At 42.4% G+C, this 62,376-nt stretch overlaps 1 protein-coding gene and 1 long non-coding RNA gene across 4 annotated transcripts; both read right to left on the reverse strand.

Moving 5' to 3' along the window:
* Positions 1–19,262: 19,262 nt before the first annotated feature.
* On the reverse strand, positions 19,263–59,536 carry LOC147640660 (calpain-type cysteine protease DEK1-like). 3 transcript variants are annotated; one of them, XM_086813921.1, is made up of 35 exons: positions 58,499–59,536; positions 44,544–44,797; positions 43,611–43,793; positions 43,334–43,469; positions 41,972–42,102; positions 41,608–41,722; positions 40,533–41,526; positions 40,240–40,350; positions 40,076–40,134; positions 39,791–39,962; positions 39,054–39,327; positions 38,805–38,955; positions 38,359–38,470; positions 38,039–38,204; positions 37,806–37,876; positions 37,553–37,644; positions 37,305–37,467; positions 37,128–37,199; positions 33,788–34,147; positions 33,586–33,701; positions 33,201–33,498; positions 32,686–33,005; positions 29,998–30,349; positions 29,582–29,899; positions 29,232–29,336; positions 28,397–28,525; positions 23,413–23,793; positions 23,171–23,308; positions 22,713–22,949; positions 22,087–22,539; positions 21,898–21,960; positions 21,713–21,826; positions 21,541–21,603; positions 20,835–21,458; positions 19,263–20,151 (listed from the first exon to the last, which is right to left on the reverse strand). In XM_086813921.1, the coding sequence occupies exons 1-30, from the start codon at positions 58,615–58,617 to the stop codon at positions 22,231–22,233; spliced, it is 6,438 nt and encodes a 2,145-aa protein (XP_086670047.1). In that variant the 5' UTR covers positions 58,618–59,536; the 3' UTR covers positions 19,263–20,151; positions 20,835–21,458; positions 21,541–21,603; positions 21,713–21,826; positions 21,898–21,960; positions 22,087–22,230. The 3 variants fall into 3 exon arrangements, with proteins under 3 accessions (XP_086670047.1, XP_086670040.1, XP_086670030.1); XM_086813914.1 differs by lacking the exon at positions 19,263–20,151 and having other exon boundaries at positions 20,764–21,458; XM_086813904.1 differs by lacking the exon at positions 19,263–20,151 and having other exon boundaries at positions 20,764–21,458; positions 23,171–23,314.
* On the reverse strand, positions 20,764–21,126 carry LOC147640661 (uncharacterized). Its single transcript, XR_015268175.1, has 2 exons — positions 20,965–21,126; positions 20,764–20,870 (listed from the first exon to the last, which is right to left on the reverse strand). It is a non-coding gene; the product is annotated as an uncharacterized LOC147640661 (long non-coding RNA).
* Positions 59,537–62,376: the final 2,840 nt, after the last annotated feature.

Consider the following 62,376-nt stretch of genomic DNA (forward strand, 5'->3'; position numbering starts at 1 on the left):
TTCACTTTAATAGATGATTACAGTAAGAAGATTTTGGTGTATTTTTTTAAGGAAAGTCTCAGGCTTTTCGAAAGTTGAAGGAATGGCTTGCATCGGTTGAAATTGAGACTGGAACAAAATTAAAGAAATTTAGAACAACCGGAGGAGGAGAATTCATGTTTGATGTGAATTCTTGGCTTTTTGCAAAGAAAGAGATAAGGTGGGAGAGCTCACTCTACCACTCATCCTCTGCAACAAAAAGGTGTTGTAGATCATAAGAATCATGCTATTGTTGAGATAGTGTAGCAAATGCTTGATAACAAGAATCTACCAGAATCCTTTTGGGCTAAGATAGTTAACACGGCTGCACACATTCTTAATAGGGGTGCAACAAAGTCCGTCATAGGGATGACTCCATTACAAGCTTACTCGAGTAAGAAACCTTCAGCTCTGCACACTTGAAAGTTTTTGGGTGTGTGAATGTTATGTACATGTTCCAAATGCTTAGAGGACCAAATTGGTTGCCAAAATCTAAAAATACATCTTCTTGGATTACAACATAGAGTTAAAGGGATATCGACTCTATGATCCACAAGCAAAGAAGATCATAGTGAGCTAATCCAAAAACAACCACGTCAGATGGAGAAGGAGCTTCCTTCTTCTTCATCATACAACAAAGAAATCATCAAAGCAACATAAGCTCCATATGCAGCACCAGCTTCCTCACATTCTAATGGAGAGCAGCCCATCCCAGTTTCTATGGACATGGATTTTGAAGATGAAGAACAAGAGCGTGATGTGCAACAAAAAGGTAAGCCATTCCTTAAGTGGTACATGCAACTTTTGAATGGAGCTAAACCTCTAGTCATCAAGGATGCAACTCAAGATGTTCATAGATCTAGAAGGTTAGAGGAGCAAAACAAGGCTCATAAGTATCTTGTGAATTTTTCTCTTATGACAGAGGTACTCAAGATTCCTTAGCCTACCACCTTGTTGAAGCACAAGGGGATCCCAAGTGGATGAAAGCCATGAAGTAGAATATGACTCCATCCTAAAAACCGAGACTTGGGACCTTGTAGATCATCCTCCAAGGCTTAAGGTAATTGGCACTAAGTGGGTTTACAAGTAAAATATAGATTTGATGGTAGTTTGGAAAAGTACAAGGTACATCTTGTCACCAAAGGTTTCACATAGGTTAAAGGTTTTGACTTTCAAGAAATCTTTGCTCCTATGGCCACAATCTGCACCATCCTTGCATTGGTAGCACAAGGGGATGGCATGTTCTCCAAATGTATGTAAAATCTTCTTTCCTCAATAGGAACCTCGAGGAGGAGGTATATGTGGAACAACCACCTAGGTTCATGGTTCACAATTTTGAAAGTAAAGTTTGTAGGTTATGAAAGGCACTCTACGGGTTGAAACATGCCCCACGAGCATCGTACAAGAGGATTGATGCTTACTTTTTGAGTATTGATCTCTTACGTTGCCCTTTAGATGCAAATTTGAATGTCTTTTGTAAGTAAGGAAAGTATATGGTCATCATTCTATATGTAGATGACCTTACCTTGATAGGGGATCACTAGGAAAAGATCTCACAAACACAAAATATACTTAGTGTAGAGTTTGAGATGACATATCTTGGGCTTCTACATTTATATTTAGGGATTAAAGTCTAATATAAGCTAGATAACATTTACATCTCTCAGCAAAAATAGCAGGTGAAATACTCGAGGCATTTGGCATGCCTATTGCAAGGCAGTCGGTACCCCAATGGAGGTTGATGTGAAGCTATCCATTGAAGCACCTTAGACCTTGTGGATGAGACCTTATACACAAGTAGGTTGCTATAGTAGTCTTATCTTCAGTTTTTCTATTGGTGTTTTGAGCAAGTTATCTAATAACAAGCCTCGACAAAATCAAAAGAATACATCCAAGGTACTCAGGAGTACGGCATCACCTATGCTAGGGGCAACACCCTCTGTGAATTTCATGACTCAGATTGGGTGGGTGATTCCAACACCTGGCGCTTAGAAACTGGGTGTTATTTTTCTCTTAGTTCAAGATGCCTTTCTTGAGTCTATACTGCACCGTTGACAGTGGCATCAATTATGACCGTGGACCTACACGATCATATCATGGCTGCCCCACGTATGGAGACCTGTATAGATACACGACAAGCCCCTTTTCCATCTACTTCATCACTGTCAGTTTACTCCCTAGCTCCTACTAGCATACAACCTCCATGTTAGCAGTTCCAGATCGAGCATCAAAGCTCCCTTCACAGGAGCAGACATGTGTGGGGAGCTACCATCTGTTGTATCATCACTTGCTTCTATCACTTGCTTCTACTAGCATACATCCTCAATGTTAGCAGTTCCAAATTGGGCATCGAAGCTCCCTTCACAAGAGCAGACACATGTGGGGAGCTACCATCTATTGTATCACTTTAGTAATACAGTATTCTCTATGTATGTTCTTGTGAAATTTGAGTTTTAAAGTTTTGTGCTATGAAAGGTCCTACTTGTGAGTGGTATCTTGTATACATCACACGATGTATTCTCTTATAGAAGGATCCCAATTTTGTTTTACCTGTCTTAGGTAATGATATCTCTATGGTATTGACTATTGAAATGAATAAACACTTACCATCTTTGGAGTATGATGCTTATTTATGTCATTTGCATGATAGTAAATTTGATTTTGTGCTATGACACGAGCATAACCAGTATTGTTATATGGATGAGGTCATAGAATCTAATGAGTCATGAGCATTACAAAAAATTAAGCGTGAATTTGTAGATTTTTTTTCTTGTTGATTTACTACATGTATTACCTCCCAAGAGAGGGGTAGATTATATGCTACTAAGTTAATTCCTACTAGCAAGATGTTCTCAAAGTAACCTTATCGGTTTAATTAGACCGAGGATGATGATATACAAAGGCAGTTATTACAAGATTATCTCGAGAGAGGGTTTGTACAACCTAGTAAATCTCCATGGGGAGCACCCGTGTTATTGTCCATAAAGGATGGCACAACACATTTGTCACAAAGATTGACCTTCGTACTAGGTATCATCAGATTCATATTAAATCTGAAGATGTGCCGAAGACAGGTTTTTCGACTAGATAAGGTCACTATATGAGTTCTTAGTGTTGCTCTTTGGATTAACTAATTCTCTAGCCACTTTCTAGCATATGGTGAACAATATACTTCATCCATATGTGGGAAAGTTTATTATGGTATTACTCAATGATATTCTGATTTACATTAAAATATTGCAAGGGCACATGGAGAATCTTAGGACCATCTTAAATATTTTCAGACAAGAGAAGCGCTATGCTAAGGAATCCAAGTGTGAATTATTTAAAACAAAACTTATCTATCTAGATCATGGAATTTAGGTAGACCCAGAGAAGGTACGCAAAGTTTGTGAATGGTCCATAGTGAAGACTGTATGGTAGATCAAATCTTCTTTCGGATTTACTAGATTTTTCTAGAAGTTTATTTGTGATTATGCCAAGAAAGCAGCACTCCTCACTCAACTCCTCATAGGAATGGTAAGAAGACAGATGGGCAAGAACATTCCTCTAGTGGTGTGGAATGATGTCCTCCTCAATGCAAGCTTTGAAGCATTGAAAGAATTGGTGACTACATCACACCAATGCTACATTTAGAAGATCCTAGCAAATCATTCATGGTTGAGATTGATCCTAGTGATTTTTCCATTGGGGAAGCTCTCTATCAAGATGGAAGACCAGCTACTTTTGAGGGTAAAAGGCTCATAGAAGCTAAAATGCGGTATTTGACTCGGGAAAAAGAGTAGCAGTAGTTCATGCTTTAAAGAAGTGGAGACATTATCTTTATGGCTCCAAGTTTGTTGCTTGGAGAGATTATCATTACTTTATCTATGTTTGTGACCACAGAGATCTTGTCGCACAAAGCAAGATGGATTGAATGCATGTAAGGGTTTGATTTTGAGATTCGATACCGAAAGGGCTCTAGTAGCTAGGTTGCAAATGCACTTACTAGGATACCCAAAGTTGATGCTCTCTCCATGGCTGTGATCTCAACTACTCTCTTAACTCTTTCTTCAGGGGCTTTGCCAAGGATATTGCTTCTTTGGAAGGATATGGTAAAGGCAACTTAAGAGGTCTAGGAAGTAGCTAGTTTAGATTAGGGATATTGCTTCTTTGGAAGGATATGGTAAAGGCAACTTAAGAGGTCTAGGAAGTAGCTAGTTTAGATTAGAGGCAACTCAAGAGGTCAGGGAAGTATAGAATCCCATAGGAGTCATGGGAGGCAAAGAGAATATAGTCCAGCAATATTCCATTGGAAATGGGTTACTAATAAGAAATAACAACGTTTGTGTGCCGAACATTCATGAAATTCAAAAAATGATACTTTTCAAACGTCATGTAGGGCCCCAAGATATCAAAGAACTTTTGTGTCAGTCAAGAGGAACTTTTATTGGCCACACATGAGAGCCTATTAACGAAGATTATGTTCAAAAGTGTAGCCAATATGTCAAGTGAATAAGATTGAGCGCCTTAGGCAAGGTGACGTAATTCATCCACTTGAGATATCAGAATCTAAATGGCAAAGTATTTCCATGGATTTTGTTGTGAGACTACCTGGAACGAATCAAGAACATGATTCTAATTGAGTAGTAGTGGATAGCAAGATGGTTTAGTCCCACATGGTCTACAATTAAGAGTAATGAGTTGGCTACTTGATTGTAGATCAGTTATACAAGCTTTATGGATTGCCTAAAGAAATAGTCAGTGATTGCGATACCAAATTCATTTGCAAGGTTCTTGCAAGATATATTTGCTAGATTAGAAACTAAGTTAAGTATGTCTTTCTCACATCATCTAGAATCAAATGGTTAAACTCAAAGAACTAATAAAATTTTGGAAGACATGCCAAGGGCTTATGTATCCAAAAGACAAACCGAGTAGAAAAGGTATCGCTCACAATTAGAATTTACATACAATAGCAATAAGCATTCGACTACAAGATTTATCCCATTCATTATAATGTATCGATTTCAACCTAGAGCACCGATTGCTCTTGGATTAGGTAAAATCCAAAACCAGCAAGGTTATGATTTTTTGCAAGATAATGCAGGAGATGCTTAAACTTGCAAGGGAAAGTGTAAAAATAGCTCAAGACCGAGCTCAAACTTATGCTAACCACCAACATAGATCTAGAGTGCTCACATGTGGGTGTATCTGAGAATTTCAAAAAAATTCTAAAACTATGTGTACAAGCAAGCATTACAACTTATCTTCTAGGTTTTGTGGAGTGTCCACAATCACAAAGAAGATTAGTGATGTTGCTTATTATCAATTAGAACTTCCCCAAGGTGTTATAATTCATCTAGCTAGTCTTTTGTCTCTAGACTAAAAAATAACATAGGTGACTCAGATGAGATGGTTCCTTTACAAAAACTAATCCAAAAAGAGAAAACTCAATATATTCCTAAGGAACTAGAAACAATTCTTAATCAGCATACTAAACATTCAAGACAACGTTCTCACGCGATGAAAAATTGATTAGATGGAGGGGAAGGTCTAAGAGAGAAGCTACTTGGGAATCCATTCGAAGTTTGAAGGCCCAGTTCCTCGAGTTCATTGCTAAGGACATCAATGGTCAAGAAATATGTTATGGCCACAATACGCACCTAACCTAGGGTGGAATAATCCCAGATTAGAGGAGTGTGTGGCTAGGGAATGGCTTCACACTAGGTGAAGGAAGGCTTTAAATAAGAGGCATAGTTATTAAAAGAACTATGGGAAAGCACTTATAATAAAAGTAAGGAAATTTAGGACCCAGGCTCCTATATAAGAGACCACAACGCATAGTTCTAGCATATGATCCAACCAGTCTCACTCGTTAGCCAAAGGCTTAATAGGATTACTCACCACAACAAAGACACTGCAAGGTGTGGCTTGACAGTATGGGACACCAAGTCTATTTGTAGAGAAGCTCTACCTAGGGTGTAGCTATGGCCTCCAACTCTTGAGGGTTAGTCTAGATGGACTCTATGGCTGGGAGGTGAGCCTCAAGCCTTACTTCTAGGTGTTTTCTACATCACATGATCCTTGGTGAGTCTTGGATGAGACTCAACAAAAAACTTGGGAAAAGAAAGTGTGAGATGTCTCAAAAAGAGATTATGAAACGAGAAAACAAAAAGGATGATTCACATCCATACTTTAAGCTATAAAGTGGTTGTTCCTTTTACCATGATTTATTCAATGGAAGGTCGTGTGTGTGTGTGTGTGTGTGTGTGTGTGTGTGTGTGTGTGTGTGTGTGTGAGAGAGAGAGAGAGAGAGAGAGAGAGAGAGAAACAGAGACAGAGACAGAGGTAGCACACGGAGTAGAGAGATCTACAAAGATGAAAGACTCTATGAGATCAATTTCTTGCAATGAATTCATTAAGTAAATGTATCATCAAAGATAAAACAACCATATAAAACAGGACTAAAGCAAGGTTTCCCTTTAGTGACTAAAGCAACTGAAATAGTAAATACTACACATCTCAAGTGTAAGTCCTCTTTCTTGCAAAGATATGTAGGTCAATGTATAGCCTACTTTTGGAGCTCTACATCTGAGCACCAAAAGTAGGTACCATACAGCAACAATCAGGGGGATAAATCAATTTCATAAAACATTCTATATTTTGACCTTTTTCATAACCAACCATTGTGAATTTCTTTAACTCTGAAGACACCATTTCCTAATGAAATCTAGATGTGTGTGTATATATATATATATGAAAGCTTCGTGATTTTTTGAAGATCAAAAAGGCAGACTGAAAGTACATGATCTATTCAAGCACATGTAACAGAGGGTAAACCTTCCAAGTTCCTAGAACAAGGCCATATTAAGAGAGTCTCTTATGTGAACCATCAAAACAAGAGGTGTGTTACTTTCTAAATGAAGCCCTTATCTCCTCTTTCTATGATAAAAAAGAAAGAACAATGGAAACTAATTTATTCAAGAAGTGTCTCTTGGAGATTCTTGAAAAGACCAAGCTTAGAACATACACCCTTGTGTTATGCACTCCGTTGGTTAACATAGTTTTGCCTGCCTGACCTACCGTAAGACGCTTTGCCATCTTACTCGCGCAAACGAGCACTTATCTATGTAAGATGGCCCTTGAACATATAAAGTTGCCTTACATGCGCATAATGTCATTAGGAAAAGTGTACGGACTTAGTGTATATAGTTGCTTGAGACTAGTGATAGAGATCGGACCATGCCTTGTGTGAAAACTAGTCACTTGTATATAAGTCATTTTTTACAACAATAAGAAACACACAATCATTCCCTTGCAATAGTTTTCTTGTGAGCTATCCTTCTTCTCTCCTCTTGCTTTCTTGCATGTTATTGTGTTCTTACTTGCTTGATGGATGCTTGTTTGGATAGGTGTAATTGTAGGTTTCTCTCTTGCATTAACCTTTTCTATTCTCGCTTTTTATGAGAGAGAACCATTGTGAGGGATCATCTCTTCTTGCCTCCATCTAGACATGGAGAGCTCTCCCTTCAGCCTTTATACAAGGAGCATTCCGTTTGTGACAATGGAGTGAGGACGCCCAACTTACGAGCTAGTGCACCTACAATGAAAAGTTGCATTTACGGCTCAAAGGCAAGACCAATGACATATGCTTCGACAAGGCTAAGGTAAGCTCTTGACTTGAACATATTTGGCACAATTTCTAAGGACTAGCCTAGGGCTTAGCTATATTTTTTTAATCCATTCCAAGATTTAGGATCACCCAATATTGCCCGGTGCTGATTAGGATGTCACACTCCGAAAAACATACAGTTTTGGAGCCAAGGATATGTTTCTTTATTGATTTTGATTTTCATTTGGAGTTTGTTTTGCATTAGGACATTCTCTGTTCATCTATTAGTAAGACAAAATCCTAAATTTTTGATGATTTGCATGATATTAAAGCCTAAAGAGGCTTAGATTTCATTGCTTTGATCCAAGAATTAGTTTAGCAATTATAATTAAGAGTGGAATCCACTCCGAAAACATGAGCATTAAGCATCATTAGGTTGAATTAGAGTGAAGTTATCAATTTTTGTTCATGCATTTCATATTTTTTCATAATTTGTTGATACATTGTGGAATTGTTAGAGTAGAAGCATGCTAAAACATCAAAAAATAATTAAAAAATACTTAATTATTTACATCATATCTATTAAGTAAGATTAGGAACACTAAACACACCTCATCGAGTCCAAAAAATCACCAAAACCATTAAAACCCAAGCCAAACCAGCTCTCAAATAAGGAAGGTGAGCCCATTGTCCCGCATAAAAAGACGTGAATTCGAATATGTGAGCCAAGAGACATGAGCCATGAGTCGTAAGTCCAGAAACATGAACCATGAGATGGGTATACCTAATATAGTACCGATCAATTATTACAGTCACATAAAAAGTTGCACGAACACACTTACCCATATTCTTGGAAGATATTCTTATCATACAATGTGTACTCGAAGAAATATTCTTATCCTTATTGAAGAATTAACTACACTTATTACCCAATAAGTGCACACTAATCTTGTCATAAGCCCTGTTCCTCCTAGATTTACATACCCCACATATGCTTATTTCATACTAGGGAAGTACGTGAGCCGAGTTCATACAAAAAAGACATGAGCCTACAGACATGAAGCTGGACACGTGAACCCACATTCGTGAGCCAAGAAACATGAGCCCAAACATATGAACCTATATACATGAGCCAAGAGACGTGAGTCTAGAGACGTAAACCTGGACACATAAGCCTAGAGACGTGAACATGCATACGTAAGCCTAGACACATGAACTTATAGATGTGAGCCTACAAACATGAGTCTACTAGTGTAAACCTAGACACATGAGCCTAGTAGCAAAAAAAAAAATCAACTCTACAAAAAAAAACTTGTTTTTGAAACAATTCTCAAACATGATCCAAAAACACCACGAATCTTTGATGCAAAACCTAATCTTGACTAATTGTTGAAAACGACAATACAATCAATTTCCTCAAACCCACGAATTCTTTGATCCCACCAAACGACCAACACTCAAACTAGTGCTCCCTCAGTTAAGAAGACTACCTGCCACCTACTGATACCGCATGGAGAGAAGGAGACACCTACTGATACCGCATGGAGAGAAGGGATCGAGTGTTGTGTTGCTACCATTTATCTTGACGATATTTTAGTTTTTAGTGCTTCAATTGAGTGAGAACTGGCTTGGTCACCCCGATCTATGGTAGAGAGCGACATTCCCCGATCTGTTGTTTGGTGAGGAGAAAGAGGGAGCCAAGCACCGAATGTTGCATTAGATGCAAGGACGAGAAAAGTAGACCACATGGCCTTCGTCTACCCCACTGCATGCGATGAGACATGGGGGGAAAGAGAAGTGATAGAAAGAACATTGGGGGAAGGAGAAGTGGACGTGTGAGTTTGGTAACCAAACCCACTTGAAAATGCTTGTACTCGCTTTAGTGCAAAGTTTTTGGCTTCGCTAGGGTAGCTCAAGTACCTTCACACATACATGTACCATGAATTGCCTCTAGTATAAGAAATAAGCTCAAGCAAGATTAATTTGTCTTTTATCCTACTGAGCTCAGCAAGGAGATCTTTATCCCGTATGGATGACGAAAAATGATTCATTAGAAAAGCATAGGGTGAGCATCATCAGTATTCTAGCTCCTAAGATGGCTCGTAGGGCTCTCGGATACCTTTTTTGTGAGTAGTTATCAGTGGCCAACAAGAGGGATGATGATGATGATGATGAAAATGATTTGGTGATGATGACCCCTCAGGCACACGCTTTGTCTGAAGCAAGATGCTTAGACATTGATGACTTTGATGGTTATTAAACGAGACAGACTGCAAAATCTACTTTAAGCAAGATGCTTAGACATTGATGACTTTGATTGGTTATTAAACGAGACAGATTGGAAAATCTACTTTGTCTGAAGCAAGATGCTTAGACATTGATGACTTTGATTGGTTATTAAACGAGACAGACTGCAAAATCTACTTTAAGCATTGGCTTCATGTTTGGAATCAACGATAACATCATGCATATCCAAGCAACCGACAAAAAGACTTCCTCATCTGGCCACTACCGACGACAAGCAACAAACAATGCAACGCTCATGTCTTCATTCTTCTCAACAAATTGGTAAGTTCATGTAACCACTTCACCCTCCTTTTACTCCATATTTTGGCTCCCCATTGACTAGGTAGAGCGCTCCCCACCATGAAGGGTAGTGTTGGTACAACTAGGATTGTTTGCAACAAGTACCTCACAAAAATTCTTGTGAAGACCAAACCAAAACTTGCTTCCACTTGCAACCAAACCTTGGCGAGTTTTCGATGTGCATTCAACCCCATGGTCTCACCCACACCTTTTCAAGACACTTTGGACACCGAATCCCATTCTTGCACACAACATCCATGCCCATGCCAACACCTTGCATGTTGCCTTTGATCCCATTGTCTTGTCTTGTCTTCATTCATTGAATCTAAGTTCTTGCTCAGTCTAGCCATCTTCCCATCCATGACGTTTTCAAGATCTTCACTCACAAGAAATCCTTGTCTTCCATCTGTGTGCACAGCACGACGGGACTTCGTAGTAAGGATGCCACCAGAGAATCATCGATCTTGCCCAATTAAGGGGCCATCCCAATCGTGGTCTATGGAGACGTCAAATCCATGAACCTAAGCAAAGATCCCCACACAAAGCAATGGCTCCATCAAGCGCACTCTGCATCTCCCTCACAAGCACCAAACTTGCCTAGAGGTGCCCAAAAGATCAAAGCAACGCCACATATCGCCATGCTTCAAGCAAGCGGGTTGTACTGCTACCAGTATTTCAAAACAAGGCTTAATAAGTCTCCATGCCCATTCGGTCATGTCCGACAAGCAACCCATACTCCACGTCGATTTACCCATGTTTATGCCTGATTGGGTGTCCTAAATTGTTCAATTCTCATGGACAACCTAATCTCCATCCCACCCACCATATCGGCCAGCCTTGTTACACATCAACTACCAATTTCCTGTCTCAAACCACGTGTAAAAGTCAAATAAAGCAGAATGAAAATTGTCGAAGAAAGTAGAGTGTGGGAGTTTTCACCAAAAGAAACTTCTGCTCATGCCCACCTTTTGACCAATGCCCATGCACAACACCTGCAATATGTCCACAAGCCCTGACACACAAGAATTGTTCCTTCATGAACCTACATTAAGCCTCATCAAGATCCCTCCAAGCATATTTCTATATAGGAAGACCATGGCAAGCGCAAGCTTGGCCCATTGTGCGACCCATCGCTTGGACTATCCTACAATCAACAGGAATTCTATGTGCTTGGTCTTTGACCACCCCACCCATTCAATAGACCCCACCCATTCAATAGACCATGCCTTTAACCCACATGCTTGATAACACCAAGTGCATTGAGGCACAGAGGTCGCCGAGCTGCCTTGCAACTGTGGACACCACCATGCCCCGCAAATCCGCTCCCCCACATAAAACACTCTAATGATCTTGACTCCCCAAGAAAAGGCAGATCTAGTAAATATCAAAGAAAGCTGAAAAAAGAGTCCAAGAAAGCAATTGTGTTGGAGAAATACTTGTGTTGGACACGTACGCACACGGGGATAGCTACCAGTCATTACCTATGCTAGTCACTTATACATTTCACGAGACGGACATCACAATGTTTTTCACTTCTAGCATCTCACAATAGATAAATACATGCACCTACAACTAACCTCGTACACCAACCCTCCAAGTGCACCTCTCCATGGGGAGACCATGTGTCACAAAATTCCTCAAAGCTTCTGTTTTCTACTATTCATGTGTGGCATATGGAGTTTGACATAACATACATGTATGGCTAGAGGAGCCTGATCTGTATGGCATATAGAGCCTGACATGACAGTACATGTATGGCTCATGGAGCCTAACATGATGTTATTCCCTGGGGCATAGCTATCCTGGTGATCTTCTGTATTTAAGTTCTCAGAAGGTTTCGAAAGGATAATGAGCCCTCGACATTTTACCTAATCAGATGGGTGTTTCTTCTAGTCTAGCTGCACTCATGTGTGTGCTGACTTTGATTGTACATTTGGATGACTTGTTTTGTTTTCCTAGACAATGGCTGAGATTATTGCATGTGTTGTCCATGGGCCGGGATGCCTGGGCACCCTGTGGAAATGTATGTGCACACCTATTTGGGACTGACAGGTGGTCTACATGTGCTTTGCAGGTGGTAAGTGTCCTCAAAAACTCCATTTACAGCTTTATGATTTCATATACTAATAATTATGGGTGCAGTTCCACACTCACTTATAAGTGACTGGATAACTTATAAGTTATTCACACTAGGCAAAACCAATTTAATACACGTGGCAGCCAATAGATGGGCACTGGACAAGATTTGGGCCAACTGCTTGTAGGCACCTCCTTCTGGACCAGAAAAGCACACGATTAAGCTATTTTTAGCGGCGAGGAGACTCTATTAGTGGAGGGAACTCCAGTTTTGTGAGGGAGCATGTTTTCTGTGTGCATGTGGGGGGCTGATCGACCAATTTAACACCTACTTGTAGCCTTCTACCACTACCTATTGTGGTAGAACTCACCCAGTTGTGTGACCAAGTGAGGGAGGCATTCTCTATTGATCGGAGACCTTCTAGGTTGTGAACTGCTACAAGTTGACTCTTGTTGTGGCTTCTGAGAGCTGGTCAACTGTTGTAAACTCCCGTTCAAGGCTGGTCGACTTGTTCTGTGAGCCAGACATGAGGAAGATGAAGATGCAGGGTTGTCCCGAGCTGATGTGGAGGTGCTATGGGTTGTCCATGGTTGTCCTACATGTGCTTTATGCTGGGAATGCTCTCCTATGCTAAGGATTGACATCAAATTCAACATATGTTTTGTTTTCTTTTCATAGTGTACTAGAAGAAATGGGTGCTAGCCAGTGGAGAATCCCTAGGCACCTGCAAGGCCATATTTGGAAGCAGACTGCTTTTTGGTAATCTAACCATATAGCCCCTAGTGTGGTGTGCTGTGCAGTTATTATCATCCTTTTTATCTGGCATGCTTATGTGTTTATTCGGTTTTCATGATAGATAAGATTTTCGTGTTACAGCTGCCCTTCCGTTACGTTGGTATCAGAGCTTGGCTTTCTATAAATCTTGTGCCTTATATGATGCTGCATATGGCTGTAAGGAGTCATTATCAGTGAGAGAAGGTTGGGATTCTAAGCTAGCCCTTGTCTTACTATGCCGCCTCAAAAGAGGCTACTTTTGGTCTAAGCGTCAGTGAGCGTGCGGAAAGACTTCGTGGCCCTCTTGTCTGTGTAGGGGCATTGTTGCACCCTTGTTGCAGTCTATTCAGTATCATACTTGGGAAGCTAGTAGAGAGCGATTCCGGGAACACCAATTCTTTTCTTTCTGAAAATCTGGTAGATACATTATGGCCAGCCAATTAGATCATTTTGTAGAGGACTCTATCACCCATATTCGTCGCATGCGGGAAGAGGATAGAGACAGGGACCATGTTGGGGCTTTGGCAGATAACGATCCACCGTTGTTCTGCTAGGGCTGAGGATCAAGAGGATCTTGATGCTTTGAGGAATGAGCTTGAAGAGCTCTGTGCTTTGCAAAGGGACCCAAATGTACATAGGTTTATTGAATCAAATCTCAAGTTAAGGCTGATGTGGTCACTTTTGATGTAATTGTCTAACAGATGGGAATGGACCAACCTCGAGAGTTGGTTGTTGCTTATTTGAAAAGCCGTGGTGATGTTGTTTCCGATGATGAGGGCAAGTGGGTCTTCACATGGCAACCTCGCAGGCTATCCCGTGAAGGGAATTCTGATGATGTTGTGAAAGGGCATGCAGCCTGAGCCAGTGATGTGAGAGGCCATGCAGCCTCAGCAAAACTGATGTAAGTGGGCATGCAGCCCAGACAAATGTTATGAGGGGGCATGCAACTAAGTGAGAGGGCATGCAACCCGAGGAGATGATGTACATCAACATGTAGCTCAAGCAGATGATGAGAGGTTTTCAACCCATATGAGAGATGCAGAAGGTCTTCATGCACTGTCGGTGATATCTCCACCTTCTAGGTATGTTCTTGCTCCCAAAGTTCCATCCAGAATGGAGGGTGTTGCGCGCGAAATCAGTCCTAGACTTGGGCACTCTCGCCATTGTAGACATGATGAAGAGGATGATGTTCTAGAGCGTCGACATGCTCGTCCACAGCAAGAAGGCCAAAGAGTTCAAGTCAGGGGACAATGAAATCAAATTCAAGAGCTATAATGGCATTATGGATTTGCCGAGATCGGCACATGGTAATGAGGCAATATGGACTATCATTGATCGTTTTAGCAAACATGCACATTTTATTCCTGTGAGGAAAACCATCAAGCCAAAGCACATGGCAAAGTTGTTTTTGGCTCAAATGTTCAAACATCATGGCATGCCCAAATCTATTGTGGGGGATAAAGATCCTTGGACCACTAGTTTATTTTAGCGAGCATTGTTTGATAATATGCACACAAAGTTGGGTTTTTCATCAGTTTATCATCCTCAAACGGATGGTCAGAGTGAAATTGCCAATTCAGTCATATTGGAAAAAGTATTATATATCTGAGAAGAAGTCATATTGGAAAAAGTATTTGCCATTGGTTGAGTTTGCATACAATAATACCATGCATTCTTCAACTAATAAGCCTCCATTTAAGATAGTCTATGGCAAGGTGTTATGGGGGAGAACATCACAAAATTCCTCACAGCTTATGTTTTCTACTATTCATGTGTGGCTTATCAAGCCCGGCATGACATGCATGTATGGCTGATGGAGCCTGACATGGTGTGTCTGTATGGCATATGGAGGCTGACATGATAGTACATGTAGGGCTCCTAGAGCCTGACATGATAGTACATGTGTGGCTTGTGGAGCCTTATATGGTGTACATGTATGGCTCATGGAGCTTGACATGATGTGATTCCCTAGGACTAGCTATCCTAGTGATCTTCTGTATTTATGTTCTGGGAAGGTTCCGAAAGGATCGTGAGTCCTCGCATTTTACCTCATACAACTTAGCAAATAGGTGTTTCTTCCAATCTAGCTGCACTCGTGTGTGCATGACTTTGATTGTACTTTTGGATGACTTGTTTTGTTTGCCTCGACAATGCCTAACATTACTGCCTGGGCACCCTGTGGACATGTATTTGCACACCCTTATTTGGGACTAACAGGTGGTCTACATGTGTTTTACAGGTGGTAAGTATCCTCAAAAACCCAATTTACAGCTTTATGATTTCACATGATAATAATTATGGGTGGAGGTCCACACTCACTTATAAGTTGTCTAGTCACTTATAAGTGACTAGACAACTTATAAGTTATTCGCATTGGGCAAGACCAATTTAATACACATGGCGTCCAATAGATGGGCATTGGATTAAACTGTCTCTAGTACAAAGAAATAAGGTCAAGTGAGATTAATTTGTCTCTTATCCTACTTTTCTCAGCAAGGAGATCTTTATCTAGTATGGATGACGAGAATGATTCGACATTCTAGCTCCTAAGACGGCTCGTAGGATTCCTAGATACTTTTTTTCTGAGTAGTTATCAGTGGCCAACAAGAAGGATGATGATAATAATGATGAAAATGATATGGTAATGATGACCCCTCAAGCACACGCTTTGGTTGAAGCAAGATGCTTAGACTTTGATGACTTTGATTGGTTACTAGATGTGACAAACTGCAAAATCTACTTTAAGCATTGGCCGAATGTTTGGAATCAACGACATCGTGCATATCCAAGCAACCAGTGAAAAGACTTCCTCATCTAGCCACTACCGACAATCCGACAAGCACCAAACAATGCAACGCTGATGTCTTCGTTCTTCTCAACAAACCGGTAAGTTCATGTAACCACTTCGCTCTTCTTTTACTCCATATTTTGGCTCCCTATTGAGTGGGTAGAGTGCTCCCCACGAAGGATAGTGGTTGTACAACTAGGATTGTTTTCAAGTACACCCTCGGATAGCCCATGCCAAACAACCTGCAAACCTTACAAAAAATCCCGTGAAGACCAAACCCAAACTTGCTTCCACTTGCAACCAATTTCTAGCGAGTTTTCGATGTGCATTCAAGCCCATGGTCTCACCCGCACCTCTTCAAGACACTTCGGACACCAAATCCCATTCTTGCACGCAACATCCATGCCAATGCCAACACCTTGCATGTTGCCTTCGATCATGTTGTCTAGTCTCGTCTTCATTTATCGAGTCTAAGTTCTTGCTTAGTCCAACCATCTTCCCATCCATGGCTATTTCAAGATCTGCCTCACAAGAACTACTTGCCTTCCATCCATGCGCACAACACAGCACAGCATGACATGACTTTGTAAGGATGCCACCACAGAAACCTCCATCTTGCCCAATTAAGGGGCCTTCCCAATCGTGGTCTATGGAGTCACCGAATTCATGAACCTAAGCGAAGATCCCCACACAAAGTGAGAACTCCATCAAGCACACTCTGCATCTTCCTAACAAGCCCCAAAGTTGCCTACATCTATGCTAATCACGCGAGGTAGAGTTGCCCAATAGATCAAAGGAATGCCACATATCGTCATGCTTCAAGCAACCAAGTTGTACTGCTACCAGTATTATAAAACAAGGCTCAAGAAGCCTCAACGTCCATTCGATCATGTCCGACAAGCAACCCATACTCGACATCGTTTATGCCCGATTGGGTGCGTATGTATGGCATATGGAGCCTGACATGACAGTACATGTATGGTTCATGGAACCTAACATGGTGTGATTCCCTAGGACTAGCTATCTTGGTGATCTTCTATATTTATGTTCTAGGAAGGTTCCGAAAGGATCATGAGCCCTCAACATTTTACCTGATACGACTGAGCGGATGGGTGTTTCTTCCAGTCTAGCTACAATCGTGCGTTGCAGACTTTGATTTTATATTTGGGTGACTTGTTTTGTTTGCCTGGACAACGCCTGATATTACTACCTGTGTTGTCTATGGGCCGGGACGCCTGGGCACCCTATGGACATGTATGTGCATGCCTGTTTGGAACTGACAGGTGGTCTACAAGTGTTTTGCATATGGTAAGCGTCCTCAAAAACCCAATTTACAGCTCTATGATTTCACATACTAATAATTATGGGTGCAAGTCCACACACTTATAAGTGATCAGACAACTTATAAGTTAATCACACTAGGCAAGACCAATGTAATACACGTGGCGGCCAATAGATGGACACTGGACAAGATTTGGGCCAACTGCTTGTAGGCGCCTCCTTCTAGACCAGAAAAGCATAAGATTAAGCTATTTTCAAGAGGGAGACTCTATTGATGGAAACAACTCCAGATTTGTAAGAGCGCATGTTTTCAATGTGCATGTGGGAGGCCATTCGACCAATCTTACATCTGCGTACAGCCTTGTACAACTACCTACCGCGACAGAACTCACCGAGATGTGTGACCAAGGATGGTTGATCCCATCGAGTGGTTGTTTTTGCTACTGGCTAACTGTTTATAGCCCATAGGAGTTGCTGGTTAGGGGATCCAAAGGCAAGAAGTACTAGCTAATTTATGAGAGGCATCCTCTACTGATCGAAGACCTTCTGGGTTGTGAACTACTGCAAGTCAACTCCTCTTGTGGCTTCTAAGAGCTGGTCGACTTGTTTTGTGAGCCAGACATGAGAAAGATGAAGATACATGGCTGTCCCGGGGTGATGTGAGCGTGCTTTCTGCAAGAGTGCTCTCCTGTGCTGAGGATTGACATCACATTCAGCATATGTTTTATTTTGTTTTCATGCTGTATTGGAAGAAATAGGTGCTAGCCAGTGGAGAACCCTAGCTGTATTTGAAAGCAAACTTCTTTTTGGTAATCGAACCAAAAAGGGGAGGGGGGGTTTTAGCCCATCTTATGGCCCTAGCGTGGTGTACTGTGCAAAATTGTTATCGTCCTTTTTATCTAGCATGCGTATCTGTTTGTTCAGTTTTCATCATAGATAAGATTTCCATGCTACAACCACCCTTCCGTTACACCATGGCAAATGCAAGCTTGACCTATGATATGATCTATCGCCCCGACCTTACAAGTAGCTCCAAGCGCTTCAAGGTATATGATGACCTCTGCTTCAGCCTCAATTTTACACCCTCAACCTTAAGTACCTCCAAGCACTTCAATGCATATGATGACCGTTGATTTCACTTCAATTCCACGCCACCACAATCTCAAGGCCGACATTTTCGTAAAGCAAACGCACCATCTCTAGGCATCACGCTATGAGATCCGAGCACAACACCAACACATCCGGTCCATCTACCCATGCTCATTATATCATATAAAGCTCCCTTACATGTGCTTACTGTCAAATAGGAAAAGTCTACTGACTTCATGTGGTAGTTGCTCAAGCTATCAAGAGAGACCAAACCATTTTTAAGTGTGACCTGCCTAGTGCAAAAACTAGTCATTTGTGTATAAATCATTTTTGACAATAAGCAATTGACAATCATTCCCTTGCAATAGTTCTCTTGTGAGCTCTCCTTCCCTTCCCTTGATTGCTTCCATACTACTGTGTGCTCTCCTCTCCTTCTTCCCTTCTCTTGCTTGCTTGCATACTATTGTGTTCTTACTTTCTTGATGAATGCTTATTTGGATAGACATGATTGCAAGTTTCCCTCTTGCATTAATTGCGTCTTTTCTCGCTTTTTTTGCTCTTTATTTGAACCTTGTGAACAAAAGGGTTCACCTATTGAAGCCACGAAGCACCTTGTAAGATACACTAAGAGGATCATCCTAAAGGATAGTATAGTTGATGTGTAACAGACACACAAACCCTCTGGGATAAGACACAAAATTAGAGAAATGAAGAATTTATTTATTCACGTCTACAAAAGACCCAGAACGATCGTCTCTTCTTGCCTCCATCTAGACATTGAGAACTCTAGTGTATGACAACGGAATGAGGACACAATGGACAAGCTAACGCACCCACAATGGGAAGTTGGAAGTTGCATTTGTGGCTCGAAGGTTAAGACCCAACAACACACTTTGGCAAAGCTAAGATAAGCTCTTTACTTGAACCTTGTGAACAAAAGGGTTCGTCTATTGAAGCCACAAAGCACCTTGTTGGATACACTAAGAGGATCAACCTAAAGGATAGTATAGTTGATGTGTAACAGACACACAAACCCTCTGGGATAAGACACAAAATTAGAGAAATGAAGGATTTATTTATTCACTTCTACAAAAGACCCAAATAGTATAAGGGTCTATGAGAGCGAGCAATAGTACAAGGGTGGGGGCTGTGTTCAATTTAGTGAGGGGAGGCGCTAAAAGAGTCGAAACATGGAAGAGTAAAAAACACCGAGAGAGGTCAATCTACTACACAGACCCATCAAGTACGAATGACACTCCTGAGATAAAGGTCTCTACTATGCGGATCCATCAAGAACAAATGACAGCCATGTATCAAAGAAGAAGAGCAAACTGTGTTATGAATGAAGTACACAGCCTCAATATCCATCTCCCGGGATAATGCATCTATCTGTCATTGATGTCCCTGATCTGAAGCTGATGAGAGGAGGGTCTGGATCTCCAAGGGTGTACCCACTAGCTCTGCAGAAATACTGTGCCCTATCTTGTAACACCAGGATCCACTGAATCGCAGTATCACAGGGCAAAAGGCCAGTGTCAGATCAGGAATAGAACATCGCCCCTGACCTATTCAGCTCTCAACTAGCACTGCCTCAACTTTGTGTACATTGTGGCCATCTCAAATGAGTGAAAAAAACCTGTAACAGAAGTCTGAGTAGTCTCCTGTTGATCTTGCCTCCCTAAGCGTAGCCACTTCAAGGTCTCTCTAACATCACAGCTCTTCATGTACATAACCAAATATCTCTGATCTCTGTAGTTAATCACCCATGAGAGGGACCAACTCCCTCTCTAAAAAGGCAATGAAATCTCCTTCGTACCTCATAGTAATTCTCTCTCCCTCCAGTACTTTGGCCCTTCGCTCTCCCTGCCGCAATCCTCCGAAGGCAAGGGGACAACAGTCTCATCTTACCCGTGGCAATGGCATGAGACGTGTCTATGGAAATACCTGCACATGAAGTCGTCTCCTTAACAAATTTGGTGAACACGTAAAACAAGAGGTGTGTTACTTTCTTAATCAGCACCTCCTCTCCTATAGGCACCAAGTGAACCAAAGCATGGATTTCTGTAGAATATAAAAGAGGAATGATTAGCAGCTTAGAGAAACATCCATATGGGAAGTAAGAGGTTGGGATCATTCATCAAAGACAGGTCTACTGGTTTGCACCAGCTAAAACTAAGAAAGAATCAATATCTTCATGAAGCCAACTATGTAGTCCTAGGCAGAAATATTTGCACACCATATGGATACTCTTAGAAGATACCAAGCACGGTCTTGCCACACAACTATGCACTGACAGCACCAAACAGCGTATTCAGCTGCACACACTAAGAAGAAAATTGTGATCACATGGATGTACATCTAAGAAAGCCAACTACATAATCCTAGGCAGAAATATTCGCACACCATATGGATACTCTTAGGAAATACCAAGCACAGTCTTGCCACACATCTATGCACTGACAGCACCAAACAGCGTATTCAACTGCACACACTAAGAAGAAATTCGTGATCACATGGGATGTACATCTAAGAATACCAATAATCACCTACAGCTGAAACTCAAAGAAGAAAACAGCACGTGAAAGAACTCTACAGAAGAAATACCAGATATATTCCCCCTATCTTACCTATTCACAGAAGTGAATACTAACAAGGACTTCAAGCTGCAAATAGAAGACCACAATTTAGTCAGGGATGCCATGAAAGGATAACATGACATTTCCAATGAATCCCATATGGCTGTATCCACGTACAAACCTTGTTAACTGAAATCCAGCCTTGAAAACTGAGTCCATTCACAATACTTCTATCTTGTATCGAGTCCATGACAACCTTCTTCATAATGTAAACAGCTACAAGTTGTTGCAGCTTCAATGTATCAATTGCAAGAAAACCAATCAACTTTCGCGATCTTGCCATCGTTCTACTTATTGCAAAAGAATCTCCAGCTCAAAACTGTACATATCCCCACACCTTCATACTCCATCTCTCATTGCAATCCTTTGCAGTGATCTTTTTGGGACACCCAACCTCATAAAGTAGGCTCCCGCAAAACTGAATATACAGTGTCCCTTGTACCTTATTTCTCATTTCAATCCTTGGCACAGAAGCATGTTGGAATTCCGAGGACGTTCCTCATCTCCACTGCGCTAAAAGATGTCCTTTTAGTCTCTTTCCTGACCCAAAAAAAAAGGTGTTCTTTGATCCATATTGGGATAGTTTATAAGACAATCTCTCACTCTTGCCAACACCTGCATCACAAACATCCTTTGAATACTGCCGCCACACATGTAGAAATTCCAATCAAACACAACCATTTGACATTTTGCATACCAGAAAATTGCTGAACAATTATTTATGCCTCTGGAACTTGGTCATATGCCCTACAAGGTCGCACTGCAGAAGGATAATAAAACTCAACAATTAGCAATGGATTTGCAGTAGAGATTTCAATACAGTTCACAATGTAGCTACTGCTCTATGTGCATGAAGAAACAAAATTAACCTTTAATTGCAGCAAAGCGTATCAACTTTTCTCCCTCTGTTTCCCTCCATCAGGAACACTCCTTTTTTCCATATGGCCATAAATTATAAGACAATCTCTCACTCTTGCCAACACCTGCACCACAAGCATCCTTCAAACACTGCCACCACACATACACAAATACTACCATCTGACACTTTGCATACCAGATAATTGCTGAACAATAGTTTTTGCCTCTAGAACTTGGTCACATGCCATACGATGTCGCACTGGGAGAAAAAAAAAACATTTTACATAAAGAAAGACCCATCAAAAGCAATGGCTTTGAAGCAGAAATATCAACACAGTGCTACCATGTAGCTACTGCTTCATGTGTATGCAGAAACAAAATTAACCTTCAAATGCAGCAGAGCATATCATCTTTTCTCCCTCTGTTTTCCACCATCAGGAACAGCCAGTGCTCCAAGTGACAAATTGACAATGTCAGCAGTGCATCTTTGCACTATCAAATCAGCTTTGAAGACAATACCACCACCTCACTACAAAGGCTCCAGTATGATCGATGCTTTTGAAAATACAGAAAGTACAAAAGGAGCTTCCTCGCCTGGATGCAAAGTGCTTGGCACAATAGTGTAACCTTTTGGATCAGGATCCAAAACCATCTCAAAAGCTATCTCCCTTGAATTGACATAGTCAGTTCCACCCACTGACTCATGCAAAAATATGTTGTATTTTGCGCGATTTCCTCGAGTTTGCAGTATCCGCATTCCAATAAAATACTTTGATGAATCCCCACTTGATTGATAATTACCGAAACTAGAGCGTCTCCGAGATGAGAAATGTACCCCCTGGTTATATAAAGAAAGAGTAAGTAAACTGTCCGAATATGCCAAGTGCCTACCTAAGTTGCTGAATTTTGACATCTCAAATGAAAAGCAGACTCTTACATAGCCTTTCCTCAATGCTTTTGCGGTGACAATCTCATGCTTAACAATACCAAACAGTACCTAGCCCAGCATACCTGCGTGAGTGTAATGAAGACATGAATAGGATGTCGGGAATCGGGTCCAATAGACTTCAACCGAAACTGTGGGTTCAGATGCCAACTATAGTAATCTTGGCAACCACCAGCAGTATGACTGCGCCACTGTCCTCGAATAGAATACCGCATCTCAGGAGGATAAATGCGGCACACATAAATAGAGCAGAAATGTAGTTGAAAGTCCTCCCAAGACATCCAAAACACTCCATCTTGGGCCTATAACAGGGAATAATTAGTCAAGTGACCAAAAAGCTAACTATAAGTGTGTGTGAAAGAACCTTACAGATGTGTTTCTATTTCTTTTGCTTTTTTTGGCATTCTGCAAGTTAAGCGTAAATAAAGCCAGACTAAAAAGTTCCTGAGAAGTGCGTTTCAAAAACTCTCTTTGTTTTCTAAACGCTAACTTTTAGGAGTACATGCAGCCCAATGAAAAGAACCTGAGGAGTGTATTTCAGTTTGTGCTTCATCCGGTCACTCCACTCCGTAGACAAGTCGGACCATGGCCCATTCCACTCCACCTCATTTGCCCAAGGATTCCGGACCTGAATGAGCTTATGACCATCTACTTCCTTCACCTGCAGCTTCATACCATGAAGCAAAATCACAAGACTTGCACAACAGCCAATCGGACCTTCCAACTGATTCATATAGAAAATACTTTGACAGGAAGAAGTGTTACCTGTAAAACAGAATATGCATGCCCTTGAACAATACCACTGGATGACACATGGGCATCAGAGCCCGATGGACTTCCAGCTCCTAGAAGAAAACCCTCCTGCTTGAAGCTTAATAACTGGGACCAGAGCCTCCCACTAGCAAGATCAATTTGAGCTTGTGAACTCCTCATATCAATTTCCTCCCCAGCACCACCAGTTAAATCCACGAGGGCATCTTGCACAAGCCCCCCCTCCAATGCTTCATAGGACCCATGCACCTTTGCATACGCTTTCTCAAGAATAGACACCCATAGTTCATTGCCTCTTCTGCTGGTAGCAAACACTGGCTTGCCTCTTGTTTCACAAGGAATCCAGTCATCTACTACAACTGGGACCCATTCACCCTAGAAAAAAGAATATAATTCAAGACACACACACACACACACACACGGCTATTTGCCTAGACATAAAGGAAGCCAAGAAAAGCTCATTTCAGTTTCCATCATGCATACAGGAATTTGAAACCTGACAAGAAACATTCATAAAGTTTATACTGCCAGTTGTTTCACAAGGAATCGAGCCATCTACCACAACTAGATCCCATTCAGAGCCACTCTCCTCTCTCTCTCTCTCTCTCTCTCTCTCTCTCTCTCTCTCTCTCTCATCACACTTTTTTTTTAAAATACGTCCCCATACCAGGTCTCTGACACACAACCCCTCGGTCCCACACACCCAGGGGGGTACTAGTGAGAGGGCTCGATCTTTACTGTAGGCAAGACATCCCCAGCCACGGAGCACTATTTACGCTTCTCCTTGCAACTTTCAGCATATCTTGCACGAAATCCACTGCTAATTGCAATTTGACTCCCCATAGTCCTACTGCAATGGGTGACTTCGGTTGATAATAGTACATAAGCATAAACGGGCTAAAACCGGTAACCGCATGCTTACTACTGTTATAAGCAAACTCAAATGTGGAAGATACCTTTCCCACTCAGACTGTCTCGTGGAGACATACGCCCTCAGTATATCCTCCATAGTTTGGTTTGTCCTCTCCATCTCACCATCCGACTCGGTTGATACGACGATGACATGCTCAAGCGTGTTTCCAATTTGGAAAACACTAATTGCTAAAAATGTGCATTGAATTTGAGATCCCGATCATTGACAATCTCCTCAACAATCCAAAGAGCTTATACAATTGCTCCACGAAGACCTGAGCCAACTCGTGACTGTTGACCGACGACTTGGTAGTAGGGATAAATCTGGCTATCTTCGTCAATCGCTCAACAACTACCCATATCAAATCATGGCTTCTACTAGTCCGAGGTAATCCAACTACAAAATTCATCGAGACATTTTGCCACTTGTTCTCAAGAATTTGCAAAGGATGCAATAACCCTCCGGCTCTAAGCCTTTTAGCTTTATTAAGCTGACATTGTGTACACTTTTGCACATAATCCTCAACAAAGAATTCCATGTGTGGCCAATAGAAATGCCAACCAACAAAAAAAAGGTTCTATGTATGCCCATGTGCCCCGCACTAGGTGCGCCATGGCACTCATGCAATATCAAAGCTTGGACATCTAGAACCATGCCATCCTTGGACAGTAATCCACTTCTAATGGAATGCTTTTCTCTCAACAGCACTCATCGGAGTGTCCAGAACACTCGGATCTCGTGGGCTACAAGCCACCTCGACCAATTGCCACATTTGATCAAAATGGAAATCATGTTAGCAATGCCCTTTGAGGAATACATAGAAGCCAATTATTATCTCAACAAAAGAGATAGCATTGACCTCGGGGACCTACTAAGGGCATCAACCATCGAATTGGTTGTCCCCTTACAGTAACAGATCTCAAAGTCGAACTCCTCCATGAGATCAACCCATCTAGCCTTTTGACCTTTCAAGTTAAGTTGATCACAAATATATGTCAACAAGTGGTGATCCATCCACACAATAAATTGAGACCCCTAAAAATAGTGTCTCCAAATTTTCGTTGAGTGGATAATAGCCAGAAGCTCCTTTTCCTAGATAGGACACCTCAACTGTATCTCGGAAAGCAAATTGCTTTCAAACGGTTGGGTCTCCCATCCTAGAACAAGGCAATACCTATAGCATAACCACTGGCATCCATTTCAACAACAAAAGATTTACTAGGATCCATGATCTCAACAGCATAGGCACTGAGGTGACTTGTTCCTTCAGTGCTCTAAAATATCGATCCAACTTGTCACTCCAAACTTTGGAGGACTTAACTCGCCCTTCTTGCTTCTCACCGCCTCTAAATTAGAGGGGCAGCAATCTTGGCATAAGCCTCAATAAACTTCTTGAAAAAGCCAGTGAAACAAAGAAATGATTTCACCTACCTAATCATCCATGGAATTCGCCAATTCCACGACCTTTTGAACCTTATCTGGATGAATCTCCACACCATCAATAGAGATGATGTGACCCAAACAAAAGAGTTCCTACTTAGAGAGAAATCACACTTTGACTCCTTCGCATTCAACAACTCTTCTTTGAGTATCTCCAAGATGACTCTGAGATGCTATATGTGCTCTTCCAATGACTTAATATGTACATAATCATGTCATCCAAGAAGACAACAATCCACTTTCCCAGAGATAAGGATAAAATAAATCGTTCATCATCTGCTAAAAAGTAGCATGAGCATTGGTCAAACCAAAAGGTAGGACCAAAAACTCATAACAACCATAGCACTCCAAAATGCAATCTTAGGCACATCCTCAAGTTTAATCCTTATTTGATGATAGCCTAACCGTAGATCAATCTTGGTGAAATACTTTGCAAACAAAAGACGATCTACCAAGTCATCCATCATCGGCAAAGGACACACATCCTTGATTAAGTGTTTATAATCTACACAAAAGCACATATTACCATCTTTCTTCTATGACAAAAGAACGAGAACGCCCCATGGAGACTTACTAGACCGAACAAAACCTTTATTAAGATAATCTTGCAGTTGCCCAGCAATCTCATCCTCCTTTTTAGCCTAAGGTTGCCGGGAGACGGGATTCTAACATCATCATCTCGCTCTAATCAAAAAGCCAGGACATTCCCAAGATCCAATCCAACCTATCAAGGTTCATGATGTGGAGGTCCAAAGCCTCCCGGTAGTCCTGAATTCGAACCTCCAGCCTAGGCACCATTCAATCCCACACTTTCCCGTTTGTACCCCTAGCAAGATTGATCACATAACGGTGATCACTCGCGACCGTGGTGGGTAGCCGGAGTGTCTACACCAAACATGAAGAAATAAAATTGTGAGTGGAGGTGTTGTGAAACAGAATCCGCACCCAATGGCCGCCTATAGATCTCTCAGCTCGGAATTGTGCTTGCCTACAGCAAGTCTCGACGAAGCTGCTTTAGCCTAACACTAGAGCTCCACGACAATGCCTACAATAGGTCTCGAAGGTGCTACACTAGCCCGACACCACTTCTCCAGTAACCAACCTGCACAAGAGTTGGGACAGTAGATGCTTATCTATGCATTGTAGCTTAACGCTAGCACTAAAGGAGTCTATATCTAGTATCAGACTTGAGTTTTGATCATTGTTATTATGACTCTCAACCACATGTGTTAGGGTTTTGCATGCAGCATAGATATCTAATAAGTTTTTCCTTTAGGGAGTCTTGCATGCTAGAGGCTAGGTTCCACCCAGATGTTCATTTTTCTCCAAAAGGAAAAATCAGCATTTTCCTTCAAGAGTGTTTCCACGGACCAACTAGTGACTTGGGAGCAGAGAATTAAGACTCGTATTGAGTGGATGCACAAGCCTGAAAGGCAAGGGTTAATTTTTCTCAAAGTATCGAGCCGAGTATCAGGGCGAGATTCAATTATGTGCCTACGCATTGATAATTGCGGAGCCCGTAAACAAAGGCAAAGATATGGAGAATTCACCCGGTTTTGAAACTTAGGAGTTACCTTGGATGCTGAAAAGCTTCCAAGGTCAGCACTTGTTCAAGAGTTATTGGGTGTGGAGTGTAGACCAGTGAAGGGTCAAGAAGATGAAGTGCTGATGTCAGTAGCAAAGTCATCGTAAGGACAAGGGCCTTTCTTGGAGGAACAGAAGAAGCTACAAGTTGGGCCTGCCCAGGTAATCCAGAATCATCCAATCCCAGTTGTTGCCAAGCATGTTCCACAAGAGGACAACGCCATGTCCGAGTTGTATATCATACCAACTGTTCCAGTGAAAGGTGCAGAACCAAATCCACAAGAAGGAAGATGATAATTCGGATTGGTCCACAAGGAGGAGGAGGTTCATTCGGTAAGCTCTGTTCCTTTGGACTAGTTTTCCACAGGTTATGTGATGGTTGTCATGTTGTTTTGTGCCACCACCTGTTATGACTACAGATTTGGACATGAAAGTGCAAAAACATCACAAGCGGGTAGTGGATGATCCAGGTGGAAGTGGAGGAAAAGTGAATTATGTTCCCCTGTGCTCCAAATTAAGTAAGAACAATGCCATGTGCATCCAATAAGTTAGTGTCACACAGACATGGATCACAGCATTAGCAAGCTTAGGGGCATTTGGGGGCCGGGTTGGAAACAAATCAGGTGACCGAGAAGCCGCCCAAAAGCGGCAGGACCAAGCGCCCAAGTGTGGAGCCAATTGGAGGTGCCTTTATGCGAATGTGTGCAGTGCCTTTACAGGGATGTGTGCTGTCAACAACCCTAGACTGACCAACCAGCAGTTCTGCATCTGTTTAACAATGGGCCAAGGTCAATCTCATGCGTACAACAATGCAAGATTGCAGAGCTAGAGTCCAAGCAGCAAGGCAATGTCTAAAATAATAACATAATTGCAAAGTGTCTCTCTCCACATGTTTGGGGACCATGTTTTATAAAAAAAGGGGGATCGACATACATTAGCATGTCAAACGTATGGCAAAGCCCTGAAATTTCAAACGTTTTTATAGTCATCATACTTTCGATTGTTTGATGTTTGGTCACCTGAATCACTACAAGGGCCTACCTGAATGCAAAAGCGAACAGTGTAGATCCCTTCCTCGTTGTACCCTGGAGTAATAATAACCTCAGCAATCCGAGAAGCTTCTGTTAAAACAGCAACAGCACTCAAAAACCAACAGTCTCCAAGACGGCCCTGTATAACCAACCATCCAGTTAAAAATGTAACACCACCTGTTTAGAAATCGCACTTTGGTCTCAAAAAAAAAACACTTCACAAACCTTGAGTATGAGTACTTGCATGCATGCAAGCCAAACGCCCAATTCATTCTCAAAACTTGAACAAAACAAGGAACCACTCTACTTAGAAAAGCCAATTGTTAATCTTTACACCAACATATTTCTTGTGTATTCAACAGACTTGGTGTAAAGGCTCATTTCTTCAACAGACCTTATGTAGAAAGCCATGACCCTACCACTATACAATGAATGGAGTTTTAAAGTGTCAACCAAAGGGGACTGACACTTCAATCGAAGTGTTCAGCATCAATTTAACTGAATAAAATGCTGACTATGCCAAGGTTACAATGGCGACCTGGGCAAACAGCATTGCGACTGCTCAATTATCTAATTACAAGCTTTATTCTAGTTTTTTATGTTTTATGTGCATCACTTAAAAAGTATGCCTTGGTGAGCAAAATATTTGGCTATATGCTCCTTTATTTAACCTAGAGAGCAGTGACATATAAATCAAAACAGATAATGACTCAGTGCAATCATCATGCTGAGTTCAATTTCTCATCTTTTCTGACCCAACAACTTAGGGAAGAGCAACCAGCTTTGTTGAATGGCAAGAAAATGGAATATGCAACATGGATGGATCTGGCAAGGCTTCAAGATACCTGACAGACATCAGAAGCATCTGCAATTCCTGCAAAAAGACAAGGATCATAACTATTGCCAGTTTCTCGCAGAAGATCTTTAGGTCTCATCCATTCCTTGACCACCTGAAATCATTAAACACCCATTAATATGCCTTCCTTGCTCACACAACTCGAAAAAAATCTGTAAAACAAGGTCAAAAAATCATAAAATTAGGCAACTTTGCTTCGCAAAGATGGTCTGTACAATCTTTGAAAATTATGTGAAAGTGTCTACCATCCCTAGGACTGCGAAGGCTCTTAATTTTATTTGTTGTTTACTTGAGTTTCCTTTTTTTTCCTAAAAAAGTTTCACAAACTGGGCTCCTTGCCTGAAGCTTGGCAGATGGTTTGTCTGGATCAACAAACAAAGACTGACAAGTGGGGGGGAATTCTTGATCTGTAAAATGCATTTCGCCTTTGGCAGCGAGGTCCTCCTTAACTGCTAGCTCAACCAGAAGCATACGATGGATCACTTCTTCATTGGTTTCCAATTTAGGTCGTCTTAGAACACGAGTCACATGATCCATTTCCACCGCAAACTCCCTCTCAGCCCTGCGCTTCCTTCCACTTGGAAATTGTTCCTCCCAAAGCGCCTCCTCACGCACATAAAGATCCATGTCTTCAGGATCAGTACCTGATTCAGCATCCTGCGATAAAGTTAAAACAGACAAAAACAGAAACGTGTTATAAGAAATTATTCAATTTTAAAAGAAAAACAGGAAACTTCTGCCTGCAGCATATGTACCCTTGAAGGTGACTCTTCACAATGCCAACCATCCTCTAAAATTTCTTCTGCCAAATGTTCATCCACAATAGTACTGTTATGCACCATCTTTATTTCATCCCCTGATAAGCACCTTCCCCAAAGAAAAACATCCATTATCTGCATCCTAGGTTCTCCTCCTTCACTGTCAGACCTTCCAAATGCATCTAAATCCATTGGAGGCTTTGCTCCAACCCAAACCTCGGTTCCCTCCTGCCACAGTCCCCTCTCTGCTGGGATAGATAAGCCCGACTGCAGTTCATCCAACCTTCCATCCAAGTACGTCAGTGACTCTCCAACCTCAGCATCTATTGTCACCGTAACTGTGTGCCATCTACATAACAAAAAAAGTTCAACAGTCAACATTCAATAGTCAACTCCACGGAAACCCATCACCATCTTGGGTGGATCAAATTCTATGTGTGGCAGTCATGACTTACAAAGTGCTTGCTACATATAACTGCATAAAATCCCAATGCGTATATGAAGTACAAATTTGCCATCTTGATATTGAATGTCTATTTCCATAACATTTTATCTCGTGCTTCAAAAAATTAAATCTCTTCTCATCTAGACTTTCAAAATAATATAAAAATCTTACTCTATACATAAGAAGAGTCGCTTTTACCTATACTTGATAAATATTAGGATCTTGATTGGCTTTCTACAACTTACGATTTTCAGAGCGTATGTTTGAATATATTGAAGAGCCATAAAGAGATATCACTTCTTCTGATATAAACATGGAATAGGAACTAACCACCAAAATCTACTAAGAGTAGGTTCCTACGCATCCGAGCTAAACGACATCACCTTCCTCATGGATTAGTGAAGAAAACCATATTTAAGGGAACGAGAATCAATGCCTACCTCTGCACTTCAGTGCAGCGCCATCATAAGGATCTTGTGTGGTCCATTGGCTTGGCTATAGCATTAAAAGGCTCATCTCTCTCATCTCTCGCTCTCTCTCTCATCACAGCCACATCAACATCAGCTCATACCAGCCATACACAAGGGCCATATTCGCGTCCAACTCTGCCTGGATAATCTGGTGTGGAACTAATGGTTTGCTGCTGATCATACAAAAGAACATCATGATCTGGTGCCTCTCACACTCGCTGCCAATCCTCATCGGATAAATCTAGTCCCGGGAGGTACTGAAAACCATTAGCCAAGGTTGACGGACAAGTTCCGCTTAAATCCTATAAGGCATCCAACTGTCTCTGAAGCCCCTCAGCTGAATCTTAAGGGAGGACGATGTCATCTACATAAAGAAGTAGGGGGGTCAATATGCCTTCCAGTGTGGGACCAGCCCTGCCTAATCCGTCAATGAGGCTTGAGGTGTCATTAATGTAGAGGTCCAAAAAGAGTGGGTGATAGAGGGCAGCCCTGCTTCACCCCAAAAGTGCTGGAATGGAGGGGGAGAGGGGTTCCGGAGGAGTCAGGTAAGTGGAAGTTGTTGAGGGGAGGGAAAAAAACGAAGGTTGGGAAAAGGAGGGAGGGGAGGAGGCGCGCCGGGGAGGGGGGGGGTGCGCATCTACAAGGTGTGCGAAGTAAGAGGAGGGGAGGAATCCCCCTGCAGGAAGGGTCCGCCAAAGGCTCAATAGGGCCAAAGGGCCCCAGAATCTAGGAACTTGGAGAGGAATCTCGACGAGGTAGCGGCGTCCAAACAGGCAAGACCAGAGGTGGGTTCCTCGAGGTAACCAGGGGGGGCCCATCACCGTCGGGTTGTTACTGAGATAAATGCTCGAAACGGTTCTGTGCTCTGCCAGCCTAGCGCACTCAACGACGCCGCTCAGCCCTAGAAGTCGACTGACGGTTTTTTCTCGGGCCAACAATCTACCACTCTCTAGCATCAGTTGTTAGCATATTCTGCCCATGTATTGTGTCCATATTTGATCCCTTTTATGGCCCTTGGTCGTGGGTTGGCCACCCTTTTTTTTCCCCATTTTTTTGGTATTTTTCCAATCGGCCATATTATTTGTCCAGTCGGCCAAGTCTTGTGCTCTAGTCGGCCAGCCCTTCATGACCTATATATAGGTGGGCTAGCCACTTCACTTTTGTCATAGCTTGGTCATCTTTTGTATCCCTCACTCATGATACCTTTATGTCTCTTACTCGGGATTGCTTTCATTGCAGTATATTCAGCATAGTTGCTTCATATCTCTCTCTCTTTCTCTCTCTTGCACTTCTCAGATCAGCACACACTCTAGTGCTCATCTCGCTTCCGCACTGTGCACTCTTTCATGGTATCAGAGCTCCCGGTTCTGAGTTCTCTTTCGCGCGCGCGCGGATGCGCACGTGCACATACACAAACCTAATGTGGCAGCTACCATCTTGCCATGAAAGCCAATATATCCACTCATTCTGCAAGTAGATTTTTTAAATGGATAACAAGATTGTAGACATTTGAATGAGATCCGAAGGTGGATACCCTTTTCTCTTTTCAATGAGAGACATTATGATTTTTCTATTATCATGACTCATAGACACCCAATTGTGGCTGCATTGTTACATTGATTAGTCCTTCCCTTTCCTCACACCCTGCCCCCCTCACTCTTAACCCCAATACAATATACTTCATGGACTTCTCCGAAATATCATAACCCCACGCTTAAAATACGTAAGTCATGAGCCATTAGAGACATGTGGTAGCCAGCATGCACTGACCTTCCATCGGCAAGATTATGGGTACCAATATTCCAGCTCCTTGTAATCATGGTTTGCTTATCACCCTTCATAACGAGGCGCAGTCCCACTTGTCCCCCATCAAATGCCAAATTTGCACCAGAGATGAAAATCTCCAAACAGAATTGACCGTGGTTCTCAGTGCCAAGCAGACATGCTGGTCCAGATTCTACTTCCACTTGAACTGCTGCTGAGAAGGTAACCCTTGGAACACCACAGACAGAAGGGTCCATAACTCCACAACATCTTCCTTCATTCTGTGGCTCAGCATCTAAAATACAGACTGCTCCTTCTACACCAGTCTGCAAAACAGAGTGACACTGTGATTTCTTCATAAAACAACTGTACAACCAGCCAAACTAAGGTTAGAAACTGCCTCAAAATCCACCAATGTTTATTTTTTAATACATAGTATATACACATGCCTTTGAAATGAAGATGCAACATTGGCATCCCTAAAAGACCAAAATATTGGCTATTCCATAGAAATTACAAACCTTCTGTGCCCTTTCAGCCCGTTGCCGTGACAGAACACGCTGAGCAATGCTCGAAACATGTTCTCCAGCTCTACCCTCTTCAAAGAGTATGTCACCTGCGACAGCACGGGCTGCAGCAGCTACAGCAGCAACTTCTTTGCTTCCAGCAGTTGGAATTGAAGAAAGAACAGTGGCCTCCAACTCTCTGCGCCTTCGTTCTTCTCTTACCAGTAGCAACCTTCTTCTTTCTCTACCTCTGCCTTCCTCTTCTCGCCTTTGTAGCATTACTTCATCCTCCATCTCTTTCTCTCGTATAAAACTGCAAAACAATTGTCTGATTACTGAAACTACTATATACATGAAACCTTCTTCTAAATCAAAGACAATGACATTGAAATAAGCTGACCTCTCTTGCATCAACTCAAATTCCCGATAATCCTCGGGCTGCCATTTTTTCATCCTTCTCTCACTCAAATCAGAAAATCCTTTGCTATCTAAAAAAAGTCGTAAACGAACCTCATCCTATCAAGACACACATGAGCATCAGCAAAAGGTAATAAAAATTTGCAAGTAAAACTTCTTTAAAACCTAACAGGCCCAAAGCTTACCTGCACTTTCTCTGCCTTTGCTGCAAGACCCAGCAATAGCAAGAGATAACCACCAAACTTATCCCACATGTAAACCCATTCAGTATCCAAAGCCTCCTCCAGCAAGAATATTTTTGCATGGACCTCCGCTTCAGACGATGACTCGTGTTGATGAACATTCCCCACCTTCCGTCGGCACCACCAAATACCAGCAGCAAGCTCTTGGTTGTTCAGACGCTCCTGCAGCTTCAGGACATCATCACGCGGTAGCACATAGTTGCCCCCTTTGTCACGACCCATCTTTGGATCTCCGACAAGAAGAGCAGTTGAACTTGCTGATCTTTGTGGTGCAGAATAGGTGCCTGATAAAGCATTACGAGTCTGGTGCAAAAAAATCCATGGTTAGGCGAGCAATCAAGTCAAAGATGAGCATTACTAATACTGCAAAGTAGTGAAGGATTTTTGCAACCCCACAAGAACCCCTGAATCCCTTCATTGCATGCAAATCATCTCTTACCATCCTTTACTCAGAACCACATTCACTCTACTCCAAAGCTTCTTTTGAACATGCACATCTATGACCGTTGAAATGTATGATAGTTCAGGATACTTCATAATAAGGGAGCAAGGAGACAGTTTCACCTTATTGCAAAGGGAAAAAGGTCATGTTAATCAAGCAAAGGGATAAAGGTTCTTTTAAACATGCACATCTATGACCTTTGAAATGCATGATAGTTCAGGATACTTCATAATAAGGTAGCAAGGAGACAGTTTCACCTTATTGCAAAGGGATAAAGGTCATGTTAGTCAAGCACCACTTGCTCCATTTAAAATTTAATTTTTTTAAAGCAGTTGATAAGCCGCAAGAAGAGCATTGTTGGTAAGAATCTAAAGGTAAACAAGATTAACACAACCATAGTGTTTAAATCTTCATACATATACATCCTGCCACGTTTACACACTTCTCGTGATGTGAAAGGCAGATCCAGCCATGATAAAGAGGAAGCGCCAAAGGGCAGAGATAATCATATTAGTCATTTTGTGTGCCTTTGCCTTCAACACTTTGCCTTCAACAACGGCAAAAAATGAGTGTGACATCAATCACTTAACTCCATAAAAAACACTTCTGCTAATCTGGAAGACATTGAATGGTATAGTAATAAAAAAGGTGATACTTGTTACCATGACCATCATGTGGAGTGGTTGATTGCACTCTTACTACGGGCTTACTTCAGCATGGTAGCCTGAGACATTATCTGCTTTCTATTTCAAACAGTAGGCCAAGTTCATGGTTCAAATACCTGATAAACTTTGCTGATGAAAGAAGGTCCATTGTATATCAGAACCGAAGCTTCGTTATCTCTGTAGACATGACTATGGACTCCAGACAAATTTACTCTACCATGAAATAAACTTTAAGTGTGTAAGTTGGGAATGCATAAGCATAGCATTCCCAAGCACATGGATGTACCAATTGGGGCAATTGGCATTGGCCTATGTGGAAATGTGGTGCTAAGAAAGACCAAGCAAGTGAGCACATGATGCCTTCAAAAAGATCAGTACACAGGGTGCGACAATTGGTCCAGGTTTCAATAATTTGCTTGCTAGCAAACAGTCCAAACAGGCCGTCCAAATGTGGAGCAGCCCGGCACCAAAGTTGGGCAGCACTAGGCTGCCCAAGTAATAATGCACTGTGAACAAGACCACAAAATAAGTGTGTACACACAAGTCACTGCAAGTAGGCCTAGCACTTTGTGGCCTATAAATGAACCCCTCCTCATCTCATTCTCCACATGTATTGAGCAGCCAGTCAAGGGTGAGAGCCACTCCTTCCAACCACACAGCAACAGACCCATCCTTCAAAAGCAGCCCAAACAACAAAACCAAACGCTGATCTAAGCTTCCTATTGCAGCACATTCAAGCAGTCGTAACAGACTACACACAATTTTCCTAACTTTGTTCCCAGACATATTCTCAAAGACCACATTGAGGTATCTGAAATTCAGTTGTCAGCCATTTCTGTGCTGACACTTTCATACCGTAAATCAGATACTCCAACCAAAAAGGGGAGGGGATCAGAAGGTTTTAGGGGGTGGGAGTGGGAGTGGGAGTGTAAGAAGGGAAAAGAGGTGGCAGGAAGGTTGAGAGGAGGGAAAGGAAGAAGAAAAGGAGAGAGAGAGAGAGAGAGAGAGAGAGAGAGAGAGAGTTAATGCACACATCTCTCTCTCTCCGTTGAGTTGAACATAGCATGTAGAATCTTTGGATATGGATATATCAATTCTGCATGGTTGTCCTTGTTGCACTGCTATTTAAGCAAGTCTACAAACTATTTTTCAGCCAGAAGTTGTCCTACTTTAGCAAAACTTCAGTTTGATAATCACGGTAGAGACCAATTTCAGCCTTCAACCAGTAATTCAGCCTCAATTGCACAACTTTTGTCCCCCACTTGTCACCGTGTACCTGTATTCTGTAAGCTGGGTATGAGAGAGTCACAATGAGAGCTTGAAAGTCAATGGGCCACAGCACTGCCAGTTTGGGCTAAAGTGACCATCCAGAAGTTATGGTTATAAACCTTAGGATTTGATTTAGTGCGAGCCTGCCAGTGATTGACATTGGACTGTCCAAAGGAGTTGGTCAACCAGCCATGCTCTTCGACACAACTTTCACTGCATAACTTCACAACAGGCTGACCCCACACATGGACATTATCAATAATGATTGCAAAGGCAAATTCTAATCTCAATTTTCCTGATACTTTCCTGCCATCTGCATATAGAGGTCCAGCCAGCCTTCGAAAAAAGTTCAGACCATTCCTCTAGTGTTGCAGGACAGAAATACAAGGATGCCAAAAGTGTGGCACGTAGATACTCAATGTATGGTTTGAGGAGACAGTTGTGCAAAATGGAAGCTTGCTTGCAAAAATGCAAAGCAATCTGATAAATCGTCGTCATAATACAGTAGGAGTCCAACATGGAAAACATGATGCCCTAGGTTGTGTCAATGTCCTAGGTGATTTGAAGTGGAAGGCGCCCTTTATCTTTCTTAATGCTGTACAAAACCTAAATTTTCTCTTGCATCCTTAACCTTGAAAGGCGCCTGCTTGCTCTTAGCACCTACAAGGTGACAGGCTTGACCCAGTCTGAAATTCTCTTGACAAATATAAATCTTCCTTTAATTAAGGAAAAACAGAAGTCTGGCACTATAGTTTCTTTATACCATAAGCAAGTACCGTATCAAGTAACAAGGCTGTCATCATCTCACAAAATTTACTGATCTTACCTTTTTTAACATAAAACTTTAAAACTTTCATTGAGAAAAGACAAATCTGAAAGAACTGCCAAAAACCAAAAGTTTGCCAACCTTGGTTGCTGCTCGAGCAAGAGCCTGGACAACTGTTTCCTTGCTTAAAAACTGAACAGCATCCTCCACCATCTGATGTGAGCACTCATGTTTTAAGGGATATAAAAAGAAGAAAATAATCTCTTTCAAAAAGTAACCACGTGCTCAGGTCAAGGAAAAGTAACACATCAGTCCAACCTTAGAAGTCAAAGGAGGACGGGAGACTGCAAATCCAAAAGCCACAACCAGAGTGATTGCTGAGGCAGCTGCTCCTGCGAAGGGAGGATATATCTCCAAGCTCGCCACAACACCCCACCCAGCCATTGCTACAGCAACTCCGAACAAAACTAGGAAGGCCGCACTGATTGTAGGGAAACTCATCAGTAAATGCAGTCTATATGTAAGCAAAAGGAAAGCAAATTTGTCTTTGAGTAATCAACCCGTACCTGACATTCTTTGCAGAGTCTGCATGGGCATCATAAACATATACAGGAAGGATACGAGGTGAATAGACCACAACAGGGGGTGAAAGCAAAACCTGCAATTTAAATCAGTCAGAACCTTAAAACCTGTTGAATTGCATTCATTTGACATCCAGGGTAAAAACCTTACACAAAGCACAATTAAAGAGAAAGGAGAAGGAAAAGGAGAAGGGTTGGGTGAGATTTGGTTTTGTGGAGCACCCAGATAGAAGCTTACAGTTAGAGCTCGCCCAGCAAGGAGAAACAAAAAGGAAAAATATCCTACAGAAGCTCCCACAAAAGGCTCATCTGGATACAACAAAAATTGCAATCTTACTTTCAACTGATCAAATATGGTTGTGAGAATATATTTTAAGCTGAGAGATCCCAAAAAATCTTTAACCAAACAACTTTTGGCTTTGCTACAGAATCTTTTACATAGGAGGGACTCAATGCATGCTTCAAACTTACTTGCTAGAAGGCCAACAAGGAAAGCTGCAAGTGCCAGTACAAATGCAGCAAGACAGACAAGGAACATTTCTGCTCTTGTTAAATAAAAATTGTGAGATGCCCAATAATGGATAACACTTATTGCCGAGACCAGTAGCAAAAGGAAGAGAAGAAACGCAGCACCCACCTGAAATTTTCAAAACAACATTCAGCAGCTAAGCCAATACATGTTCACTTCCAAACACGGTCTCTAGCAAACTAATCAGACCCTACCATGATATTCAGCCTGCTTCAGTAACAACTAAAAGAAAAGGCTATTTTAAAAATCTAAATATACCCACCATCCATGGATTTATAGTAGCCATCACTGCAGATATTGCACCAAGAAGAAGAAAAAGGCCAAATCCTAGGAAAATGTACACTCCTCGAGAGAGTTTCCACCCTTCGTCCTTCCTGTAAGGAGTAAAAACTCATTAGTAATTGTAAAAAAAATTGTTTGATTGTATAGCACCTTATCAAGGACCAAGGTATTTCACAGTGCAAAAGAAGCAGTGTCCACTTAGACCAAGAAAAAAGCTTTTCAGATTAGAAACCAAAAAAAAAAGCCCACCTACTTTTTAGGGAAAACAACCCAAGATAAAAACAATGAGAGAACAGCCGTAAAAGATTAGAAAGATAAAACATAAATGGAGAAGAGACAAGACAAAATTAAACGAATACACAAAGCAGGGCCCCTTTGCAAGCAAATAAGGGCTAAGTGTGCAGAATGATAAAGAAGAAGACCTACCACTTGTAGAGCCCACAACAGAGTGAAAGCACCGCTGGAATGCAGATCAGAGGCAAGAGAGCAGCCAAGAAATCTGCCTTTACTGGAACCTGATCCTCTCGCAACCGTACAATGAACACATACGAAAGCCCGCAAAACACGACCAGAACAACTAAAGCCAAAAACATGTGTTATTTTAAGCTCCCTTCCAGCATCTCTCAATTAATACTTATGTTGACGAAGAGACACTAATATGGACCAGAGACTCACCAATAAATATCCCAACACAAATTGCTGATGATAAAGAAAGCCGATACGTCGCAAACCAGGATACTACTGGTAATGCACCAGTAATGATTAAGGCAAAAGCAGATGCTACGGCCCAGCCAATATACATAGAGGAATTATATGGAGAGGATATGGAATTTTCCTCCCAACTCAAGCCACGGTAAGGAAGACCTTGTAAAGGTTGCCAGGAAATGATAGTACCAACAGCAAGTATGCTGACTGTCAATAGAAAAGTGCAGATCCCCATCTTGACACCCTGCACACCATTACCAGAAAGAGGTGTGATTTTCCTAGTTCATGAGTTTTGTGTCTCATACAACATGTGAGTACCAATGTGTGAAGGCAAGACCAGGAACATATACAAATGCACATGAAGTCAAGACAAGAACTGCGAAACATCATTAAACAAGTAAATAACATGCACACATAAGCATGCATGGACATGTCACATGATGCCTCAGGACTTGCCCAAGCCCATGAAAAGCCAGACAGAAAACACGACTAAATGCTTACCATATCTTTTAACACATAGCAAGCATATACAGGTGAGAATTTTGTAATGGACCCTAAGCTCATAACAACAAAACTGAAAGTGAGAATTCTTAGCAGCCAGAAACTTGCAATGGAAACTCCTTCAGAAAGTTTGAGTGGTATACAAGTTACAACACAAAAATTTTACAAGTTTCAATGCCTCAATTTTACTGAAATCGTAAACTTACCTCTTTAGATTTCAGACAGCCCTGGGGATTGGAAGATGAAATAATACTTGTATCATCTGCCTGAAGTTCACAAAACTGGTATCCATTTTTTACCCAGATGGGTATCATGATAACCAAGCAGCCAACCATCACCGGTACCGTCAATGACAGGGCCAAAAGTAAAGATGATTTGCTGCATAAAGCCCAAAAAGAAAAAACATAAGCGATCTGCAACCTGGAAAAAGGTGCCTGTAATTTGTATATCATGACTTAGGTTGGTAATATTCTCACACAATCAAGCCATACCTTAGGAAGGAAAGCAGAAGGCCCACAAAACTGCTTAGCATCCATGCTATTATGCCAAACTAAGAGCCAAGAAAGGTTAGTCCAAAATAACTGTGGCTCGTGTTGAATAGCATTGCACCCAAAGGATACATGTCCAAGAACTTCAGTTGGAGTTGAAAATTTACCTTTCGTGCCCGAGAGGAGAGAATCATGTTTTCACTTTCAACAGCTTGGGAGAAGGCCATGATTGAGCACAACACCGGAGAAAGCAGCAATGCTGAGATGCCAAACTCAATCTGAAAAAATCAAAAAAACTCCATCACACTCATATGTTTGACCACAAAAAGCTTACAGACATTGTGTTACGCCACTGAGACTTGAAATAAAACATCCAACATTCTTTACAAAGAAGCCTAGCTGCCTAGTCTATGCAAGCAGACTTATGCCTGATAAATATGCCAAGTAAACTGTAACTGACTTGTTCATGAGTAGTATTCATAACAGTCACCGTCTTTGGGCAGAAAATGGCTACAGCCACCAACTCAGTAACAAACAGAGAACTGAAAAGCCCCCATGCACGCTCTGGTGTACCAGCAAAGAAAACGGAAACACTACGAAACCTGTGCAGCCAAATTTCCCTTGGCTTCCTTTGCAGCTCATCAGGTGGGGACACAATCTGAGCCGGCATGTTTTCCTCCTGAGATGACTGGATAGCTGTTTCATCCGTATTGTCCCTATGGTCTCTATCAGCATCAAGGCTAGCTCTTTGTAACAATGCCAGGAGTGGAGGGTGGATGCCTGTCTCCTCATACATCATAGCAAAGTTAGGATCAAGTCCTTTATCTTGAAAAAGCATTGTCAATTCTTGTTCTCCTTGTTTTATCATGTGTCTTTGAACAGTTGATAACACAGGTTCACTTGCAATCATCAGATTTCCATCCAAGTTATGTGGTTCAACTGGTGTGCCACAAGAAGCACTAGAATCACAGTTTTGACTATCCCAACCATGAGCTGAGACATGAACCATACGTCTACTTCTATCCAAACAGCCTTTTTCAAAGTGTTTTTCACCATGGGAATTCCAAGCATCTGAGTCCTGAACAGTTGAAGGTCTTGAACTGGTGTGCAAAGCTACACTGGGCCTACCGCTATCCAAGCTTTGGCCACTATTGAGACCATCATGTGCTTCATCTCCTCCAGTAGCAACTGAACCCTGTATGACTGTATGCCACATGCCCATTTGGCTAGGATCAGCACTGCTGCTACGCTTAGCACTTGAGCCATGGCCCTCCGAAAAACTAGAGCAACTACCAAGTCCCTTGCTCCGAAAACCCTCTCTCAATCGAACTCTAGCATTTTCAAGATAAGCTCTCCTTCCAGCCGCAGCATTGGATGCTGAGAAATGCCGTGTAACTGCTGCTCCTAAGAGAACAGAGGCAACCACTGCATAGCTGATGCAATGTCCAAGATACCTGTTGCATAACAACGTTACTGGCATCACAAGTTGAAAGCAATAAAGCATCTTGATTTTCATTGAATTTGCAAGTACCTACCAGTAATGAACTCCAAAACAAATTAAGAACACTCGATAAACTCCAGCCAAAAACAGAGCCACCACTCGGCTCCTGAGAAGCTCAAATCCAAACAAGCATGCCCCAATATTGGCATCTGAGGTACCATTAGCAGAGGGTAAGTCACTAGGGGGGAAATCCAATAAGGGTAGGCTCAGTGAGTGCTTAACCACAACTTCGTAATTCAATCAAAAGGATCCCCAACTTGGAAAAGATAGCAAGAGCTCTCTCCAAAAGGCAAACAGCAAATGACTTTTCAGGTACACCGGGAAAAGAAAACTTATCACATGCCAATAATTGACTCCTATTTAGGAAAGGGAAAGTGGTCACAACCAAAAATGCGTACCAAAGATAACCACAGCAGCAGAGGTAGCACCTCCCAGCCAACGAGCCTTCTGGGCTGTAAAACCATATAAAATTGAATATACAGCAAGTACAGCTACCGATCCCATATACAGGAACACCGGATGAGAAGCCCTGCATTAATTTGTACCTAAATTTTAGCATTGTACCAAAACAAATCAACTCAAAACATGGAAACAAATAATACGTGTTTCAAGGGTTAAAAACCTGCAAAACGTTTCTAAACCAAATGTTTTTGAAACCTCTCGGGGGGGAAATTTTTGCCCAGGTCAAATTTTTTTGCTTTTCCTCCCCTTCAGCTTTGCCCTTTTCATGTGCTTGTTTTTGCCTTATGTGAGACTGTTTCAGCGCCCGTTTCTCTGAATTTCACCAAATTTTTCCCCCTCCCAATCTCCCATCCCTCCACATTTTTCACCTCTAAAATTTTTCAAATTTCCCATAGTATCTCCCTGAAATCCAAATGACTGTTCCCAGGTCTTAGAGCCTGCAAGTTTTTACTTTGAAGTTTCTATGTTTCAAGCTTTCAAATTCATCTTTTTTTTATTTGTTTTTTGGGCATTTATGTGCATAATGGTTCCTAAAAGCTTTATATATTTTATTAATTTTTTTATTTTTAAAAATGTATCAGTTTTTAAACTGACTGGCAAAATGTTTCTACTTGAAACGTTTCTTATAGATTATGGCCCTTGCATGAGAGGATGGACCTCAACTTAGGCAACATGCAATTCTCTTACTCACGTATACAGATGATGTGCTTTTTGAATTCAGCCAGAAGAATCTGCAAAAGTTGATGCATGTCTCGGATCAATTCTGCAAATGCAGTGTACTAACTGTGAATGTGGTAAAAACAACAAGAACGACTACCAAAACAGTCCAGCCCAAAGAGTTTCCACCCGTCACATATCTTGGACAGCTGGGCACTTTAGAACCTTGAGCATCAAAGTTCCATCAAATCATGAGTGGCATAGACGTTCGAAAAGCAGGATTGAGGTGGGTTGGACCAGCTACTAATATGCCTTTAAAATAAATGCACTCATGGAGATAACCGCAGATTGCATCTCAAGTCCTGATTATTAATACCCCAATCACACGAGTACAATTTCTTACCAACTTGGCTACACTGCTGGGGACGATGTAGTGCATTGTTCAAATGCAATGTTGTGCAAATAGGGCTGTTATACAAAAGGTCTTGTTTGAAAAGATTACATAGAGAAGAGAAAAGAATGTGGGTGAGAGCTCAGACAGATATAGTTTACATTCCTACTTGGAGACTGAAATGCCAGCAAGTCATCAAATTTATTTAATAACAGTCTAACCAAGCTGCTAATAGAAAAAAAATTCCCACCTTTCAGAATCAAGTATGGTATAGTCCTTGAGATCTGGTGGCTCTGGAAGACAAGCTACTCGACCAACTTCAATACTATCTGCATAGGCGTATTTATATGACCTTCGTACATATTCGTCAACATCTAGACCTGCTCCTGTAAAACACATCAGCAAAAAGCACAACACAAAGTTACTCACCTACAAATCAACCTTTACTGAAAGTTGTACAACTTTGTCTAAGGTGGCCTCCAAGCCTATGTTAAAGTGCCCATTAAGACTAAAAGGCAATTCCTCACCATTAAAAACCATTTTACAGATGAAGAGCATGTTGATAGCAAGAGATATTGCTGATACTCCAAAAAAAAGCCCAGATGCTGAGTATCGCTTTGATGCACGTCTGCCCGCAGTAACATAAACTGCTGAAATCTCATATGCACACAATAAAGATACAGCTACAAGGAGGAGCACAGCAACAGCACCTATTCCCAGGTGAAGAATTGCATCACACATTAGGACTCAGAATCTGCTTATTTCATTACTGCGTTAAAAGGATTCTAGCAATTTGAATGTGTATCAGAGACACAGCTTCACTAGATATGAAAATCCAATTTTGATGCCCTTCTTCATCGAAAAAAAAAGTATGATTTCTTCACCCCAACAAAAATGAATAGTAAAATTACATTAAGTTTGTATGAGCAAAAGACCAATACACTAAATCACCACAGCAGAAGATAAGGTATTGAAGAAACAGGTACAAAACAAAACACACACTTACAACTAGGCAAGTGAAAACTTATTTTGCTAATATCACACCTCGAACACAATGGGACATCAACATATTCAAAAAACATGCCTAACAGTTGAACGCCTTCACATTAGTTAGGGTAAACTTGTCATTTAGTAGATGCCGGAGCTATTCAGTACCTTAGGCCACATACGTATGCAAGCAGAAAAAAAAATTACTGGAACAAGACTGATGCAGTAAATAACATTAAAGGAGCAATAAACAAGACAGTTGAGCATAGACAAGTCATAAAAATATATATATTTTCACAAATAGAGTTTAGAGCTATGTTGCAAACAACTATTACCGAAGTAAAAATCTCTTAGATGTCAAGCCTTTGCTATAAAAATTAAAAAAAGTGCAAGTTCAAGGCACTATCACCATCAGAATGCAAAAACAGAGTACCTTATTATGGAAAGAACTCAATGCATGCTTTGCAACTTACGTGAACTTTGCCACCGCGTTCTCCACCAGAGCATGATAGCATAGAAGGCAAGTAATAATGATGTCCCAGGCAAGACAACAGCAAGACCAATTGTGTCATGCTCCAAGAGTACAACCAGCCTTACTCCCCATAGTATCAGCACCAAGAGTGGAGAGAGAACTAGACCCCATGCAATATATGACATGATTCCCGACACTATGCTTAGCAAATGAAGACGTTTTATACACATTGGCCATTCCCGCATGATGACATAACTGCAGCACATCACACAGTCCATTGTAAGAAAAAATGCACATCTTTGATAAAGTTGAAATTATCAAAAGCTTCAAGCCTTATAAAAGAACTCTTATTACGCTGACGATAGAAACCTTGTCCAAAACTGAACCAAGCTAACATTAAAAAGCAAACCACATTGAATTAAGTCCAGAGTATCAATCAGCATGGAAAAAAAATGTATTCTCATCATTCAAAAAGGGGATGTTTATCAGCTTAAAAAAGCCAATGCCCATCATTAGTTCATATTGTAATGCTTGAAATAGTTAGAAACAAGAAGTCATTGTGATTTAAGCAAGGCGGACTTAGGGCATCTTCTCTTTTCATGTTTTTGGAGTCAATCTTCACCATCTCATAGGCCATCTCAATCTCAAAAAGCAGCAAGGAGATTTTTTCCATTCCCAGATTCACCGCGATACACGAAGTTATGTATTTTTTCAAGCCAAAAGGGAGATGCTTCAAGGAGAGTGAAGTTAACCCAGCACTGCAATATAGGAGCTATAAGAGTACTAGTTCAACCTTATGTCCAAAGGCCAAAGTTTACCTCACACAGCATTGTTATGTGAAAGCACTCAGCTAGAACTCCATTCCCACCCATGGACAACTCATTGCAAATCTCTTAGCCAAAATGCATATACCAACTTGCCAATACTGAATGAAACCCATAATTATCCAAAAACTACACCGTTCTAGATACTCTACCGAGCTGATTTATTTTACAGCAATGTTTGGCCATTGGTCTTGAGATGTTTATATATATTCATACTCAATTCAGCATCAAACTTCATGGTAGGACCTACTCTGCAACAAGGAGGCATTCTTTCCATCTGTATTGAAAAATCACCCGATATCCAAATTTGTGTGCTTAAATTGAACCTTGCACTTTCCCATTTCAAGTTGGAGCCTTGCACTTTCCCAATTTTGAATTTAGTAAACCTCGATTGCACTTTTATTGTCCATTCCATGGTTAGTTAGTACGAAAGGTACGATACGGTACGGTACGATAAAATACGGTACTAATTGGTACCTTAAAATTTTTTGAGGTACGGTACGATATTAGTACGTTTTTTTAAAAAAAATACTTCCTAAACTTAAAAATTGTAGACAAGAAGTTACAAAATAGTAGAACCATGAACATAATGTCATCATGCCATTAGAGTACAAAATTGCTACAAAAGGATAGGCCAAAAACTCATGGCATGGGCGACCGCCAACATGCGTACATACATGATACTACATACTACAATACATCATCGATGGGCTAGAAGGAGATAGATGCCCAATGCCTAGAGAGCTATAACATATCAAAAGTCTACATCATCACTAACATCTGCATGATCATCAACATGATCACTACTAGAGTGTCCATCAAGAGAGTTCTCTCATCAAACAAGGGCTCTCTAGGCAGTGGGGTATCATCATGAGGGGGCAATGGAATATCATCATGAAGGCGGGGATTGGAGCTCGAGGATCCCCGTCTCACATATGTGCGAAGGCCACCCTTTGCCGATACCGAAGGAGGAGGCCTATGAACTCCAACTGCTCGGCCCCGTCCATGCTGACTCCTGGTGCTGCGAGTATCTGCTGCCACAAGCTCACTATAGAGCTCCATGAAGATTGTCTCCTCCTCCTCATCAGGCAATATGATCGCTTGCCTAATATGGCAATGGCAAGTGCACACGCTCCTGACAAACAGCTCCCTATAGGCTGCAAAGGGCGATGAATGGCTCTCTAGAAGACTGAAATCGCTCCACGCAACAACAACAACAACACCACCACCACCACCACCACCACCACCACACACACACACACCCCAAAAAAACGTACGGTATCGTACGAATCCGTACGGTACCGTACCGTACAGCAAGTACGTACGATTTTAGTCGTACGACGTACGAAACTAAGCCTGGTCCATTCTAAAGGTGACATGTGGCACAAAAATATGTAGTGGTTTCAATACACCTGCATTGCAGGCCTAAAAATGAGAACCTCGTCTATTTGCCCTACCTAAAGTGCAAAGGAGGTGAGGGGATCAAAACACCAACATCAAACTCGATTGAAGCATTTAGAGAAGATTTGATCCATAGATCATAAATTATAGGGGTGTTTAGGTTTGTTTATACACCTTGTTACATAACCCCCATCATTTGACCATTGCTATGTCACCATGTTTTGAGGATATCAAAATGTATTCATATTGAATTCAACATGACAGTTTTTCACACTCAATGTTCATTGTAATTCTCGTCCATTTGACCTAAAGGCTAAAATTGCTCACCAATGTGGTTAATATTCACCATCATGTTGCAAACCCTTGTTTCATAAAGACAGAAGTTTGCAATTGAACAAGGAAAGAAGAATAGGAAAAGAGATAGGAGACACATTCCTATTTTCAAAAGAAATAGCTGCTAACTTCATCAAAAGACCACAAAAAAGCCAAAAATCCATGATGAGACTTGAGTTGCCCCAAATATTGCAGTGATTAACATAATGATGAGAAAGCACGATAAAGAAAAGGTAGAGGTAGAGAAACTGTTCTTTTCTCTTGAAGTTGGGATGAGCAAGCTTAAAATTTGAAGAAGTAGAAGACTAGTTTTCTTGTTCTTTAAAAAATCAAAAATTAAGTATCGACAAGAATTGTGCTTTAACAATTGGATTTTCTATGAGAAAACTGTTCTTTAGTTGATTGACTTTAGGGAGAAGCTTGAGCCTTTTTTTAGCTTGAGGGAAGAAGGTGATAAAGGCAAGGAGAAAAAGAGAGAAAGAGGAAGAACCTAGGAAAAGAAGGTAGAGGAGCAAAGAAGGAAGAAGAAGGGAATCACATTTTTTTGTGTTGTCAATTCTCTCCACACCATGTATTACATTGGGCTGCCAAGCAATTCTTTCATAAACACTTGAAACGTAGCCTTTCCTTAAATGGCACAATGCGTCCTTCAATCCTTTAGACGTGTGGACCCCATCCATGAATCCTCTTGCCGTTTTATCCCTTCTCTCCAAACACCATGCACTCCTCCATCCATGAATCCTCATGGCATTTTTAAAACTTACTTAGATATGTTCCTATGAAACATAACTCGCAAGTGAGAGTCACAACTAAACCTTAAAGTATTCAACATGATTATTAGTCTATTCCTTTCTAAAATTGATAATGCTCACCTCTTAGAAGAGTGTCACTAGCTATGGCAACAAACAAAGGAACAATTGGGTAAAACTATTTCCTTGTCTTAGTTATGCATTTCTCTTCACAAATATACAACGGTGTCTATCCTATAAATACTTCCGTCGGGAATCCTTCATACTGAGATATGGTATGCACCTCCTACCGCTTGTTTACTGAATTCACAAGCAAGCTAAGTGAAGCAACCACAAGACTTCCACATTTTAAAGAGCTTGCTATATTGTGCTACATACCTCTCTCCTTGTCATGGTGGATTCTTACCCAAGGGTTCCCACAATATGCAAGCTCTCTTTGGTTATCCTTGGTTCATCCTATGACATGATAACCCCATCCCATGCTTAGCTTACACTACGGGTGTAACATACATCCCCTTCACCACAGCTTGTGCATGTGATTCACCTCAGCTTTGTGCATGTGAAGGAAAGAATTGTAATTATTTTGTCACATGCAAACCATGAGCCGGTGCTACGTGGACATGCATCTAACTTGCCACCTCAACGGTAAGTTCAAAGGCTGGGTGTGGGCAGATCGGAGCAGTTTTGGTAGCCCAGCATGCACCCAAGAGTGCCCAAGACATGCACCAATGGTTGAGACATTTCTTGGGCACAATATGAACATGTTTAAGGCCAACCAGCATCTCAGATGACTATTTAAAGGCAGATTTAAGGTCATTTATAGATCATCTCGCAAATTCAAAGACACAACTAATATAGCGAGAATCTAGGTCAGCAATGTCGTGCATGATAGTGCCTGCAACCAGCCAAAGATGTCTCGGCACCAACACAACATCTACATCAGCAAACACACATCTTCCATAAGCGTTTTCTTGGAGAACATCTTCGTTTTAACTTGGTGCATGAATAGGCATGCACTGAAGGAATGCACAGCGGAAGATGGACGCAAGAGAGAGTGAAAGAGAGAGAGAGACAAATGGAGAATAACGCATGTGTATACCTGCTCTTAATATCAACCAAACAAGATGAACATGCTACATAGTCACAGGGGACGGCGGGGACAGAGCCTAGGAACGCTGGGACGCCGAAACGGGACGGCGCAGGGACGGGGACGGACGGACGTCCCCTGACGGGCGTTTCAAACAGGGGACGGCGCAGGGACGGGGGACGGCTGTCGGGGACGGCCTGTGCGGGGACGGCCGTTTCTGGCCGTTGCGCCCGTTTCTGGCCGTTGCGCCCGTTTCTGGCCGTTGCGCCTGCCTGCCATCGTAGCCGTTTATGGCTGTTGGGCTTGGGCTCTACTAGCCGTTTATGGCTGTTGGGCCTTGGCCCTCTCTCTCTCTTGCCTATCTATATAAGAGCCCACCTCTACAAGGCTACAAGCACACACAAGTTCATTGCTCATTGCTCAAGCTTCTTGAATCTTCTCTCGAGTCTCTTCCAACTTCCAAGTTCCAAGCTCTAGGGCCTAGGCTCTCACCTCTCCCTCAAGCCTCTTGAGTCTTCCAACTTCCAAGCCTCTAGGCTCTCTCTCTCTCTCTCTCATTCCTCAAGGCTCTCTCTCTCTCTCATTCCTCAAGGCTCTCTCTCTCTATCTCTCTCTCTCTCTCTCACTCCTCAAGGCTCAAGAGTCAAGCGGCAAGCCATCTTCAACCATGGCATCCTCCTCACGTGCCGGGGCTTCTCGTAGAAGGACAACGGGATGGACATGGTGGGAGGAGGTAAACTACACATCATCCGTTCATGGAGGCGGTTCTCGGCCATGGGTATGCAAGCTTTGCCCGTACCGGCGAACGGGTGGCGCCGACAAAGTGCGAGCCCACCTCTTGCATGAGAGTGGGCATGAGGTGAGGTTTTGCACGAATGTCACGCCCGAGAAGAGACGGGAACTTCTTGACAAGCTTAGCGTCTACGAAGCGGTCGAAGCGACAAGAAGGACACCATGAGTGGCCGTGGATCCCGCAACGATGGGGAGAGGAACTCAAGCCTCTACCATGGAGTCATGTGGTGGATCGGGATCATGCACACCATCACCTTCGCCATCAAGTCGGAATGTTACTCCATCCACAACACCGGCACCCTCCATCTCCACGGCCTCTCAATCATTACGTGGCCCACGGCGACAATCTACACTTGGGGAGAATTGGAACCCCAAGTTGAAGGAGGAGGTGGATATGGCGGTGGCCCGCTTCTTCTTCCACGACCACATTGCCTTTCAAGCGGCTAGGTAAGTGCAATCGATCATTGCCAATTCATCATTCATGTTTTCATCATCCTAGTCTCCTTCTCATTAGTAAATTACTTTCTTGAATAGGTCGGAATACTTCAAGGTAATGGTTAAGAAGATTGGGGAGTATGGCTCAACCTATACGCCCCCCTCATCCGAGAGCTTGCGCACTACATTGCTCGACAAGGAGAAGCGCATTGTAGAGCAAGCGGCCGACAACACAAAGCGGCAATGGGAGAGGAACGGAGTCTCCCTCATTGTGGATGGATGGAGTGACACCCGCAAGAGGAGTATTCACGGCATGGTTGCATATTCCCGTGGAGAGATGTACTTCATCTCATCTCATGATGCATCCGGCACTGGGAAGAGCGGGGATGTGCTTGCGGCGGAGTGGGCTACCACCATGGAGATCGTTGGCCCCGAGCATGTAGTGGGCTTTGTTGCGGATGGGGAGCCTTCCAATAGGGCGGCAGGAGCTATTCTCCAAAGTATGTATGGACATGTCACGATGTCCTTTTGTATGGCTCATTGCCTAAACAACCTCCTCAAGGACATCAGGGCATTACCATGGATCAGCCCGCTCATTGAGGAGGCCAACACCATGGTCTCCTTTGTCCTCAACCACCAAAGACTTCGGCATGAGTTCAACAAGAGGTCCTGTCTCTCTCTCCTCAAATATTCCGACACCCGGTTTGCTTACAACTTTCTCATGTTGGGCCGGTTGAAGGATTGTAGTGGTGCTTTGAGGGGGCTTTTCCTTAGCGACGAGTTTGTCGCCATGCAAGAGTCCCATACAAACACTGGCCAAGAGTGTAGGCTACGGGCGGATGACGCCTCTTGGTGGGAGCGTGTGAAGACCACAGATGCTATGGTGAGGCCCATAGTCCACCTGTTGAGGATTGTAGACGCTATGCAGCCATGCATAGGCAAGGTCTACGAGGCCATGGATCGCATGATAGAGAAGTTGAAAGACTTCGTGCTTGACGAAGACAGATACGAGGAGATCCATGCCTTGTGTCTAGGAAGGTGGAATTCCTACTACTCTCCATTGCATGCAGCAACTTATGTGGTGGACCCAGAATTCCAAGGCAACAAGCAGGAGAGCGACCGGGAGGTGAGCGCTGGATGGAGGATCATCTTGGATCGTCTTGTGCCTGATGCATCGGTTAGGCGCAAGATCAGGGACCAGCTTTCGATGTACAGGTCATTTCATGGCTCCCATGGCTGTCATGATGCACAGGTTGACCGCTCCAAAGTTGGTGCTGCTCTATGGTGGGAGGACTTTGGTTCAGATGGACCAGAGCTGCAGCAACTTGCCATCCGCATACTTAGCCAGGCCGTCCGCTCCTCTTGCTTGGAGCAACTTTGGAGTACCTACAGCCACATTGCCTCTAGGAAGAGGAACCGACTCGGGGTAGAGCGTGCCAATGACCTTGTCTTCGTCAGCGCGAACTTGCGAATGCTTTGCAAGAGCATGACCAAGAAGGCAGATTCCTTCACCGAGTGGGAGATGAGTCAACAAGAAGAGCAACGGGAGGATGAGGTGCAGGAGCAGCATGCCAGTGAGGATGAGACTGAGGATGAGCTTGATGCTTCTTTGGCAGCCGCACAAGCTACCCATGACCATGAGGCGAGCACTTCACGTGGATGATCATTCATGGATCATGATTCATGGGCCTTACTACTTAGCTCTAGCCTCTAGCCTCTAGTCTTCGGCACTTTTTTGTCATTGACTCATTTGAGTCCGTCCTTGTATTTTGCCTCCTTAAGGCTTAGTCCTGACTCCTGAGTCCTGACTCTTGAGTCATGACTCATTTTGTATCTACTTAATTATTAATATGACTCAAAATCTTAGCATTTTAGTGTAAATTTGTGCTCATTTTGATGTGCTTCCAAAGTAGAATAAGTGCAGAGTAGAAAATTTTTAAAAAAAAATATTTTTTGAGTGCCGTTCTCTCCCCCGTCCCCGTTCCCTACTTATGGCCGTCCCCCCTCCCGTCACCGTCCCCCGTCACCGTCCCCCGTCCCTTGTGACTATGACATGCTATTACAAGTCCCAAGCAAGAGGGGGAAGATCACCTCGTATGTGAGGGATTGCAGCAAGCTGAAAATGCAAAGGCACAAGGCATACAAAAGGCAAATACAATGTGTGTGAGGAGGCCCGGCTATATATGCCCATAAAAGGGGCAGCCGACCAGCCCCACAAGACTGGGCATAAAGGCCCACGACTCCATAAAATGGGGGAAAAAAGGATGGAAAAGGTGTGAGGGGTGACCAACCTCTCAAATTAACATCGTCAGCCCTAGAGGCTCAAATAGGACACCAAAGAGAAGCCAACAGCAAGGAGATGATGATGTCTAATACCCCCTCTCAACACCGGATGCTGAGTATGAACTCCAAGAAGCCAAAGATGCCATCCTCCATCAAAGATGAAAGACTCCAACACAAGTGCCAGGAAATCTCCACAAGCAATCTCCTCAACAACTCAGCTACAAAAGCAACAGAACAAGCTGCCAAGTACACCGCTCCTCTAGAAGAAAACAACCATGCAGGCTGCTTTATGTTGCTCCAGATAATGGCTCCACTCCTAAGTGTAAGAACACTCCCCGAAATCGAATGTAGTGTTTCCAGCCTGGAGAAGGTATGAAAAACCTCATAACCAACCAAGATCAAATCTTGTAGATAATCAATCATGGAAGAAGCAGGCTGCTCCTCACCGGAAGCCTCTGAGTCCATCTGCTCAAACTCTATAGCAAGAGTTGCCAAACGCTGAAAAGAAGCATCCGCTGGAAAAGTCATCGCAAGATGTAAAGACACTGTAGAAAAGATGGGATCCATTTGCTCAAACTCCGTACCATGAGTTGCCCAATGCTGTACACAAGCACACTCCACTAAGGTGGGCATCGCCAGATGAAAGGACTCCACATCTCCCTCAAAAAAAATGACGTCGTCACACTGGTACAAGCCCAACCTGATTTTGATCCAAATGCAAAAAACTCTAGAAGTACCACTGTGCCCTAGGCATGGCTAGCAACCCCAGATCCAAAGCATCCCACCGGGTCTGAAAATCCATTCTCCAAAACATCCGTGCACGCCACATCAAACCAACTGCACAACTAGCAAGTGGAGGGGCATCCTTAGAAGCATTGCAAAGAGAGGCAAAGGAAGACTCCTCACAATGAGAAAGGGAAGCAGGAATATAATATGCAGTTGTAACAAAGTCCTCAAAAGCATCACTAATAGCAGAAGACTCTTTCCTAAGTAGAATCAGATCCCAAGAATCAGCAACAAACAAGTGATCCGTGTGTAAGGATCACACCTCAAAGGCAAAACACCCTCCTTTCTATGCAAACACTTCAAAGAACACATGCTCGGACTAAATAAACTCTGCTTAGGGTCTCTGAAAAGATCACTACTCTTGTCAAGAAAGAACTCCTCTCCTCCAAAATCTGCAAACTCCAATCGCAGAAGAAAGTCTCCAAAGGTACACAACGGCTCTCGAAACTGATCCTCAACTGAAGTAGCTAGAGATGGGCCCCCTCTGAGTATAGAAAACTCCTTTGGGAAGTAAAACGCAGCCAAAAAACGCTGCTGTCCGGCAAAAAACTGCACTCCACCGCCAACAGAAGGCAAGGAACAGGAGAAAACAGGGTCCTGTGTAGGCTAGGAAAAAAACACAGGGATAGACGCTCCAAAATCAGCAAAACGCTGACTCAAATCAGTAAATCCAATGTCGTCCTCAAGTACCAAGCTGTCACCAAAGCCACAATCCACACGAGACCCCCTCTGCAAGTGATATGTGTCCACTAGAGAAGAAAACACAGCCAACAAAGAGGCTGCAAACCTGAAAATACAGGCCAACCAGCTTCCACACCTCAAATGAGAAAAAAAGCTGAAGAGAAGGTACCTTTGGCTGAAAACGATGAAGCCCAGATGAAGGTCAGATGAAGGTAGAGCTACCAGAAGCTGTGTCCAGAAAACAGAGCAACCAGAGGGCTGCAGATCTGAAAAATGCAAAGAAGAAGGGCTGTAGACAGGGCATAATATGGGGGAGCAGGAAAACGCAGATGCTAGATGACACCATGAAGGAAGAAGAGCGAGCAACTAGAGCTGCAAGTCACCGGCGGAAGATGGGAAAGTGGAGACGTAGGAGAGAGAGAGAGAGAGAGAGAGAGAGAGAGAGAGAGAGAGAATAACGCAAGTGTATACCTGCTCTCAATATCAACCAAACACGATGAACATGCAGCATGCCAGTACAAGTCCTGAGCAGGAGGGGGAAAATCACCTCGTATGTGAGGGATTGCAGCAAGCCAAAAACGCAGACGCACAAGGCATGCAAGGGGCGAATACAGTGTGTGTGAGGGGTGGAGGCCCAGCTATATATATGCCCAAAAAGGGCAGCCGACCAGCACCACAAGACTGGGCATAAAGGCCCACGACTCCATAAAATGGGGGAAAAAAGGTGGGAAAAGGTGTGTGGGGTGACCAGACCTTCAAGCTAACACGGTCAGCCCTAGAGGCTCAAATAGGACACCGAAGAGAAGCCAGCAGCAAGGGGATGATGATGTCTAACATGCAGCACGGCATATTGTTTGCACAACATTCATGGTCCAGATATGGTGTTAAGGTTTGTGCCTTTCTCATGGATGATGTATTACTGAGATCAAAGATGTGTAGGACTATAGTTACTAGAGATGAGTTAACATAGAGGCAGACTGATGCAATAGCAACCAAAGAGGTGGAAGACCACTCAGACATCCATCACCAACTTGCTTGGCCCCCACCAAAGAGCCTCCACTAACACTCAGCCCATAAAAGCTCCCCCAAATCCAAAAAAAAACAAGAGCTAGGGAAATCCACCCAGTGAGCACCCCAAGGCCCACAGCATATGCTGGCACAATGTGCCCCTAGAGTCCTTTGAGAGGCTGATGTAGATATGTGGACAGCTTTGTAAATATTCATGTTTATTTCTATGTGCCATCATTGCGCGTGTGATTAGCATTAATCTCTATAGCTTAGCATTAATCATCGTTAATTATGCTTCCCCATAATTAGCATGTTACATTGGTATCAAGCACATCAACCTATCTACTAGGTCTTGCATCAAGCCATCCTAAGGTAGTTTTTGCATAAGCATATGTGCGTTAGGTTTTGCAGGCAAGTACAGTCCGCAATCATTGCCTTAGGATTTCTATAGCCAAAGTGTAGCTCATGCACAATTGATTAGCTAGGTCATTGCATGCAATCACATCCAAGTCTAGTAGGCAAACAACATGGACTCCATAGAAGATTGGTACCGAAAAGAACTAGAGACCTTGGATGGAGGAGCAATACTTTTGAGACCAAGAACGTTCAGAAATATGATCAAGCCCGATACAAACGGGAAGAAGAAGAGCGTCAAGCTTTATGCCGCAAGGCATTGGAGCTATTGGCAACTTATTGGAGGCCAAGTACAATCAATAAAGTATTGTGGCACAAGCAAGTAAAGTTGATAAGAGTGTCAGCACAAATCGAGGCCAACCAAGAGGTGCAAATATCCAAATCTACAAAGCCAACACCAATCCCAGAACCAAAGAATAAGGTCAAGCAATTTTCCAAGGTGGTGGAAACACCAACGATTCCAGTCTAATTCTCCAAATCCCATATTAGAAGGGTGAGGTAAGTTTCGCATAAGTACTTGTGATTAAAGTTCAAGAGGAGTTCCCATTAAAGATTTAAGATAGAGCTAGAAAGTTTGGCTCGCAGCCTTCCAAACCAAGCATGTAGCAAAGGTGTATCTACCCCAATGCTCCAAATCTGGCAGGAGGGATGTCACATGCACACCTTAATCCAATGCCACGTGAACATGCATTTTTCTTGCACTTGTCGAAAGGGTAAGCTCAAAGGCCACATGTGGGTGGAATGGCGCAATTTTGGCAACCCAATAGGTGCCCATGAGTGCCCACAACATGCACCAATAGTTATGACATTTATTAGGCACGGTGTGAACATGTTTAATGGTCTTCTCTATTATATTTTTCAATCTGAAAAGGACTTGCCAACCAACATATTACTAACAAAATTGACTATTGATAGGCAAATTTAGGATCATTTATGGATCATCTTACATATTCACAAGCAAAGTAATATAACCGAAACCTCATTCAACAATCTAGTGCATGAAAGACAATGCCTCCGAGCACACATCCCCATGCAATAGCAAAACATCTTTAACAAATGCACATCTTTCATAAGCATTTTCATGGAGAACATCTAAATTTACATTTAGTGCATTAGTAGTCATGCACAGCATCATTATTTGCTCAGGTCCAAATCTGATGTAGACTCATGGACAACGTCGAATTATATTCATGTTTTGGTACTTTACATACAATCGAATAGGTTAGATAAAGAGTATGTCTTCTACTTCTCTATGCCCTTGTTGCACATGTGATTAGCATTAGTCTATAGTTTAGCATTAATCATCATTAATTACTCTTCCGCATTATGAGCATGTTGCACATGTGGATAACCTAGAGTCATGTAAAGCCAAATGCATATGTACTTTGCGATGAACCTAGTTGGCAACCATTCAAAAACATTCGAGTTTCATAGGCGTTTCATAAGAATGCAAAAAAATTCTTAAAGGTGGAATTGAGGTGAGTCTAAAATATTGTTTAGGCTGGGGTCAAGCTTAAATTATGCAATACGGCACAAAGTAGGCACAAACAAAGCAAGTCACACCAAGGCCACTGTGTACCTCGTTGGGCAGATGACACAAGGTGGCACGAAGCAAGTACAAGTTTCCACATCCCAAGAACAAGTGCATTTGTCACCAATTGGAATATGGGCCCAACAAATTACATTATTAAAAACATGCAATAAATCACATTCAAAACATATAAAACATTTCTCAAAGTTTTGTAAGTTTCACATTGCTTGGAACGCATTTCAATGCAACTATGCTTGAAATCCATGGGCACAAAGACAACCTAATATCTTGCTCTTACATGAGGATTTATGGAAATCTTCATACCAACAAGAAGCATCTCTTGTTGAGTAATAAGAAGATTGACTACCCTGTACAACTAGTAGCTACAACTCCCCTTGCCCAACTATTGGAATACTATGCTACAATACCAAAGCAAAAACAAGCTTGGATAGCCATACACCTAGTTCCATTATAAATTAATTAGGTAACATCCCCAATTAATCCACCTATGTGACCCACCCCTTCACCACTCAATAATTGTTGATGAGCTCTTAAAGCTATGACATTCAAATAGCTTTTCTCAAAAATCTATGACCATTTCCAATTGTTTATTCATAACTCAAGTAATAAAGAGATATTTCCATGAGTGTTTTATCCATGTCCCACATAAATTCTCAACCCAACTAGATTCTCAATAAAGAGAGGGAGTTCTTCAATCCTCAAGGACAATCTCATCTTCTTAATCGATCCAGTTTGTCTCAAGCTTTTGTGTGTTGATTTGAGTGCTAAACATGATGCTCAAATGCACCCATATCTTTTGCCAAGATATCATTTCCACATGCATCATCACAACACTCATCACATTTAGAAACATAAACCTTCTATACTGAGCCCTATGTTGAGAGCTTAATGATTGAGCAACTTAACTTGGGTCCTTGGCCATAACAAACCTAATAGTTTGAAAATGTATCTTTTTCTTGGAGGATTAACCACTCAATTTAACTTCTAGCAGTCAACTTAACGTCTCTCCTTGGAGCAATGTATTGCAAAGACTTGTGATCTCGCATCAACTACCTAATCAATGCCTTATGATAGAGCACCTTTTACCACTCTCTCTCTCTCTCTCTCTCTCTCTCTCTCTCTCTCTCTCTCTAGAAACTCAAGGAGTCAAGAGTGTAGAACACAGGGCAGAAAAATGGGGAACTCAAGAGGTCAAGAGTGCAGCTTGTAGGCCCACAGGCTTTTTATTCCATTTGGTTTTCTTTTGGTGATGTATGATATTTTGTTTTCGTTGGTGATGTATAATATTTTGTTTTCTTTGATGATGTATGATTAGACCTTATAGTCTCTTGCTTGCTTGGTGCTGGTTCCATAGTCTCTCTCTCTCTCTCTCTCTCTCTCTCTCTCTCTCTCTCAAAAGGTCTTGAATCGGCTCTGCAAACCCTATCAGGCTTTGACACATCATTTCTTAATTGCCCATCGGCATACCTCAAATTTTCCATTTCATTATGCTTTGTTTAGGCCATGAGGGATGCCCTCCCACCACTCACACATATTATGGGTCGTTTTGAACTCTCTCTCTCTCTCTCTCTCTCTCTCTCTCTCTCTCTCAACGTCAAAGAGCAGCCAAACCTGTACAGTCGCCATGGTCTCCAGTTCACTACGCAGAGGATCGCCACGGAAAAAGCACTGAACGCGGAGAAAGCCGTGCCATACACGGCACATGTTATTATCAGCTCATGCCGGTCCATTGCGGCGGCGAATCTGGCAGCTTCATTCACCCTCTCTCCGGAGCACGAGCAGGTAAAGATCGAAACCTTTTGCAAAGTGCCCGCGCGGCAAAACCTGAAGCCAGTCCGAGCTTCCGAAGCATGGACATTGCATTCAAACTGTGCAGAAAATGTTCAAACTGTGCAGCAAATGGCTCATGCGCTGTACTCTCTCTCTCTCTCACACACACATACAGATTGCGCCTTTTTTTCAGCTTGCAGCCCTGCACGTGTCCTGTCAGATTGTGAGTGCTCTCTACGAATTCTTCAAGCTCGTATTGGAACTGCTCTGCTCTGCTGCACGGATCGTGCACATCGTGCCTCTGCGATCGACGTCTCAGAATGACCCGATGGCTGAAAGTCCTGCTGTTACAAGAAAGGCGGACCAGATCCCTAGCCCCTCATCAAAATAGTTTGAGGGAGCAGCAGGGTCTCCTCAGAACCTGTAAGGACCCGTCCAAAGATCGGCGGGCCGGAGGGCGGCCGCGGGCCAAAACGCGCATGGGTAGGAAGGGCCCTAATGGGGGGAGCTTCGAGAAATGAGGCAAGTAAAAGGAGAGAAGGAGGGGCGACGAGGAGGAGGAAGAGAGAGAGAGAGAGAGAGAGAGAGAGGAGGAGGGGGGGAGGCTCGCAAAGACGCACAGCAGGGTAAAGAAAAGGGAAAGTAATAATGCAAAGTGCAGATCTGAATTGAGAGAGAGAGAGAGAGAGAGAGGGAGAGAGGGAGAAGGAGAAGAGGGGAGGGGAGGGGAGGGGGCGGAGAGGGTAGAGACGCTGGAGATGGCGAGCCTGAAGCTCGGACCCCCGCGGAGTTTTCACTCTCCAAGTGAACTAACTCTCTACTAGCCCTACTACCAACCCTTGTTGGGGAGAGAGCGAGATAAAGAGCAGCAGTATCAACAGGAAAGAAAGAGCTGCCTGCCCTTAGTAAAACGAGAGAGACGACCCCGCCGCTAACTTTGACGACGCCGTCACCTCTTGCCGTTACCTCACACATGCTTTCCTTTTGAAATTCCTCACACATGTTGCTTTGTCCCGTCCAAAGCCAGCATATGAGGGCCCAGCCTTTAGAGCCCGTCCCACGTCTTGGAAGCCAATTTCCCGTGTGGCAAGACTTTGTGGATGACCAAGACTAGTATTGCACCCGCGCATTGCTGAGGCCGACCAAGGTTTCAGAAAAGAACTATTCCCTCTCTACAACCATCTCTCTCTCTCTCTCTCTTTCACATGCACATGCACATGACCCTCTCCCTTTCTCTATCACGTACACACTCTCAAATGTTGAAACTCTCTCTCTCTCTCACACATGCACACACATATACACACCCGCTCTCTCGCTCTGTCTCTCTCTCACACACACACCCCCACTCTCTCTCTCTTCTTACACTCTCCCACACATAGAAGCGCTCTCTCTCTCTCACACACACTCACTCACTCACACACACGCTGGTATGCACACACACACACACTCTCTCTCTCTCTCTCTCTCCACATACATATGTAAATATATAGTATATACAATATTATGTTTTAGATACATATACCTATACATAGACACATATACTTATACATATATACATGTACTTAAAAATATAAATACAAACATTGACATAATTTAATTAATTTTGATTAAATTTTAATGTGCGGAGATGAATTATAAGTTGTGGTCACTTTTAAATATATAGATAGATATATCATACACACATCGAAACACACACACACACACACACATATACATGTATATACATATACATACATACATATGTATGTATGTATGTATAAATGTATAAATGTAAATAAAAACATACACACATGTATACATACATATAAATATATGTTTTCTAATTTATATTTCTGTTTATATTTTATTAAAAGCTACTTTTATTCTCTATCTCTCCCTCTCTTTCACCCTCTCCCTCTCTTTCACCCTCTCCCTCGTTGCATCTCTCTCTCTCTCTCTCTCCGTCCAAGTCTGCCCCATCTCACACTCTCTCAAGCACATTCTACACATAGATGCAAATGTACGCACATGCATGCATATACTCTCTCTCTCTCTCTCTCACTCACACACATACACACACACACACACACATGTACACACCGCATATACACTAATGCAAACGCACACTTCCTCCTCCCACACAAACTACCTCCTACGTAGAAATTCTCTGCCTCTCTCTCTCACACACACACACACATGTACACACACACACACACATGTACATGTAATGTCTCTCTCCATCTTACATGTCTCTCTCTCTCTCTCTCTCTCTCTCTCTCTCTCTCTCTCACACACACACACACACATGCACATGCATACCCTCTTTCTCTCACATACACATGCACACACTCTCAAATGTCGAAACTCTCTCTCTCTCTCTCTCTCTCTCGCTCTCTCTCTCTTACACACACACACATGTACACACATGCACATATACTAATGCAAACACACACTCTTTCCCCCCCCACACTCTCACACATAGACTTCCATGTCTCTGTCTCTCTCTGTGTTTCGCTCTCTCCCCTCCACACACACACACACTATCTCTCTTCTCACACACACTCTCCCACATATAGAAACTCTGTGTATGTTTTTATTTATGTGTAGCCATAGCGAGTGTCTACATGTACCTGTGTGTGAGCATGTGAATATACTCGTGTGTACATCTATGTGTGTGCACGTGCAGGTACATATGTGTGTGAGTGTGTGCATGTCCATGTGTGTGCACATGTACTTGTGTATGTGAGTGTATTTATGTGCTTGTGTGCATGTATGTACACACGTGTGTATGTGCAAGCTTGAGTATGTGTGCAAGTGTGCATCTCTCTGTGTTTCACGTGTGTCCATGTGTGTGTGTGTGTATGTGTGTTTGTATGCGTGTGCATGTATCATGTGCTTGTATCTGTGTGGTGTGCATGTATCATGTGCTTGTGTCTGTGTGGTGTGTGTGTGTGTGTCTGTGCATCAACATACATGTGTGCGTCGACATACATATAAATCTATTTATATATACATGCTTACATACCTATAGATACACATACATACATAATATATATACGTGTGTGTGTATGCATATTCTCTCTCTCTTACACATGCACATAATATATATATATGTGTGTGTGTGTGTGTGTATTCTCTCTCTTACACATGCACATAATATAATATTAGAAGATATGTATGTGTGTGTGTGTGTGTGTGTGTGTGCGCGCGCGCGCGGAGGAGGGGGGAGGGGTGGGCAATTTGCTTTCTAATGTATTATGTATATATATATATATATATATATATATATATATATATATATATATATAAGAAACCCATTCAATGAGTAAATGGTTTGATGGTGACAACTAATTGTGAGCCCCAATGCATCTAGGCGTGTGGGAAAGAAACCCCTAAACACTTGTATTCTCGTCTCCTTTCTCCTTTTCAAAAATTCTCCCTCTCCTTTCTCCACGTGAAGGGGTAGGCACTCTTCCCTTATCTTGTATAGATAAAGTCACAATGGCCCTAGCCATTCTAGGTTATCATTGTGGCATAGAAGAACATGACACCAATTGAGAATTTGCAAGATTACCACGATGAATATGCTATTCATGGAATGCGATGAAGAAAACAAATTTAAGCAAAACAAACAGCTCAATGACAAGTTTGATGAAGCCCTTCTTGCCACCAGGATCATAACTAGAATTGCACCAAACTAGTCCATGATTATGGACTTCAGTGGGAACTGACAAACCTAA

This window comes from Cibotium barometz, chromosome 2 (genome assembly GCF_041138505.1).
Source record: "Cibotium barometz isolate CiBa-2024 chromosome 2, ASM4113850v1, whole genome shotgun sequence".
Lineage (NCBI taxonomy): Eukaryota > Viridiplantae > Streptophyta > Polypodiopsida > Cyatheales > Cibotiaceae > Cibotium > Cibotium barometz.

Coding starts and splice junctions, on each gene's coding strand:
- LOC147640660 (XM_086813904.1), bottom strand. CDS start 58,617: ATGGACCGGCATGAGCTGATAATAACATGTGCCGTGTATGGCACGGCT. Junction 37,200..37,304: donor GTCCTCCTTTGACTTCTAAG/GTTGGACTGATG, acceptor TGCTCACATCAG/ATGGTGGAGGATGCTGTTCA. Junction 22,950..23,170: donor AACTGAAATACACTCCTCAG/GTTCTTTTCATT, acceptor TCCCTGTTATAG/GCCCAAGATGGAGTGTTTTG.